Source organism: Chiloscyllium punctatum, chromosome 18 (assembly GCF_047496795.1).
Source record: "Chiloscyllium punctatum isolate Juve2018m chromosome 18, sChiPun1.3, whole genome shotgun sequence".
Classification (NCBI taxonomy): Eukaryota; Metazoa; Chordata; class Chondrichthyes; order Orectolobiformes; family Hemiscylliidae; genus Chiloscyllium; species Chiloscyllium punctatum.
Genome location: NC_092756.1, coordinates 69917165 through 69989253, shown reverse-complemented (window position 1 = coordinate 69989253; position 72089 = coordinate 69917165). Strand labels below are relative to the sequence as shown.

General features: G+C 54.1%; 1 long non-coding RNA gene across 1 annotated transcript; it reads right to left on the bottom strand.

Moving 5' to 3' along the window:
* Nucleotides 1-40886: 40886 nt before the first annotated feature.
* Nucleotides 40887-48616, bottom strand: LOC140488937 (uncharacterized). The gene is made up of 3 exons (XR_011963071.1): nt 48500-48616; nt 43725-43814; nt 40887-41712 (listed from the first exon to the last, which is right to left on the bottom strand). It is a non-coding gene; the product is annotated as an uncharacterized lncRNA (long non-coding RNA).
* Between the last annotated feature and the right edge of the window lie 23473 nt (nt 48617-72089).

Sequence of the window (72089 nt, the reverse complement as noted above, 5' to 3'; positions counted from 1 at the left end):
ACAGTGTGGTGGAGGGGGGAGTGGGCAGAGTGTGGGGGAGGGGGGTGTGGGCACAGTGTGGGGGAGGGGGAATGAGTTCAATGTGGGGGAGGGGGAGTTTGCTCAATGTGGGGGAGGGTGGAGTGAGATCAGTGTGGGGGAGGGGGAATGAGTTCAGTGTGGGGGAGGGTGGAGTGAGATCAGTGTGGGGGAGGGGGAATGAGTTCAGTGTGGGGGAGGGGGGAGTGAGCTCAGTGTTGGGGGGGGGGAGTGGGCACAGTTTGGGGGAGGGTGGAATGAGTCCAGTGAGGGGGAGGGGAGAGTGAGCTCAGTGTGGGGGAGGTGGGAGTGAGGCCAGTGTGGGGGAGGGGGAATGAGCTCAGCGTGGGGGAGGGGTGAGTGAGGTCAGTGTGGGGGAGGGGGTAGTGAGGTCAGTTTGGGGGAGGGGAGAGTGAGCCCAAAGTGTCGGAGTGAGGGGGGAGTGAGGCCAGTGTGGGGGAGGGGGGAGTGAGCTCAGTGTGGGGGAGGGGAGAGTGTGCACAGTGTGGGGGAGGGAGGGGTGAGTGAGCTCTGTATGGGGGAGGGGGGAGTGAATTCAGTGTGGGGGAGGGGTAATGAGTTCAGTGTGGGGGAGGGGAGAGTGAGCTCAGTGTGTGGGAGGGGGGAGTGAGCTCAGTGTGTGGGAGGGGGAGTGAGCTCAGTGTGTGGGAGGGGGAGTGAGCTCAGTGTGTGGGAGGGGGGAGTGAGCTCAGTGTGGGGGAGGGGGGAGTGAGCTCAGTGTGGGGGAGGGGGGAGTGAGCTCAGTGTGGGGAGGGAAGGGGGAGTGAGTTCAGAGTAGGGGAGGGGGGAGTGAGCTCAGTGTGGGGGAGGGGGGAGTGTGCACAGTGTGGGGGAGGGGGGAGTGAGCTCAGTGTGGGGAGGGAAGGGGGAGTGAGTTCAGAGTAGGGGAGGGGGGAGTGTGCACAGTGTGGGGGAGGGGGGAGTGTGCACAGTGTGGGGGAGGGGGGAGTGAGCTGAATGTGGGGAGGGGGTGTGAGGTCAGTGTGGGGAGGAGGGGAATGAGCTCTTTGTGGGGGTGGTGGGGAGGGAGTTCAGTGTGGGGGAGGGGGGAGTGTGCTCAGTGTGGGGGAGTGGGTGGGAGCTCAGTGTGGGGGAGGGGGAGTGTGCACAGAGTGGGGGGGGGTAGCCTGCTCATTGTGGGAGAGGGGGGAGTGAGCTCAGTGTGGGGGAGGGGGGAGTGAGCTCAGTGTGGGGGAGGGGGGATTGAGCTCAGTGTGGGGGAGGGGGAGTGAGTTCAGAGTAGGGGAGGGGGGAGTGTGCACAGTGTGGGGGAGGGGGGAGTGAGCTCAGTGTGGGGGAGGGGGGAGTGAGCTGAATGTGGGGAGGGGGTGTGAGGTCAGTGTGGGGAGGAGGGGAATGAGCTCTTTGTGGGGGCGGTGGGGAGGGAGTTCAGTGTGGGGGAGGGGGGAGTGTGCTCAGTGTGGGGGAGGGGGGAGTGAGCTCAGTGTGGGGGAGGGGGGAGTGTGCTCAGTGTGGGGGAGTGGGTGGGAGCTCAGTGTGGGGGAGGGGGAGTGTGCACAGAGTGGGGGGGGGGTAGCCTGCTCATTGTGGGAGAGGGGGGAGTGAGCTCTGTGTGTGGGAGGGGGGAGTGAGCTCAGTGTGGGGGAGGGGGGAGTGAGCTCTGTGTGGGGGAGGGGGGAGTGAGCTCTGTGTGTGGGAGGGAGGGGGGAGTGAGCTCAGTGTTGGGAGGGAGGGGTGTGAGGTCAGTGTGGGGGAGTGAGGGGGGAGTGAGCTCAGTGTGGGGGAGGGGGGATTGAGCTCAGTGTGTGGGAGGGGGGAGTGAGCTCAGTGTGGGGGAGGGGGGAGTGAGCTCAGTGTGGGGGAGGGGGGAGTGTGCACAGTGTGGGGGAGGGGGGAGTGTGCACAGTGTGGGGGAGGGGGAGTGAGCTGAATGTGGGTGGGGAGTGAGCTCAGTGTGGGGGAGTGAGGGAGTGAGCTCAGTGTGGGGGAGTGAGGGGGGAGTGAGCTCAGTGTGGGGGAGGGGGGATTGAGCTCAGTGTGTGGGAGGGGGGTGTGAGGTCAGTGTGGGGAGGGGGGAGTGAGCTCTGTGTGGGGGAGGGGGGTGTGCTCATTGTGGGGGAGGGAGGAGTGAGCTGAGTGTGGGGAGGGGTGTGTGTGCACAGTGTTGGGAGGGTGGGGGGAGTGAGCTCAGTGTGGGGGAGGGGGGAGTGAGCTCAGTGTGGGGGAGGGGGGAGTGAGCTCAGTGTGGGGGAGGGGGGAGTGAGCTCAGTGTGGGGGAGGGGGTGTGAGGTCAGTGTGGGGAGGGGGGGAATGAGCTCTTTGTGGGGGCGGTGGGGAGGGAGTTCAGTGTGGGGGAGGGGGGAGTGAGCTCTTTGTGGGGGAGGGGGGAGTGTGCTCAGTGTGGGGGAGGGGGACGTGAGCTCTTTGTGGGGGAGGGGGAGTGTGCACAGAGTGGGGGAGGGGGTAGCTTGCTCATTGTGGGGGAGGGGGGTGTGAGCTCATTGTGGAGGAGGGAGGGAGTGAGGTCAGTGTGGGGGTGGGAGGGAGTGAGGTCAGTGTGGGGGAGGGGGAGTGAGCTCAGTGTGGGGGTGGGAGGGAGTGAGGTCAGTGTGGTGAGGGGGAGGTGAGGTCAGTGTGGGGAGGGGGGAGTGGGCTCTGTATGGGGGAGGGGGGAGTGAGGTCAGTGTGGGGAGGGGGGAGTGAGGTCAGTGTGGGGGAGGGGGGAGTGAGGTCAGTGTGGGGAGGGGGGAGTGAGCTCTGTGTGGGGGAGGGGGGAGTGAGGTCAGTGTGGGGAGGGGGGAGTGAGGTCAGTGTGGGGGAGGGGGGAGTGAGGTCAGTGTGGGGGAGGGGGGAGTGAGGTCAGTGTGGGGAGGGGGGAGTGAGGTCAGTGTGGGGGTGGGGGTGAGCTCAGTGTGGGGAGGGGGGAGTGAGCCCAGTGTTGTGGGGGTGGGGTGAGCTCAGTGTGGGGGAGGGGGGAGTGAGGTCAGTGTGGGGAGGGGGGAGTGAGGTCAGTGTGGGGGTGGGGGTGAGCTCAGTGTGGGGAGGGGGGAGTGAGCCCAGTGTTGTGGGGGTGGGGTGAGGTCAGTGTGGGGAGGGGGGAGTGGGCTCTGTATGGGGGAGGGGGGAGTGAGGTCAGTGTGGGGAGGGGGGAGTGGGCTCTGTATGGGGGAGGGGGGAGTGAGGTCAGTGTGGGGAGGGGGGAGTGGGCTCTGTATGGGGGAGGGGGGAGTGAGGTCAGTGTGGGGAGGGGGGAGTGGGCTCTGTATGGGGGAGGGGGGAGTGAGGTCAGTGTGGGGAGGGGGGAGTGAGCCCAGTGTTGTGGGGGTGGGGGTGAGCTCAGTGTGGGGAGGGGGGAGTGAGCCCAGTGTTGTGGGGGTGGGGGTGAGCTCAGTGTGGGGGAGGGGGGGAGTGAGCCCAGTGTTGTGGGGGGTGGGGGTGAGCTCAGTGTGGGGGAGGGGGGAGTGAGCCCAGTGTTGTGGGGGTGGGGGTGAGCTCAGTGTGGGGAGGGGGGAGTGAACCCAGTGTCGTGGGGGTGGGGGTGAGCTCAGTGTGGGGGAGGGGGGAGTGAGCCCAGTGTTGTGTGGGGTGGGGGTGAGCTCAGTGTGGGGGAGGGGGGAGTGAGGTCAGTGTGGGGGAAGGGGGAGTGAGCCCAGTGTCGTGGGGGTGGGGGTGAGCTCAGTGTGGGGGAGGGGAGAGTGAGCCCAGTGTGGGGAGGGGGGAGTGAGTCCAGTGTCGTGGGGGTGGGGGTGGGGGTGAGCTCAGTGTGCAGGGCGGTGGTGACAGATCACGCTCTCGTGTGGTAGGCCCAGTGTGGAATATCTTCTGGCCCGTGGCCAAAGAGGGGCTGTAATGTTGGTCATTTCACTTATTTATTTTTTTATCGACTTTTTAACCTACAATTTTGTGCTTGGTCTTTTCTCCTTAAGATGGCACCGTGGATGGCGACATTGTAAACTTTTCAGTGTAACCTTGTAACCCTGAACCTGAGAATTCATGACAATAAAACCTGTTTCTAATTCCATACTCCCTTTGAAATAAAGACCAACATTCCATTTGCCTTCACTCTGACCCACTGAATTAATGTTACATGGACAAGGTCTCCCTACTCCTGGGCTCTGTAGCTTTCTGGAGTCTATTGCCATTTTAAATAATATTCAGCTCCTCTATTCCTTCTGTCATGCAATATATTCTCATATTTTCCCCACATTATGTTCCATTTGCCAAATTTTTGCCCACTTGTTCTTTGTTATGCTTCATTTATGTTGTACATTTGTTAAGGTAAATTTGTTTCCTGTGTACAGGTTTTCTGAGTTTCTCAAAATGACTGTCAAATCCTCCTTCCCGTTATCCCTTGGATAATTCAATCCACAAATCTTAGCAGGACTTATACACTTAATGGTAAGGCCCTGGGGAATGTTGCTGAACAAAGAGCTTGGAGTGCAGGTTCATAGCTCCTTGAGAGTGGAGTCACAGGTTGATAGGATAGTGAAGAAGGCGTTTGGTATGCTTTCCTTTATTGGTCAGAGTATTGAGTACAGGAGTTGGGAGGTCATGTTGCGGCTGTACAGGACGTTGGTTAGACCACTGTTGGAATATTGCGTGCAATTCTGGTCTCCTTCCTATCAGAAAGATGTTGTAAAACTTGAAAGGGATCAGAAAAGATTTACAAGGATGTTGCCAGGGTTGGAGGATTTGAGCTACAGGGAGAGGCTGAACAGGCTGGGGCTGTTTTCCTAGAACATCAAAGGCAGAGAGGTGACCTTATAGAGGTTTATAAAATCATGAGGGGCATGGATACGGTAAATAGACAAGGTCCTTTCCCTGAGGTTGGGGGTAGCCTAGGACAAGAGGGGCATAGGTTTAGAGTGAGAGAGGAAAAATTTAAAAGGGACAACGTTTTCACACAGAGGGTGGTATGTGTATGGAATGAGCTGCCAGAGGAAGTGGTGGAGGCTGGTACAATTGCAACATTTGAGAGGCATTTGGATGGGTATACGAATAGGAAGGGTTTGGAGGGATATGGGCCAAGTGCTAGCAAATGGGACTAGATTGGGTTGGGATATCTGGTTAGCATGGACGAGTTGGACCGAAGGGTCTATTTCCATGCTGTACATCACAATGACTCTATGACACGAAGTGTTCAGATTTTACCCTCCCTCACTAAACCAATCCTGCCTGTCCTTGATTTCTTCTCGGAGAAAGTGAGGACTGCAGATGCTGGAGATCAGAGCTGAAAATGTGTTGCTGGAAAAGCACAGCAGGTCAGGCAGCATCCAAGGAGCAGGAGAATCGACGTTTCGGGCATGAGCCCTTCTTCAGGAACCACAAGGGATGAACTCAGACTTCTCCAGTTTTCTCATTTCCCCTCCCCCCGCCCCACCTGGTCTCAGTCCCAACCCTCGAACTCATCACCACCTTCCTAACCTGCAATCATCTTCCTGACCTCTCCGCCCCCACCCCCACTCCGGCCTATCACCCTCACCTTAACCTCCTTCCGCCTATCTCATTCCCAACGCCCCTCCCCCAAGTCCCTCCTCCCTACCTTTTCTCTTCGCCTGCTGGGCACGCTCTCCTCATTCCTGAAGAAGGGCTCATGCCCGAATCGTCGATTCTGCTGCTCCTTGGATGCTGCCTGACCTGCTGCGCTTTTCCAGCAACACATTTTCAGCTCTGTCCTTGATTTCTTGCTAATTTATGCTGTTTCCCAGAAGTAATTCCAATAATTTGTCCACTATTGCACTGTCACTGAGTCATACAGCACGGAAACAGATCCTTCAGTCCAACCATTCCACGCTGACCACTATCCCAGACTAAACTAGAGCCACCTGTCTGCTCCTGGCCCACATCCTTCCAGACCTCTCCAGCTCACGTGCTAACCCGGATGTCTTTTCAACGTTATAAGTTCACTTGCATCCATCACCTCCTCTGGGAGTCCATTCCACACACGAGCCACCCTCTGCGTAGAAAGATTTCCACCCCATATCCTTTTTAAAATCCCCCTCCTCTCGTCTTAAAAATGTGCCCCCGAGTCTTGTAATCGTCCGCCCCCCTGAAATGACTGTGGCTATTTAGCTTATCCACGCCCCTCATGATTTCGTAAACCTCGATAAGGTCACCCCTCAAGACCTCCTGCACTCCGTCGACAAAAATCCCAGCCTCTCCTTAAAACTCCAACCTTCCATTCCCAACAGCATCCTGGTAAATCTTTCCATAACCGTCTCCAGTTTAATAATATCCATCCTGTGACAGGGCAACCAGAACTGGCCGCAATATTCCAGAAGGGGCCTCATATTCAACTCATATTTTGCCCCGTCTTGTAGTTTCTCCGAGTTGGCATGTTTTAGTGATACCCTGACGTTGACCGTGTCTTGCTGAATTCTTCATTGAGGAGAAAGTGAGGGCTGCAGATGCTGGAGAGTCAGAGTCGAGAGGCGCGGCGCTGGAAAAGCACAGCAGGTCAGGCAGCGTCCGAGGAGCAGCAGAATCGACGTTTCGGGCAGAAGCCCTTCATCAGGAATGTGGGGGGTGGAAGGCGGCTGAGAGATAAGTGTGAGCAGGCTGGGACTGGTGGGGAAGGTGGCTGGGAAAGTGATAGGTGGGTGCAGTTGGGGGTTGATGGTAATAGGGAAGGGTGAAGTGGTTAGCTGGGAAGGAAGATGGACAGGGCAGTCCTGAGTTGGAGGGTTGGATGTGGGATAAGGTGGGAGATGGGGAGATGAGGAAACTGGTGAAGTCGACGTTGATACTGTGTCTTTGGAGGGTCCCAAGGCAGAAGAGGAGGTGTTATTCCTCCGGTTGGCCAGTGACTTTGTTTGGTGATGGAGGAGGCCCAGGACTTGTATGTCCTTGGGGGAGTGGGTGGGGGAGTTGAAGTGTTCGGCCATGGGGCCTTGGGATTGATTGGTGAGGGTGTCCCAGAGATACGCTCTGAAACGTTCAAAGGTTGGCATCCTGTCTCGCCAATGTAGAGGAGGCCACATCGAGAATCATTGACACCGTAGATGAGGTGTTTGGATGTGCAGGAAAATCTCTGCTGGATGTGGAAGAATCATTTGGGGCCTTGGATGGAGGGGAGGCGAAGGTGTGCGGAACTGGTGGAAGAGGATGCATAATATCCAGAGATTGGTGGGGGGAGAGGTGAGGACTGGGAGTTCTCCCCTTGTTGTGGATGGAGGGGTGGAGTTCAAGGGCGGAGGAGCAGGAAGTGGAGGAAATGCACTGGAGCGTATGGGTGACCGCATGGGAGGGGAAATTACAGTCCTTGAAATAGGTACAGATACAGGCACAAATAGCGAGGTACAGAACTCAGATACAAGTCCCAGGGACTGATCTCAGATACAACTCCCAGGGACAGATCTCAAATACAAGTCCCAGGGAGAGATCTCAGATACAAGTCCCAGGGAGAGATCGCAGATACAAGTCCCAGGGACAGATCTCAGATACAAGTCCCAGGGACAGAAATCAGATACAACTCCCAGGGACAGATCTCAAATACAAGTCCCAGGGAGAGATCGCAGATACAAGTCCCAGGGACAGATCTCAGATACAAGTCCCAGGGACAGATCTCAGATACAAGTCCCAGGGACAGATCTCAGATACAAGTCCCAGGGACAGATCTCAAATACAAGTCCCAGGGAGAGATCTCAGATACAAGTCCCAGGGACAGAAATCAGATACAACTCCCAGGGACAGATCTCAGATACAAGTCCCAGGGAGAGATCTCAGATACAAGTCCCAGGGACAGATCTCAGATACAAGTCCCAGGGAGAGATCGCAGATACAAGTCCCAGGGACAGATCTCAGATACAAGTCCCAGGGACAGATCTCAGATACAAGTCCCAGGTACAGCTCACAAATACAAGTCCCAGGTATACATCGCAGATACAAGTCCAAGGGACAGATCTCAGATACAAGTCCCAGGGACATTTCTAAGAGACAAGTCTCAGGTACAGATCACAGATACAAGTCCCGGGGACATTTCTAAGAGACAAGTCTCAGGTACAGTTCACAAATAGACAATAGACAATAGGTGCAGGAGTAGGCCATTCAGCCCTTCGAGCCTGCACCACCATTCAATATGATCATGGCTGATCATCCTTAATCAGTATCCTGTTCCTGCCTTACCTCCATAGCCCTTGATTCCACTATCCTTGAGAGCTCTATCCAACTCTTTCTTAAATGAATCCAGAGACTGGGCCTCCACTGCCCTCTGAGGAAGAGCATTCCACACAGCCCCCACTCTCTGGGTGAAGAAGTTTCTCCTCATCTCTGTCCTAAATGGTCGACCCTGTATTTTTAAGCTGTGTCCTCTGGTTTGGCACTCACCCATCAGCGGAAACATGTTTCCTGCCTCCAGAGTGTCCAATCCTTTAATAATCTTATATGTCTCAATCAGATGGCCTCTCAGTCTCCTAAACTCAAGGGTATATGAGCCCAGTCGCTTCAGTCTTTCAGTGTAAGGTAATCCCGCCATTCCAGGAATTGACCTCGTGAACCTATGCTGCACTCACTCAATAGCCAGAATGTCTTTCCTCAAATTTGGGGACCAGAACTGCACACAGTACTCCAGGTGTGGTCTCACCAGGGCCCTGTACAGCTGCAGAAGCACCTCTTTGCTTCTATACTCAATTTCTCTTGTTATGAAGGCCAGCATGCTATTAGCCTTCTTCACTACCTGCTGTACCTGCATGCTTGCCTTCATTGACTGGTGGACAAGAACACCCAGATCTCTCTGAACAGCCCCTTTACCTAATTTGATACCATTGAGGTAGTATTCTGCCTTCCTGTTCTTGCCACCAAAGTGGATAACCATACCTTTTTCCACATTAAACTGCATCTGCCATGCATCTGTCCACTCACTTAACGTGTCCAGGTCACCCTGTAATCCCCTAACATCCTCATCACATTTCACCCTGCCACCCAGCTTTGTATCATCAGCAAATTTGCTAATGTTATTGCTGATACCATCTTCTATATCATTAACATATATTGTAAAAAGCTGCGGTCCCAGCACGGATCCCTGCGGTACCCCACTGGTCACCACCTGCCATTCCGAAATGGAGCTGTTTATCACTACTCTTTGTTTCCCATCAGCCAACCAACTTTCAATCCACGTTAGTAATTTGCCCCCAATACCATGCACCCTAATTTTACTCACTAACCTCCTATGTGGGACTTTATCAAAAGCTTTCTGAAAGTCCAGGTACACTACATCTACTGGATCTCCCTCGTCCATCTTCAGAGTTACATCCTCAAAAAATTCCAGAAGATTAGTTAAGCATGATTTCCCCTTCATAAATCCATGCTGACTCTGCCCTATCCTGTTACTACTATCCAGATGTGCCGTAATTTCATCCTTTATAATAGACTCCAGCATCTTTCCCACCACTGAGGTCAGACTAACTGGTCTATAATTTCCTGCTTTCTCTCTCCCACCTTTCTTAAAAAGTGGTACAACATTAGCCACCCTCCAATCCGCAGGAACTGATCCCGAATCTATCAAACTCTGGAAAATAATCACCAACGCATCCACGATTTCCCGAGCCACCTCCTTCTGTACCCTGGGATGTAGACCATCAGGCCCCAGGGACTTATCAACCTTCAGACCTAACAGTCTCTCCAACACCAAATCCTGGCAAATATAAATTCCCTTAAGTTCAGGTCCTTCAGCCACTGTTACCTTAGGGAGATTGCTTGTATCTTCCCCAGTGAACACAGATCTGAAGTACCCATTTAGTTCTTCTGCCATTTCTTTGTTCCCCGTAATATATTCCCCTGTTTCTGTCTTCAAGGGCCCAATTTTAGTCCTAACCATTTTTTTGCCTTGGACATACCTAAAAAAGCTTTAACTATCCTCCTTTATATTATTGGCCAGTTTACCTTCATACCTCATTTTTTCTCTGTGTATTTCTTTCTTAGTAATCCTTAATAATTCTTAGTAATACAAGTCCCAGGGACAGATCTCAGATACAAGTCCTTGGCACAGATCTCACAGACATATCCCAGAGACAGATCGTAGATACATGTCGCAGGAACAGATCTCAGATACAAGTCCCAGGGACTGATCTCAGATACAAGTCCCAGGGACTGATCTCAGATACAAGTCCCAGGGACTGACCTCAGATACAAGTCCCAGGGACGATCTCAGATACAAGTCTCAGGTACAGCTCGCAAATACAAGTCGCAGGAACAGATCTCAAATATAATTCCCAGGGGCAGATCTCAGATACAAGTCCCAGGGTCAGATCTCAGAAACAATTCCCAGGGACAGTTCTAAGAGACAAGTCTCAGGTACAGCTCACAAATACAAGTCCAAGGGACAAATCACAGATCCAAGTCCCAGGGAGAGATCTCAAATACAGGTCGCAGGGACAGATCTCAGATACAAGTCCCAGGGACAGATCTCAGATACAAGTCCCAGGGACAGATCACAGATACAAGTCCCAGAGTCAGATCTCCGAAACAAGTCCAAGGGACAGTTCTAAGAGACAAGTCTCAGGTACAGCTCACAAATACAAGTCCAAGGGACAAATCACAGATACAATTCCCAGGGAATGATCTCAAATACAGGTCGCAGGGAAAGACCTCAGATACAAATCCCAGGAACAATCTCAGATACAAGTCCAAGGAACAATCTCAGATACAGGTCCCAGGTACAGATCTCCGATACAAGTCTCAGGTAATCTTGCAAATACAAGTCCCAGGTACACATCACAGATACACATCCCAGGGACAGACCTCAGAGACAAGTCCCATGGGCAGATCTCATGTACAAATCCCAGGGACCGATCTCAGATGCAAGTCTCAGGTACAGTTCGCAAATACAAGGCCCAAGTTCACATTGCAGATACAAGTCCCAGGAACAGATCTCAGATACAAGTCCCAGGAACAGATCGCAGATACAAGTCCCAGGAACAGATCTCAGATACAAGTCCCAGGAACAGATCTCAGATACAATTCCCAGGAACAGATCTCAAATACAAGTCCCAGGGACAGATCTCAGATACAATTCCCAGGAACAGATCTCAGATACAATTCCCAGGAACAGATCTCAGATACAAGTCCCAGGAACATACTTCAGATACAAGTCCCAGGAACAGATCTCCAATGTAAGTCCAAGGGACAGTTCTAAGAGACAAGTCTCAGGTACAGCTCACAAATTCAAGTCCAAGGGACAAATCACAGATACAAGTCCCAGGGAGAGATCTCAGATACAGGTCGCAGGGACAGATCTCAGATAGACCTCCCAGGGACAGATCTCAAATACAAGTCCCAGGAACAGATCTCAGATACAAGTCCCCAGGAACAGATTCCAGATACATGTCCCAGGGAGAGATCTCAGACACACATCCCAGGTACACATCTCAGATACAAGTCCCAGGGACAGATCTCAAATACAAGTCCCAGGAACAGATCTCAGATACACATCCCTGGGACAGATCTCAGATACACATCCCTGGGACAGATCTCAGATACACATCCCAGGTACACATCTCAGATACAAGTCCCAGGAACAGATCTCAGATACACATCCCTGGGACAGATCTCAGATACACATCCCAGGTACACATCTCAGATACAAGTCCCAGGGACAGATCTCAAATGCAAGTCCCAGGAACAGACCTCAGATACATGTCCCAGGGACAGATCCCAGATATTAGTACCAGGGACAGGCCTCAGATACAAGTTCCAGGTACAGAGGTCAGATACAAATCTCAGGCACAGATTTCAGATACCAGTCCAAGGTACAGGTCTCAGATACAATTTCCGGAACAGATTTCCTGTAGAATTCCCAGAAACAGATCTCAGATACAAGCCCCTGGCACAGATCTCACATACAAATCCCAGGGACAGATCACAGATACAAGTCCCAGGGACAGATCACAGATACAAGTCCCAGGGAGAGATCTCAGATACAAGTCCTGGGGACATTTCTAAGATACAAGTCTCAGGTACAGATCACAGATACAAGTCCTGGGGACATTTCTAAGAGACAAGTCTCAGGTACAGATCACAGATACAAGTTCCGGGGACAGATGTTAGATACAAGTACCAGTGACAGATCTCAGATACACTTCTCAGCGACAGACCTCAGATACAAGTCCAAAGGACAGACGTCAGATAGAGGTCCCAGGTACAGATCACAGATATACCTCCCAGGTACAGATCTCAGATACAAATCTCAGGCACAGATCTCAGACACCAGTCCCAGGTACAGATCTCAGATACAAGTTCCAGGAACAGATCTCAGATACAATTCCCAGGAACAGATATCAGATACAAGTCCCTGGCACGGATCTCACATACAAATCCCAGGGACAGATCTCAGATACAACTCCTGGGGACATTTCTAAGAGACAAGTCCCAGGTACAGATCACAGATACAGGACCCGGGGACAGATCTCAGATACAAGTCCCAGGAACACATCTCAGATACAAGTCTCAGGTAATCTCGCAAATACACGTCCCAGGTACACATCACAGATACAAATCCCAGGAACAGATCACAGATACAAATCCCAGGAACAGATCACAGATACACATCCCAGGGACAGATCACAGAAAGAAGTCCCAGGAACAGTTCTAAGAGACAAGTCTCAGGTACAGCTCACAAATACAAGTCCAAGGGACAAATCACAGATACAAGTCCCAGGGAGAGATCTCAAATACAGGTCGCAGGGACAGATCTCAGATACAAGTCCCAGGGTCAGATCTCAGATACAAGTCCCAGGGTCAGATCTCAGATACAAGTCCCAGGGACAGATCTCAGATACAACTCTCAGGGACAGCACGCAAATACAAGGCCCAAGTTCACATCGCAGATACAAGTCCCAGGAACAGATCTCAGATACAAGTCTCAGGTACAGTTCACAAATACAAGTCCCAGGGACAGATCTCAGATACAAGTCCCAGGGACAGATCTCAGATACAAGTCCCAGGGACAGATCTCAGATACAAGTCCCAGGGACAGATCTCAGATACAAGTCTCAGGGACAGATCTCAATACAAGTCCCAGGAACAGACCTCAGATACAAGTCCCAGGAACAGATCTCAGATACACATCCCAGGGACAGACCTCAGATACAAGTCCCAGGTACAGATCTCCGATACAAGTCGAAAGGACAGTTGTAAGAGACAAGTCTCAGGTACAGCTCACAAATACAAGTCCAATGGACAAATCACAGGTACAATTCCCAGGGAAAGATCTCAAATACAGGTCGCAGGGACAGATCTCAGATACAATTCCCAGTGACAGATCCCAGATACATGTCCCAGGGTCAGATCTCAGATACAAATTCCAGGGACTGATCTCAGATACAAGTCCCAGGGACTGATCTCAGATACAAGTCTCAGGCAATCTCGCAAATACAAGTCCCAGGTACACATCTCAGATACACATCCCAGGGACAGACCTCAGATACAAGTCCCAGGGACAGATCTCAGATACACGTCCTAGGAACAGATCTCAGATACAAGTCCCAGGGACAGCTCACAAATACAATTCCCAGGGACAGATCTCAGATACAATTTCCAGGAACAGATCACAGATAAAAGTCCCACCTACAGATCTCAGATACAACTCCCAGGGGGAGATCTCAGACACATGTCCCAGGTACAGATCGCAGATACATGTCCAAGGTCAGATGTCAGATACAAGCCCGAGGTACAGATCTCAGATACAACTCCTAGGGACAGATCACAGATACCACTCCCAGACACAGATCTCAATTACACATCCAAGGGACAGATCACGGACACAAGCCCCAGGGACAGATCTCAGATACGAGTCCCGGGGACATTTCTAAGAGATATGTCTCAGGTACAGATCACAGATACAAGTCCCGGGGACATTTCTAAGAGACAAGTCTCAGGTACAGATCACCGATACAAGTCCCGGGGACATTTCTAAGAGACAAGTCTCAGGTACAGATCACAGATACAAGTCCCGGGGACATTTCTAAGAGACAGGTCTCAGGTACAGATCACAGATACAAGTCCCGGGGACATTTCTAAGAGACAGGTCTCAGGTACAGATCTCAGATACAAGTCCCAGGAACAGATTCCAGATACATGTCCCATGGACAGATCTCAGATACACATCCCAGGTACAGATCTCAAATGCAAGTCCCAGGAACAGATCTCAGATACAAGTCTCAGGTACATCTTGCAAATACAAGTACCAGGTACACATCACAGATACAGGTCCCAGGGATGGATCTCAGATACACATCCTACGGACAGAACTCAGATACAAGTCCCAGGTACAGATCTCAGATCCAAGTCCCAGGGACAGATCTCAAACCCAAGTCCCAGGGGCAGATCACAGATAAAAGTCCCACCTACAGATCTCAGATACAACTCCCAGGGGGAGATCTCAGACACATGTCCCAGGTACAGATCGCAGATACATGTCCAAGGTCAGATGTCAGATACAAGTCCGAGGTACAGATCTCAGATACAACTCCTAGGGACAGATCACAGATACCACTCCCAGACACAGATCTCAATTACACATCCAAGGGACAGATCACGGACACAAGCCCCAGGCACAGATCTCAGATACGAGTCCCGGGGACATTTCTAAGAGACATGTCTCAGGTACAGATCACAGATACAAGTCCCAGGGACATTTCTAAGAGACATGTCTCAGGTACAGATCACAGATACAAGTCTCGGGGACATTTCTAAGATACAAGTCTCAGGTACAGATCACAGATACAAGTCCCGGGGACATTTCTAAGAGACAAGTCTCAGGTACAGATCACAGATACAAGTCCCGGGGACATTTCTAAGAGACAGGTCTCAGGTACAGATCACAGATACAAGTTCCGGGGACAGATGTCAGATATAAGTACCACTGACATATCTCAGATACACTTCTCAGCAACAGACCTCAGATACAAGTCCAAGGGACAGACCTCAGATAGAAGTCCCAGGTACAGATCACAGATATACCTCCCAGGTACAGATCTCAGATACAAGTTCCAGGAACAGACCTCAGATACAATTCCCAGGAAAAGATATCAGATACAAGTCCCTGGCACGGATCTCACATACAAATCCCAGGGACAGATCTCAGATACAACTCCTGGGGACATTTCTAAGAGACAAGTCCCAGGTACAGATCACAGATACAGGACCCAGGAACAGATCTCAGATACAAGTCCCAGGAACAGATCTCAGATACAAGTCTCAGGTAATCTCGCAAATACACGTCCCAGGTACACATCACAGATACACATCCCAGGGACAGACCTCAGAGACAAGTCCCATGGGCAGATCTCATGTACAAATCCCAGGGACCGATCTCAGATACAACTCTCAGGTACAGCTCGCAAATACAAGGCCCAAGTTCACATTGCAGATACAAGTCCCAGGAACAGATCTCAGATACAAGTCCCAAGGACAGATCTCAGATACAAGTCCCAGGGACAGATCTCAGATACAAGTCCCAGGAACAGATCTCAGATACACGTCCCAGGGACAGATCTCAGATACAAGTCCCAGGAACAGATTCCAGATACAAGTCCCAGGAACAGATCTCAGAAACAAGTCCCAGGAACAGATTCCAGATACATGTCCCAGGGACAGATCTCAGATACAAGTCCCAGGGACAGATCTCAGATACACATCCCTGGGACAGATCTCAGATACAAGTTCTAGGTACAGAGGTCAGATACAAATCTCAGGCACAGATTTCAGACACCCGTCCAAGGTAGAGGTCTCAGATACAATTCCCAGGAACAGATCTCAGATACAAGTCCCAGGAACAGATTCCAGATACATGTCCCAGGGACAGATCTCACATACACATCCCAGGTACAGATCTCAGATACACGTCCTAGGGACAGATCTCTGATATACATCTCAGGGACAGATCACTACTACAAGTCCCAGGGACAGGTCTCAGGTACAGACCTCAGATACAGGTCCCGCGGACAGACCTCAGACACAAGTCACACGGGCAGATCTCACATACAAATCCCAGGGACAGATCACTGATACAGGTCCCGGGGACAGACCTCAGATACAAGTCCCAGGTACAGTTCACACATACAAGTCCCAGGAACAGATTGCAGATACAAGTCCCAGGGACAGATCCCAGATATTAGTACCAGGGACAGACCTCAGATACAAGTTCTAGGTACAGAGGTCAGATACAAATCTCAGGCACAGATTTCAGACACCAGTCCAAGGTACAGGTCTCAGATACAATTTCCGGAACAGATTTCCTGTAGAATTCCCAGAAACAGATCTCAGATACAAGTCCCTGGCACAGATCTCACATACAAATCCCAGGGACAGATCACAGATACGCGTCCCAGGGACAGATCTCAGATACACATCCCAGGTACAGATCTCAGATACAAGTCCCAGGGACAGATCTCAAATACAAGTCCCAGGAACAGACCTCAGATCCACATCCCAGGGACAGACCTCAGATACAAGTCCCAGGTACAGATCTCCGATACAAGTCCAACGGACAGTTGTAAGAGACAAGTCTCAGGTACAGCTCACAAATACAAGTCCAAGGGACAAATCACAGGTACAATTCCCAGGGAAAGATCTCAAATACAGGTCGCATGGACAGATCTCGGATACAATTCCCAGTGACAGAGCCCAGATTCATGTCCCAGGGTCAGATCTCAGATACAAGTTCCAGGGACCGATCTCAGATACAAGTCTCAGGCAATCTCGCAAATACAAGTCCCAGGTACACATCTCAGATACACATCCCAGGGACAGATCTCAGATACAAGTCCTAGGGACAGATCTCAGATACAAGTCTCAGGTACAGCTCACAAATACAATTCCCAGGAACAGATCTCAGATACAATTTCCAGGAACAGATCTCAGATAGAATTCCCAGAAACAGATCTCAGATACAAGTCCCTGGCACAGATCTCACATACAAATCCCAGGGACAGATCTCAGATACACATCCCAGGTACAGATCTCAAATACACCTCCCAGGGACAGATCTCAAATACAAGTCCCAGGAACTGACCTCAGCTACAAGTCCCAGGAACAGATCTCAGATACAAGTCCCAGGGACCGATCTCAGATACAAGTCCCAGGGACAGATCTCAGATACAAGTCCCAGGGACAGATCTCAGATACAATTTCCAGGAACAGATCTCAGATAGAATTCCCAGAAACAGATCTCAGATACAAGTCCCTGGCACAGATCTCACATACAAATCCCAGAGACAGATCACAGATACAAGTCCCAGGGACAGATCTCAGATACAAGTCCCAGGAAAGAATCCAGATACAAGTCCCAGGGACAGATCTCAGATACACATCCCTGGGACAGATCTCAGATACACATCCCAGGTACACATCTCAGATACAAGTCCCAGGGACAGATCTCAAATGCAAGTCCCAGGAACAGACCTCAGATACATGTCCCAGGGACAGATCCCAGATATTAGTACCAGGGACAGGCCTCAGATACAAGTTCCAGGTACAGAGGTCAGATACAAATCTCAGGCACAGATTTCAGACACCAGTCCAAGGTACAGGTCTCAGATACAATTTCCGGAACAGATTTCCTGTAGAATTCCCAGAAACAGATCTCAGATACAAGTCCCTGGCACAGATCTCACATACAAATCCCAGGGACAGATCACAGATACAAGTCCCAGGGACAGATCTCAGATACAAGTCCCAGGAACAGATTCCAGATACATGTCCCAATGACAGACCTCAGATACAAGTCCCAGGGACAGATCTCAGATACACGTCCTAGGGACAGATCTCTGATACACATCTCAGGGACAGATCACTGATACAAGTCCCAGGGACAGGTCTCAGGTACAGACCTCAGATACAGGTCCCGGGGACAGACCTCAGACACAAGTCCCATGGGCAGATCTCACATACAAATCCCAGGGACAGATCTCAGATGCAAGTCTCAGGTACAGTTCGCAAATACAAGGCCCAAGTTCACATTGCAGATACAAGTCCCAGGAACAGATCTCAGATACAAGTCCCAGGAACAGATCTCAGATACAAGTCTCAGGTACAGTTCACAAATACAAGTCCCAGGAACAGATTGCAGATACAAGTCCCTGGGACAGATTCCAGATATTAGTACCAGGGACAGACCTTAGATACAAGTTCTAGGTACAGAGGTCAGATACAAATCTCAGGCACAGATTTCAGATACAATTCCCAGGAACAGATCTCAGATACAAGTCCCAGGAACACATTCCAGATACATGTCCCAGGGACAGATCTCACATACACATCCCAGGTACAGATCTCAGATACAAGTCCCAGGGACAGACCTCAGATACAAGTCCCAGGAACAGATCTCCAATGTAAGTCCAAGGGACAGTTCTAAGAGACAAGTCTCAGGTACAGCTCACAAATTCAAGTCCAAGGGACAAATCACAGATACAATTCCCAGGGAATGATCTCAAATACAGGTCACAGGGACAGATCTCAGATACACGTCCCAGGAACAGATCTCAGATACAAGTCCCAGGAACAGATTCCAGATACATGTCCCAGGGACAGATCTCAGATACACGTCCCAGGGACAGATCTCAGATACAAGTCCCAGGGACAGATCTCAGATACAAGTTCTAGGTACAGAGGTCAGATACAAATCTCAGGCACAGATTTCAGACACCCGTCCAAGGTAGAGGTCTCAGATACAATTCCCAGGAACGGATCTCAGATACAAGTCCCAGGAACACATTCCAGATACATGTCCCAGGGACAGATCTCACATACACATCCCAGGTACAGATCTCAAATACAAGTCCCAGGAACAGATCTTAGATACAAGTCCCAGGGACAGACCTCAGATACAAGTCCCAGGAACAGATCTCCAATGTAAGTCCAAGGGACAGTTCTAAGAGACAAGTCTCAGGTACAGCTCACAAATTCAAGTCCAAGGGACAAATCACAGATACAATTCCCAGGGAATGATCTCAAATACAGGTCACAGGGACAGATCTCAGATGCAAGTCCCAGGAACAGATTTCCAATGTACGTCCAAGGGACAGTTCTAAGAGACAAGTCTCAGGTACAGCTCACAAATTCAAGTCCAAGGGACAAATCACAGATACAAGTCCCAGGGAGAGATCTCAGATACAAGTCCCAGGGTCTGATCTCCGATACAAGTCCCAGGGACTGATCTCAGATACACATCCCAGGGACAGACCTCAGATACAAGACCCAGGAACAGATCTCAGATACAAGTCCGAGTGTCAGATCTCCGATACAAGTCCGAGGGACTGATCTCAGATACACATCCCAGGGACAGACCTCAGATACAAGACCCAGGAACAGATCTCAGATACAAGTCCCGGGAACAGGTATCAGATACAAGTCCCTGGCACAGATCTCACATACAAATCCCAGTGACAGATCACAGATACAAGTCCCAGGGACAGATCTCAGATACAAGTCCCAGGAACAGATTCCAGATACATGTCCCAGGGACAGATCTCACATACAAGTCCCAGGGACAGATCTCAGATACACGTCCTAGGGACAGATCTCTGATATACATCTCAGCGACAGATCACTGATACAAGTCCCAGGGACAGGTCTCAGGTACAGACCTCAGATACAGGTCCCGGGGACAGACCTCAGACACAAGTCCCACGGGCAGATCTCACATACAAATCCCAGGGACAGATCACTGATACAAGTCCCAGGGACAGATCTCAGATACAAGTCCCAGGAACAGATTCCAGATACATGTCCCATGTACAGATCTCAGATACAAGTCCCAGGAACAGATCTCAGATACACGTCCTAGGGACAGACCTCAGATACAAGTCCCAGGGACAGATCTCAGATACACGTCCTAGAGACAGATCTCTGATACACATCTCAGGGACAGATCACTGATACACGTCCCAGGAACAGATCTCAGATACAAGTCCCAGGAACAGATTCCAGATACATGTCCCAGGGACAGATCTCAGATACAAGTCCCAGGGACAGATCTCAGATACAAGTCCCAGGGACAGATCTCAGATACAAGTTCTAGGTACAGAGGTCAGATACAAATCTCAGGCACAGATTTCAGACACCCGTCCAAGGTAGAGGTCTCAGATACAATTCCCAGGAACGGATCTCAGATACAAGTCCCAGGAACACATTCCAGATACATGTCCCAGGGACAGATCTCACATACACATCCCAGGTACAGATCTCAAATACAAGTCCCAGGAACAGATCACAGATACACGTCCTAGGGACAGATCTCTGATATACATCTCAGGGACAGATCACTGATACAAGTCCCAGGGACAGGTCTCAGGTACAGACCTCAGATACAGGTCCCGGGGACAGACCTCAGAGACAAGTCCCACTGGCAGATCTCATGTACAAATCCCAGGGACCGATCTCAGATGCAAGTCTCAGGTACAGTTCGCAAATACAAGGCCCAAGTTCACATTGCAGATACAAGTCCCAGGAACAGATCTCAGATACAAGTCCCAGGAACAGATCTCAGATACAAGTCTCAGGTACAGTTCACAAATACAAGTCCTAGGAACAGGTTTCAGATACATGTCCCAGGGACAGATCCCAGATATTAGTACCAGGGACAGCCCTCAGATACAAGTTCTAGGTACAGAGGTCAGATACAAATCTCAGGCAAAGATTTCAGACACCAGTACAAGGTAGAGGTCTCAGATACAATTCCCAGGAACAGATCTCAGATACAATTCCCAGGAACAGATCTCAGATACAATTCCCAGGAACAGATCTCAGATACAATTCCCAGGAACAGATCTCACATACAAATCCCAGGGACAGATCACAGATACAAGTCCCAGGGACAGATCTCAGACACAAGTCCCAGGAACAGATTCCAGATACATGTCCCAGGGACAGATCTCAGATGCACATCCCAGGTACAGATCTCAAATACAAGTCCCAGGAACAGATCCCAGATACAAGTCCCAGGAACAGATTTCCAATGCAAGTCCAAGGTACAGTTCTAAGAGACAAGTCTCAGGTACAGCTCACAAATTCAAGTCCAAGGGACAAATCACAGATATAAGTCCCAGGGAGAGATCTCAAATACAGGTCCCGGGGACAGACCTCAGATACAAGTCTCAGGTACAGTTCACAAATACAAGTCCCAGGAACAGATTGCAGATACAAGTCCCTGGGACAGATCCCAGATATTAGTACCAGGGACAGACCTTAGATACAAGTTCTAGGTACAGAGGTCAGATACAAATCTCAGGCACAGATTTCAGATACAATTCCCAGGAACAGGTATCAGACACAAGTCCCTGGCACAGATCTCACGTACAAATCCCAGAGACAGATCACAGATACAAGTCCCAGGGACAGATCTCAGATACAAGTCCCAGGAACAGATTCCAGATACATGTCCCAATGACAGACCTCAGATACACGTCCTAGGGACAGATCTCTGATACACATCTCAGGGACAGATCACTGATACAAGTCCCAGGGACAGGTCTCAGGTACAGACCTCAGATACAGGTCCCGGGGAAAGACCTCAGACACAAGTCCCTCGGGCAGATCTCACATACAAATCCCAGGGACAGATCACTGATACAGGTCCCGGGGACAGACCTCAGAGACAAGTCCCATGGGCAGATCTCATGTACAAATCCCAGGGACCGATCTCAGATGCAAGTCTCAGGTACAGTTCGCAAATACAAGGCCCAAGTTCACATTGCAGATACAAGTCCCAGGAACAGATCTCAGATACAAGTCCCAGGAACAGATCTCAGATACAAGTCCCAGGAACAGATCTCAGATACAAGTCCCAGGAACAGATCTTCAATGCAAGTCCCAGGGACAGTTCTAAGAGACAAGTCTCAGGTACAGCTCACAAATTCAAGTCCAAGGGACAAATCACAGATACAAGTCCCAGGGAGAGATCTCAAATACAGGTCGCAGGGACAGATCTCAGATACAATTCCCAGTAACAGATCCCAGATACATGTCCCAGGGTCAGATCTCAGATACAAGTCCTAGGGACAGATGTCAGATACAAGTCCCAGGAACAGATCTCAGATACAAGTCCCAGGAACAGATCTCCAATGCAAGTCCCAGGGACAGTTCTAAGAGACAAGTCTCAGGTACAGCTCACAAATTCAAGTCCAAGGGACAAATCACAGATACAAGTCCCAGGGGGAGATCTCAAATACAGGTCGCAGGGACAGATTTCCGATACAAGTCCCAGGGACAGATCTCAGATACAAGTCCTAGGGACAGATCTCAGATACAATTCCCAGGAACAGGTATCAGATACCAGTCCCTGGCACAGATCTCACATACAAATCCCAGGGACAGATCTCAGATACAAGTCCCAGGGACAGATCTCACATACAAATCCCAGGGACAGATCTCAGATACAAGTCCCAGGGACAGATCTCAGACACAAGTCCCAGGAACGAATTCCAGATACATGTCCCAGGGAAAGATCTCAGATGCACATCCCAGGTACAGATCTCAAATACAAGTCCCAGGAACAGATCTCAGATACAAGTCCCAGGAACAGATCTCAGATACAAGTCCCAGGAACAGATTTCCAATGCAAGTCCAAGGGACAGTTCTAAGAGACAAGTCTCAGGTACAGCTCACAAATTCAAGTCCAAGGGACAAATCACAGATACAATTCCCAGGGAGAGATCTCAAAAACAGGTCGCAGGGACAGATCTCCGATACAAGTCCCAGGGACAGATCTCAGATACACATCCCAGGGACAGACCTCAGATACAAGACCCAGGAACAGATCTCAGATACAGGTCCCAGGAACAGGTATCAGATACAAGTCCCTGGCACAGATCTCATATACAAATCCCAGTGACAGATCACAGATACAAGTCCCAGGGACAGATCTCAGATACAAGTCCCAGGAACAGATTCCAGATACATGTCCCAGGGACAGATCTCACATACACATCCCAGGTACAGATCTCAAATACAAGTCCCAGGGACAGATCTCACATACAAATCCCAGGGACAGATCACTGATACAGGTCCCAGAGACAGACCTCAGAGACAAGTCCCATGGGCAGATCTCATGTACAAATCCCAGGGACCGATCTCAGATGCAAGTCTCAGGTACAGTTCGCAAATACAAGGCCCAAGTTCACATTGCAGATACAAGTCCCAGGAACAGATCTCAGATACAAGTCCCAGGAACAGATCTCAGATACAAGTCCCAGGAACAGATCTCAGATACAAGTCTCAGGTACAGTTCACAAATACCAGTCCCAGGAACAGATTGCAGATACAAGTCCCTGGGACAGATCCCAGATTTCATATACAATTCCCAGGAACAGGTATCAGATACAAATGCCTGGCACAGATCTCAGATACAAGTCCCAGGGACAGATCTCAGATACACATCCCAGGTACAGATCTCAAATACAAGTCCCAGGGATAGATCTCAGATACAAGTCCCAGGGACAGATCTCAGATACAAGTCCCAGGAACAGATTCCAGATACATGTCCCAGGGACAGATCTCAAATACACATCCCAGGTCCAGATCTCAAATACACATCCCAGGAACAGATCTCAGATACAAGTCTCAGGGACAGATCTCAGATACAAGTCCCAGGAACAGATCTCAGATATAAGTCCCAGGAACAGATCTCCAATGTAAGTCCAAGGGACAGTTCTAAGAGACAAGTCTCAGGTACAGCTCACAAATTCAAGTCCAAGGGACAAATCACAGATACAAGTCCCAGGGAGAGATCTCAGATACAAGTCCCAGGGTCAGATCTCCGATACAAGTCCCAGGGACCGATCTCAGATACACATCCCAGGGACAGACCTCAGATACAAGACCCAGGAACAGATCTTAGATACAAGTCCCAGGAACAGGTATCAGATACAAGTCCCTGGCACAGATCTCACATACAAATCCCAGGGACAGATCACAGATACAAGTCCCAGGGACAGATCACAGATACAAGTCCCAGGAACAGATTCCAGATACATGTCCCAGGGACAGACCTCAGATCCAAGAACCAGGAACAGATTATGTGCGGCACGGTGGCACAGTGGTTAGCACTGCTGCCTCACAGCATCAGAGACCCCGGTTCAATTCTCACCTCAGGCGACTGACTGTGTGGAGTTTGCATGTTCTCCCCGTGTCTGCGTGGGTTTCCTCCGGGTGCTCCGGTTTCTTCCCACAGTCCAAAGATGTGCAGGTCAGGTGAATTGGCCATGCTAAATTGCCCGTAGTGTTAGGTAAGGGGTAGATGTAGATGTAGGGGTATGGGTGGGTTATGCTTCGGCGGGGTGGTATGGACTTGTTGGGCCGAAGGGCCTGTTTCCACACTGTAAGTGATCTAATCTCCGATACAAGTCCCTGGAACAGATCTCCGATACAAGTCCCTGGGACAGTTCTATGAGACAAGGTGGAGATCTCAGATACACGTCCTAGGGACAGACCTCAGATACACGTCCCAGTGACAGATCTCAGATACACGTCCTAGGGACAGACCTCAGATACAAGTCCCAGGTTCAAATCTCTGATACAAGTCCAAGGGACAGATCTCAGATACAAGTCCCAGGAACAGATTTCAGGTACAAGTCCTAGGAACAGATCTCAGATACAAGTCCCAGGGACAGAACTCAGATTCAAGTCTTGGGGACATTTCTAAGAGAGAAATCTCAGGTACTGGTCACAAATACAAGTCCCAGGGTCAGATCCCAGATACAAGTACCAGGGACAGATCACAGATACGACTCCCAGGGACAGAACTCAGATACGACTCCCAGGTTCAGATCTCAGATACAAATCCCAGGGACAGTTCTAAGAGACAAATCTCAGGTACAGCTCACAAATACAAGTCCCAGGGACAGAACATAGATATACCTCCCAGGTACAGATCTCAGATACAAGTCCCAGGTACAGATATCAGATATAAATCCCTGGCACAGATCTCAGATACAAGTTCCAGATACAGATCGCAGATACAACTCCCATGTACAGATCTCAGATACAAGTCCCAGGTACAGATCTCAGATAGACATCCCAGGGACAGATCTCAGATACATATCCCAGGGACAGATCTCAAATACAAGTCCCAGGGATAGATCTCAGATACAAGTCCAAGGGACAGATCTGAGATACAAGTCACAGGAACAGACCTTAGAGGCATGTACCAAGGACAGATCTCAGATACATGTTCCACGGACAGATTACAGATACAACTCCCAGGTACAGATCTCAGATACAAGTCCCAGGAACAGATCTCAGATACACATCCCAGAGACAGATCGCAAATACTAGTCCTAAGGACAGATCTCAGATACAACTCCCAGGGATAAATCTCAAATACAAGCCCCAGGTACAGACCTCAGATACAAGTCCCAGGAACAGATCTCAGATACACATCCCAGGGACAGATCTCTGATACACGTCTAAGATACAGATCGCTGACATAAGTCCCAGTTACAGATCTCAGATACAAGTCCCAGGGAAAGATCATAGACACACGACCCATGGATAGGTCTCTGATACAAGTGTCAGGTACAGATCACAGATACACATCCCAGGGACAGATCTCAGATACACGTCCCAGGGACAGATCTCAGATACATGTCCCAGGGACAGATCACAGATACACGTCCCAGGGACAGATCTCAGATACAGGTCCCAGGTACGGATCTAAGATACAACTCCCAGACACAGATCTCCCGTACACGTCCGAGGGACGGATCTCACATACAAATCCCAGGCACAGATCTCAGATATATGTCCAAGGGACAGAACTCGGACGCAAGTCCCAGGGACAGATCTCAGATACAAGTCCCAGGGACAGATCACAGATACAAGTCCCAGGAACAGATTCCAGATACATGTCCCAGGGACAGATCTCAGATACAAGTCCCAGGGACAGATCTCAGATACAAGTCCCAGGGACAGATCACAGATACACGTCCCAGGGACAGATCACAGATAACCATCCCATGGACAGATCTCTGATACATGTCTCTGGTACAGATCGCAGATACAAGTCCCAGGGACAGATCTTTGATACACGTCCCAGGCACAGATATCAGATACAAGTCCAAGGACAGAACTCAGATACAACTCCTAGGGACAGATCACAGATACCACTCCCAGACACAGATCTCAATTACATGTCCAAGGGTCAGATCTCAGATACAAGTCCCTGGCACAGATCTCAGATACAACTCCTAGGGACAGATCACAGATACCACTCCCAGACACAGATCTCAATTACATGTCCCAGGGACAGATCTCAGACACAAGCCCCAGGGACAGATCTTTGATACAACTCCCAGACACAGATCTCAGATACACATCCAAGGGACGGATCTCAGATACAAGTCCCAGATACAGATCTCATGTACGAGTCCCAAGTACACATCTCAGATACAAGTTCCAGGGACTGATCACAGATACCCATCCCAGGTACAGATCTCAGATACAAGACCCAGTACACATCTCTGATACAACACCCAGGTACAGATCTTAGATACAAGTCCCAGGGACAGATCTCAGATACATGTTCCACAGACAGATTACAGATACAACTCCCAGGTACACATCTCAGATACAATTCCCAGGAATTTAGTGGGTGGCACGGTGGCACAGTGGTTAGCACTGTTGCCTCACAGCACCAGAGACCCGGGTTCAATTCCTGCCTCAGGCAACTGTCTGTGTGGAGTTTGCACGTTCTCCCTGTGTCTGCGTGGGTTTCCTCTGGGTGCTCTGGTTTCCTCCCACAGTCCAAAAATGTGCAGGCCAGGGTGAATTGGCCGTGCTAAATTGCCTGTAGTGTTAGGTGCAGGGATAAATGTAGGGGAATGGGTCTGGGTGGGTTGCGCTTCGGCGGGTCGGTGTGGACTTGTTGGGCCGAAGGGCCTGTTTCCACACTGTAAGTAATCTAATCTAATCTAAACTGATCACAGATACACATCCCAGAGACAGATCTCAGATACAAGTCCCAGGGACAGATCTCAGATACAAGTCCCAGGGGCAGATCGCAGATACAAGTCCCAGGGACAGATCTTTGATACACGTCCCAGGCACAGATCTCAGATACAAGTCCCTGGCACAGATCTCAGATACAACTCCTAGGGACAGATCACAGATACCACTCCCAGACACAGATCTCAATTACATGTCCAAGGGACAGATCTCGGATACAAGTCCCAGGTACAGATCTCAGATACAACTCCTAGGGACAGATCACAGATACCACTCCCAGACACAGATCTCAATTACATGTCCAAGGGACAGATCTCACATACAAATCCCAGGGACAGATCTCAGATACACATCACAGGGACAGATCTCAGATACAAGTCCCAGGGACAGATCTCAGATATTAGTACCAGGGACAGATATCAGATACAATTCCCAGGTACAGATCTCAAATACAAGTCCCAGGGACAGATCTCAAATACAAGTCCCAGGAACACATCTCAAATACAAGTCCCAGGGACAGATCTCAAATACAAGTCCCAGGAACAGATCTCAGATTCACATCCCTGGGACCAGTCTGAGACCAGACAGATCTCACTTACAAGTCCCAGGAACAGATTTCCAATGCAAGTCCAAGGGACAGTTCTAAGAGACAAAGTCTCAGGTACAGCTCACAAATTCAACTCCAAGGGACAAATCACGGATACAAGTCCCAGGGAGAGATCTCAAATACAGGTCGCAGGGACAGATCTCCGATAGAAGTCCCAGGGACAGATGTCAGATACAATTCCCAGGAACAGATCTCAGATACAATTCCCAGGAACAGGTATCAGATACCAGTCCCTGGCACAGATCTCACATACAAATCCCAGGGACAGATCTCAGATACACGTCCCAGGAACAGATTCCAGATACATGTCCCAGGGACAGATCTCAGATGCACATCCCAGGTACAGATCTCAAATACAAGTCCGAGGAACAGATCTCAGATACAAGTCCCAGGAACAGATCTTCAATGCAAGTCCCAGGGACAGTTCTAAGAGACAAGTCTCAGGTACAGCTCACAAATTCAAGTCACAGGGACAGATCACAGATGCAAGTCCCAGGGACAGATCTCAGATACAAGTCCCAGGAACAGGTATCAGATACCAGTCCCTGGCACGGATCTCACATACAAATCCCAGGGACAGATCTCAGATACAAGTCCCAGGGACAGATCTCAGACACAAGTCCCAGGAACAGATTCCAGATACATGTCCCAGGGAAAGATCTCAGATGCACATCCCAGGTACAGATCTCAAATACAAGTCCCAGGAACAGATCTCAGATACAAGTCCCAGGAACAGATCTCAGATACAAGTCCCAGGAACAGATTTCCAATGCAAGTCCAAGGGACAGTTCTAAGAGACAAGTCTCAGGTACAGCTCACAAATTCAAGTCCAAGGGACAAATCACAGATATAAGTCCCAGGGAGAGATCTCAAATACAGGTCGCAGGGACAGATCTCCGATACAAGTCCCAGGGACAGATCTCAGATACACATCCCAGGGACAGACCTCAGATACAAGACCCAGGAACAGGTATCAGATACAAGTCCCTGGCACAGATCTCATATACAAATCCCAGTGACAGATCACAGATACAAGTCCCAGGGACAGATCTCAGATACAAGTCCCAGGAACAGATTCCAGATACATGTCCCAGGGACAGATCTCACATACACATCCCAGGTACAGATCTCAAATACAAGTCCCAGGGACAGATCTCAGGTACAGACCTCAGATACAGGTCCTGGGGACAGATCTCAGATACAAGTCCCAGGAACAGATCTCAGATACAAGTCTCAGGTACAGTTCACAAATACAAGGCCCAAGTTCACATTGCAGATACAAGTCCCAGGAACAGATCTCAGATACAAGTCCCAGGAACAGATCTCAGATACAAGTCTCAGGTACAGTTCACAAATACCAGTCCCAGGAACAGATTGCAGATACAAATCCCTGGGACAGATCCCAGATTTCATATACAATTCCCAGGAACAGGTATCAGATACAAATGCCTGGCACAGATCTCAGATACAAGTCCCAGGGACAGATCTCAGATACAAGTCCCAGGAACAGATTCCAGATACATGTCCCAGGGACAGATCTCAGATACACATCCCAGGTACAGATCTCAAATACAAGTCCCAGGAACAGATCTCAGATACAAGTCCCAGGAACAGATTCCAGATACAAGTCCCAGGGACAGATCTCAGATACAAGTCCCAGGGACAGATCTCAGATACAAGTCCCAGGAACAGATTCCAGATACATGTCCCAGGAACAGATCTCAGATACAAATCCCAGGAACAGATCTCAGATACAAGTTCCAGGAACAGATCTCAGATATAAGTCCCAGGAACAGATCTCCAATGTAAGTCCAAGGGACAGTTCTAAGAGACAAGTCTCAGGTACAGCTCACAAATTCAAGTCCAAGGGACAAATCACAGATACAAGTCCCAGGGAGAGATCTCAGATACAAGTCCCAGGGTCAGATCTCCGATACAAGTCCCAGGGACCGATCTCAGATACACATCCCAGGGACAGACCTCAGATACAAGACCCAGGAACAGATCTTAGATACAAGTCCCAGGAACAGGTATCAGATACAAGTCCCTGGCACAGATCTCACATACAAATCCCAGGGACAGATCACAGATACAAGTCCCAGGAACAGATTCCAGATACATGTCCCAGGGACAGACCTCAGATCCAAGAACCAGGAACAGATTATGTGCGGCACGGTGGCACAGTGGTTAGCACTGCTGCCTCACAGCATCAGAGACCCCGGTTCAATTCTCACCTCAGGCGACTGACTGTGTGGAGTTTGCACGTTCTCCCCGTGTCTGCGTGGGTTTCCTCCGGGTGCTCCGGTTTCTTCCCACAGTCCAAAGATGTGCAGGTCAGGTGAATTGGCCATGCTAAATTGCCCGTAGTGTTAGGTAAGGGGTAGATGTAGATGTAGATGTAGGGGTATGGGTGGGTTATGCTTCGGCGGGGCGGTATGGACTTGTTGGGCCGAAGGGCCTGTTTCCACACTGTAAGTAATCTAATGTCCGATACAAGTCCCTGGAACAGATCTCCGATACAAGTCCCTGGGACAGTTCTATGAGACAAGGTGGAGATCTCAGATACACGTCCTAGGGACAGACCTCAGATACAAGTCCCAGGGACAGATCTCAGATACACGTCCTAGGGACAGACCTCAGATACAAGTCCCAGGTTCAAATCTCTGATACAAGTCCAAGGGACAGATCTCAGATACAAGTCCCAGGAACAGATTTCAGGTACAAGTCCTAGGAACAGATCTCAGATACAAGTCCCAGGGACAGATCTCAGATACAAGTCCCAGGGACAGATCTCAGATTCAAGTCTTGGGGACATTTCTAAGAGACAAATCTCAGGTACAGCTCACAAATACAAGTCCCAGGGACAGATCATAGATATACCTCCTAGGTACAGATCTCAGATACAAGTCCCAGGTACAGATATCAGATATAAATCCCTGGCACAGATCTCACATACAAATCCCAGGGACAGATCTCAGATACAAGTCCCAGGAACAGATCTCAGATAGACATCCCAGGGACAGATGTCAGATACAAGTCCCAGGTACAGACCTCAGATACAAATCCCAGGAACAAATCTCAGATACAAGTGTCCCTGGGACAGTTCTATTAGACAAGTCTCAGGTACAGCTCACAAATACAATTCCAAGGGACAAATCACAGATACAATTCCCAGGGAGTAATCTCAAATACAAGTCGCAGGGACAGATCTCAGATACAAGTCCCAGGGTCAGGTCTCAGATACAAGTCCAAGGGACAGATCTCAGACACAAGTTTCAGATACATCTCGCAAATACAACTCCCAGGTACAAATTGCAGATATAGGTCCCAGGGACAGATCTCAGATACACGTCCCAGGGACAAATCTCAGATACAAGTCACAGGTAGAGATCTCAGATCCAAGTCCCAGGATCAGATCTCAAACCCCAGACCCAGGGACAGATCACAGATAAAAGTCCCAGCTACAGATCTCAGATACAACTCCCAGGTTCAGATCTCAGATACAACAATCCAGGTACAGATCTCAGATACAAGTCCTAGGAACAGATGTCAGATACAAGTCCCAGGGACAGATCCCAGATACAAGTCCCAGGTCCAAATCTCAGATACAGGTCCCAGGAGTGGATCTCAGATACAGGTCCTTGGGACAGATCTCAGATACAACTCCCAGGGACAGATCTCAGATACAACTCCCAGGGATATTTCTAAGAGACAGGTCTCAGGAACAGATCCCAGATACAAATACCAGGGACAGATCACAGATACACCTCCCAGGTTCAGATCTCAGATACAATTCCCAGGGACAGATCACAGATACACGTCCCAGGGACAAATCTCAGATACAAGTCGCAGGTAGACACCTCAGATTCAACAACTCCCAGGGACAGATCACAGATACATGTCCCAGGGATAGATCTTACATGCACGTCCCAGGGACAGATCACAGATACACATCCCAGGGATAGATCTCAGATACAACCCTCAGGGATAGATCTCAGATACAAGTCCTGGGTACAGATCCAGGTACAAGTCCCAGGGACAGATCTCAAATACAGGCCCCAGGTACAGACCTCAGATACAAGTCCTAGGAACAAATCTCAGATACATATCCCAGGGACAGATCTCAAATACAAGTCCCAGGGATAGATCTCAGATACAAGTCCAAGGGACACTACTGAGATACAAGTCACAGGAACAGACCTTAGAGGCACGTACCAAGGACAGATCTCAGATACATGTTCCACGGACAGATTACAGATACAACTCCCTGGGACAGATCTCAGATACAAGTCCCAGGAACAGATCTCAGATACACATCCCAGAGACAGATCGCAAATACTAGTCCTAAGGACAGATCTCAGATACAACTCCCAGGGATAGATCTCAGATACAAGTCCCAGGTACAGATCCAGGTACAAGTACCAGGGACAGATCGCAAATACAGGTCCCAGGTGCAGTTCTCAAATACAAGCCCCAGGTACAGACCTCAGATACAAGTCCCAGGAACAGATCTCAGATACACATCCCAGGGACAGATCTCTGATACACGTCTAAGATACAGATCGCTGACATAAGTCCCAGTTACAGATCTCAGATACAAGTCCCAGGGAAAGATCATAGATACACGTCCCAGGGACAGATCTCAGATACAGGTCCCAGGAACAGATCTCAGATACAGGTCCCAGATACGGATCTAAGATACAACTCCCAGACACAGATCTCCCGTACACGTCCGAGGGACGGATCTCACATACAAATCCCAGGCACAGATCTCAGATATATGTCCAAGGGACAGAACTCAGACGCAAGTCCCAGGGACAGATCACAGATACACGTCCCAGGGACAGATCACAGATAACCATCCCATGAGCAGATCTCTGATACATGTCTCTGGTACAGATCGCAGATACAAGTCCCAGGGACAGATCTTTGATACACGTCCCAGGCACAGATGTCAGATACAAGTCCAAGGACAGAACTCAGATACAACTCCTAGGGACAGATCACAGATACCACTCCCAGACAGAAATCTCAATTACACATCCAAGGGACAGATCTCGGATACAGGTCCCAGGTACAGATCTCAGATACAACTCCCAGGGGGAGATCTCAGACACATGTCGCAGGTACAGATCGCAGATACATGTCCAAGGTCAGATGTCAGATACAAGCCCGAGGTACAGATCTCAGATACAACTCCTAGGGACAGATCACAGATACCACTCCCAGACACAGATCTCAATTACACATCCAAGGGACAGATCACAGACACAAGCCCCAGGCACAGATCTCAGATACGAGTCCCGGGGACATTTCTAAGAGACATGTCTCAGGTACAGATCTCAGATACAACTCCTAGGGACAGATCACAGATACCACTCCCAGACACAGATCTCAATTACACATCCAAGGGACAGATCTCGGATACAAGTCCCAGGGACAGATCTCAGACACAAGCCCCAGGGACAGATCTTTGATACAACTCCCAGACACAGATCTCAGATACACGTCCAAGGGACGGATCTCAGATACAAGTCCCAGATACAGATCTCATGTACGAGTCCCAAGTACACATCTCAGATACAAGTTCCAGGGACTGATCACAGATACCCATCCCAGGTACAGATCTCAGATACAAGACCCAGTACACATCTCTGATACAACACCCAGGAACAGATATCAGATACAAGTCCCAGGTACAGATCTCAAAAAGAAGTCCCAGGGACAGATCTCACATACAAATCCCAGGGACAGATCTCAGATACAAGTCCCAGGGACAGATCTCAGACACAAGTCCCATGAATAGATTCCAGATACAAGTCCCAGGAACAGATTTCCAATGCAAGTCCAAGGGACAGTTCTAAGAGACAAGTCTCAGATACAGCTCACAAATTCAAGTCCAAGGGACAAATCACAGCTATAAGTCCCAGGGAGAGATCTCAAATACAGGTCGCAGGGACAGATCTCCGATACAAGTCCCAGGGACAGATCTCAGATACACATCCCAGGGACAGACCTCAGATACAAGACCCAGGAACAGATTATGTGCGGCACAGTGGCACAGTGGTTAGCACTGATGCCTCACATCGCCAGAGACCCTGGTTCAATTCTCGCCTCAGGCGACTGACTGTGTGGAGTTTGCACGTTCTCCCCGTGTCTGCGTGGGTTTCCTCTGGGTGCTCCAGTTTCCTCCCACAGTCCAAAGATGTGCAGGTCAGGTGAATTGGCCATGCTAAATTGCCCATAGTGTTAGGTAAGGGGTAGAGGTAGATATAGGGGTACGGGTGGGTTACGCTTCGGCGGGGCGGTGTGTACTTGTTGGGCCGAAGGGCCTGTTTCCACACTGTAAGTAATCTAATCTAATCTAATCTCCGATACAAGTGCCAGGAACAGTTCTATGAGACAAGTCTCAGGTACAGCTCAAAAATACAAGCCCAAGGGACAAATCACAGACACCATTCCCAGGGAATAATCTCAAATACAGGTCGCAGGGACAGGTCTCAGATACAAGTCCCAGGGTCAGATCTCAGATACAAGTCCCAGGAACAGATTCCAGATACATGTCCCATGGACAGATCTCAGATACAAGTCCCAGGAACAGATCTCAGATACACGTCCTAGGGACAGACCTCAGATACAAGTCCCAGGGACAGATCTCAGATACATGTCCTAGGGACAGATCTCTGATACACATCTCAGGGACAGATCACTGATACAAGTCCCAGGGACTGGTCTCAGGTACAGACCTCAGATACAGGTCCCTTGGGCAGATCTCACATACAAATCCCAGGGACAGATCACAGATGCAAGTCTCAGGTACAGTTCGCAAATACAAGGCCCAAGTTCACATTGCAGATACAAGTCCCAGGAACAGATCTCAGATACAAGTCCCAGGAACAGATCTCAGATACAAGTCCCAGGAACAGATCTCAGATTGCCTGTAGTGTTAGGTGCAGGGATAAATGTAGGGGAATGGGTCTGGGTGGGTTGCGCTTCGGCGGGTCGGTGTGGACTTGTTGGGCCGAAGGGCCTGTTTCCACACTGTAAGTAATCTAATCTAATCTAAACTGATCACAGATACACATCCCAGAGACAGATCTCAGATACAAGTCCCAGGGACAGATCTCAGATACAAGTCCCAGGGGCAGATCTCAGATACAAGTCCCAGGGATAGATCTCAGATACAACCCTCAGGGATAGATCTCAGATACAAGTCCTGGGTACAGATCCAGGTACAAGTCCCAGGGACAGATCTCAAATACAGGCCCCAGGTACAGACCTCAGATACAAGTCCTAGGAACAAATCTCAGATACATATCCCAGGGACAGATCTCAAATACAAGTCCCAGGGATAGATCTCAGATACAAGTCCAAGGGACAGATCTGAGATACAAGTCACAGGAACAGACCTTAGAGGCATGTACCAAGGACAGATCTCAGATACATGTTCCACGGACAGATTACAGATACAACTCCCAGGTACAGATCTCAGATACAAGTCCCAGGAACAGATCTCAGATACACATCCCAGAGACAGATCGCAAATACTAGTCCTAAGGACAGATCTCAGATACAACTCCCAGGGATAGATCTCAGATACAAGTCCCAGGTACAGATCTCAGATACAACTCCCAGGGATAGATCTCAAATACAAGCCCCAGGTACAGACCTCAGATACAAGTCCCAGGAACAGATCTCAGATACACATCCCAGGGACAGATCTCTGATACACGTCTAAGATACAGATCGCTGACATAAGTCCCAGTTACAGATCTCAGATACAAGTCCCAGGGAAAGATCATAGATACACGACCCATGGATAGGTCTCTGATACAAGTCCCAGTTACAGATCACAGATACACATCCCAGGGACAGATCTCAGATACACGTCCCAGGGACAGATCTCAGATACATGTCCCAGGGACAGATCACAGATACACGTCCCAGGGACAGATCTCAGATACAGGTCCCAGGAACAGATCTCAGATACAGGTCCCAGATACGGATCTAAGATACAACTCCCAGACACAGATCTCCCGTACACGTCCGAGGGACGGATCTCACATACAAATCCCAGGCACAGATCTCAGATATATGTCCAAGGGACAGAACTCGGACGCAAGTCCCAGGGACAGATCTCAGATACAAGTCCCAGGGACAGATCTCAGATACAAGTCCCAGGAACAGATCTCAGATACAAGTCCCAGGGACAGATCACAGATACACGTCCCAGGGACAGATCACAGATAACCATCCCATGGACAGATCTCTTATACATGTCTCTGGTACAGATCGCAGATACAAGTCCCAGGGACAGATCTTTGATACACGTCCCAGGCACAGATATCAGATACAAGTCCAAGGACAGAACTCAGATACAACTCCTAGGGACAGATCACAGATACCACTCCCAGACACAGATCTCAATTACATGTCCAAGGGTCAGATCTCAGATACAAGTCCCTGGCACAGATCTCAGATACAACTCCTAGGGACAGATCACAGATACCACTCCCAGACACAGATCTCAATTACATGTCCAAGGGACAGATCTCGGATACAAGTCCCAGGTACAGATCTCAGATACAACTCCTAGGGACAGATCACAGATACCACTCCCAGACACAGATCTCAATTACATGTCCAAGGGACAGATCTCGGATACAACTCCCAGACACAGATCTCAGATACACGTCCAAGGGACGGATCTCAGATACAAGTCCCAGATACAGATCTCATGTACGAGTCCCAAGTACACATCTCAGATACAAGTTCCAGGGACTGATCACAGATACCCATCCCAGGTACAGATCTCAGATACAAGACCCAGTACACATCTCTGATACAACACCCAGGTACAGATCTTAGATACAAGTCCCAGGGACAGATCTCAGATACATGTTCCACAGACAGATTACAGATACAACTCCCAGGTACACATCTCAGATACAATTCCCAGGAATTTAGTGGGTGGCACGGTGGCACAGTGGTTAGCACTGTTGCCTCACAGCACCAGAGACCCGGGTTCAATTCCTGCCTCAGGCAACTGTCTGTGTGGAGTTTGCACGTTCTCCCTGTGTCTGCGTGGGTTTCCTCTGGGTGCTCTGGTTTCCTCCCACAGTCCAAAAATGTGCAGGCCAGGGTGAATTGGCCGTGCTAAATTGCCTGTAGTGTTAGGTGCAGGGATAAATGTAGGGGAATGGGTCTGGGTGGGTTGCGCTTCGGCGGGTCGGTGTGGACTTGTTGGGCCGAAGGGCCTGTTTCCACACTGTAAGTAATCTAATCTAATCTAAACTGATCACAGATACACATCCCAGAGACAGATCTCAAATACTAGTCCTAGGGACAGATCTCAGATACAAGTCCCAGGGACAGATCTCAGATACAAGTCCCAGGGGCAGATCTCAGATACAAGTCCCAGGGGCAGATCTCAGATACACGTCCCAGGGACAGATCTCAGATACACGTCCCAGGGACAGATCTCAGATACAAGTCCCAGGGGCAGATCTCAGATACACGTCCCAGGGACAGATCTCAGATACACGTCCCAGGGACAGATCACAGATACAAGTCCCAGGGGCAGATCTCAGATACAAGTCCCAGGGGCAGATCTCAGATACAAGTCCCAGGGGCAGATCTCAGATACACGTCCCAGGGACAGATCTCAGATACAAGTCCCAGGGGCAGATCTCAGATAGAAGACCCCAAGTGGAGTCAATGAGGACTGCAGCTGCTGGAGGTCAGAGGTGAGATTGTGTTGCTGGAAATACACAGCAGGTCAGGCAGTATGTCCAAAATGTTGATTCTCCTTCCCTTCGGATCTGCTGTTCTTATCCAGCAACACACTTGTGACTCAGACACAAGTACTCAGGTACAGATGTCAAAAACAGGTCTGGGACCCTCTCCCCTCCCCAGTCTCCACTCCCCAGTCTCCCCTCATCGGTATGTGCCCGAGTCTCACTCCCCTTGCCTGTCTCCTGATGAAGGGCTTCTGCCTGATACATCAACTCTCCATCTCCCGGGATGCTGCCTGACCTGCTGTGCTTTTCCAGCAATACGCCGTCAATGACTAGTACACAGGTACAGATCTCAGATACTGCTCCCAGGGACAGATCACAGAAACACGACCCATGGATAGATCTCTGATAAAAGTCTCTGATACATATCGCAGATACAAGTCTCAGGTCGAGATCTTAGATACACGTCCCAGGCGCAGATCACAGATACACATCCAATGGACAGATCTCTGATACCAGTCTCTGGCACAGATCGCAGATACAAGTCCCAGGGACAGATCGCAGATACAAGTCCCAGGGACAGATCTCAGATATAAGTCCCAGGGACAGATCTCAGATATAAGTCCTAATGACAGATCTCAGGTAAAATAAAGGAATAAAAACGTAGTTGCATTACTTTACCGTGATTAATACCATAAGTTAGAATTATGACATATTTAAAGGGATAGACATTACAATCAGACAAACATTTTCCACATAAACATTTCACCAGTCTCCCCTCACCAGTCTCCCCTCACCAATCTCCCCTCGTCCGTCTCCCCTTGCCCATCTCCCCTCACCAGTCTCCCCTCACAAGTCTCCCCTCGCCGGTCTCCCATCGCCCGTCTCCCCTCACCAGTCTCCCCTCGCTGGTCTCCCCTCGCCAGTCTCCCCTCGCCGCTCTCCCCTCGCCAGTCTCCCCTCACCCGTCTCCCCTCGCCCGTCTCCACTCACCAGTCTCCCCTCGCCGGTCTCCCCTTGCCAGTCTCCCCTCACTAGTCTCCCCTCACCAGTCTCCCCTCGCCGGTCTCCCCTCACCGGTCTCCCCTCACCGGTCTCCCCTCACCAATCTCCCCTCGCTGGTCTCCCCTCGCCAGTCTCCCCTCGCCGCTCTCCCCTCACCAGTCTCCCCTCACCGGTCTCCCCTCACCAATCTCCCCTTGCCAGTCTCCCCTCGCCGCTCTCCCCTCACCAGTCTCCCCTTACCAGTCTCCGCCCAGGATAGTCCTGCAGCTTAAAGTACTGAAGGTGAAGATCCTGACTTTTTTTCAAAGAGCTTTGACTCCCTGCCTCCATCACCAATTCAAGCAGCGAATCGCCGATAGCCTCCACCCTCTGTATGAAAACATCCTTCCTCATGACCCCACCGATCTCTCTGCCACTGAGCCTGTATCTGTAACCCTTGGTCTTTGAACTCTCTGGTAAGGGAAACAGGTTCCCCCTGTCCACTCTATCTCTACTGCTCGCAATGCTGGATACCTCACTCACATTGCCCCTCAGCCTCTCTGTTCCAGGGAAAACACCGCCAACATCTCCAATCTCTCTTTTTGCAAATTTCAAAAATATACCTTATTCATAAAAAATCTCTTTGTACACATATATACACTGTCACAAAAGCAGTTAGTCCTGAGCAGTTGCATATCAAGTAAACAAACAAGAGTTTGACTCTATCCAAAGATCGCTCTGACACATACAATACTGATATCTACATCTACCTAATGCACTAGGAGGGTCTGAGAACCGATCGGATGCCCATTCTCTCCAACCGCTCCTCGTAACAGCAATTCTCCTGCCCTGTCAAACTCTGGGGAATCATCTCTGAACCCTCGCCAGAGCAGTTAACTCCTTCCTGTAATGTGGTGACCAGAACAGCACATAGTCCTCCAGTGTGGCCTCACCACTGTCTCGTGCAGTTACATCACTACAGCCCAATACTTGTACTCTGCACCGAGATGCCACTGAAGGAGAGTATTCTGTACAAACTTATCTACCTGTACCTCTGCATTTCGGGATCTGTGCACATTTACAGGCAAGGGTCTCTCACTTCCCCTCCAGCTCTCAGTGCATTCCTGCTTATTGTACATTTCCTTTTACCACTTGACATCTCTAAATGCATTACCTCACACTTCTCTGAGTTGAACATTCCGCCAACTCCATCTACATCATTGTAACTCTCTGCTTTTCCAGCAATTTCTCTTTTCGCATCAACCTTCACCTTTTGATTCCACTTACTAAGTCAACATTGGACCCAGTTTGACAGATTACCCTGTATCTCATGGGTTCTTATTGTTTTGACTATGTGGGACCTTGTCAAATGTGTGACTAACATCCATGTAGACAACATTTTTTTTAAATTTCAAAATATACTTTATTCATAGAAATAAATCTTTGGTACCTGTGCAATTTGTCATGTCGTTCATAGATATATACATTACATGTCTTAACATTACAAAGAACAGATTGAATTAATCGAATTCAGTTATCCTATTAACAGTTACCTTTACTAACTATCCAGTCTCTTGGTATTTGGCTGTGGCTTCAGCGGAACCCAACTACTGAGTGGGTGCCCTGTTATATGAAAGCAAATGAACCTTCTTTAACCCCCAGTTTATGGGGTTACCATTGTCCATATGACTGTCCTGTCTCTGGGGTAGCTTGTCTACATCCCCAAGGTAAGCACGAACTGCTGGACCTTCGCTGGGCTGAGGTAGCTATCCAGCTCCTCACTGGGGTAATTTACCCGCTCTGGTGTCATTGAGCCAAGGCAAGGGTCCTCACTGTCCAGTTCTGTGTCTGACAATGGGACTGTCAGAGGATCACAGCTCTCGGTTGCCTGTAGTTGTGGGGCAGTGGGTACCCCCTGGTTCTCCCTGGGTGGAGGGTGGACTTCGGGGGGTCCGTTGTTTCCTGGTTGGGGGGAAATGCCCTCCTCTTTACCGCCGGCGCTCTGTCTCTTCTTCTGGTGGTGATGGCCTTCTTTGCGTCCATCTTCCCCCTCCGAAGAGCTGGCCGTCCCTCCCTCGTGCAGCTGTCTTTTCCCCTGTACTACCTGCAATAAAGGACCCTGAGCTAAACTAGTCCCACCTGCCTGCGCTTGGCCCATATCCCCCCAAGCAGTTCTTATTCAACAATCTTCTCAAAAGGTCTTTTCAAAAGGTACTCACATCCACCACTCCCTCTGGAAGTTAATCCCAGACTTGAACCACTCTCTGAGTAAAAAACGTTGCCCCTTGGGTCTTTTTTTCAATCTTCCTCCTCTCTCAAAAATATGTCCCCTCATCTCGAAATCCACCATCCTTGGGAGAAAACACCTTATCTATACCCCTCATAATTTTATAAACCTCTATAAGGTCACCCTTCAGCTTCCTATAGTCTTGTGAAAAAAGTCCCAGTCTATCCAACCTTTCCTTATCACTCAAACCCTCCTTTCCCAGCATTCTGAACCCTCTCCATCTTTAGGGTGGCACGGTGGCTCAGTGGTGAGCACTGCTGCCTCATAGCGCCAGGGAGCCAGGTTTGATTCCAGCCTCTGGCCACTGTCTGTGTGGTGTTTGCACATTCTCCCCGTGTCTGTGTGGGTTTCCTCCCACAGTCCAAAGATGAGCAGGTCAGGTGAATTGGCCAGGCTAAACTGCCCGTAGTGTTCAGGGATGTGTACGTTAGGTGCATTAGTCAGGGATTAATGTAGGGTGGGGGATGGGTTACTCTTTGGAGGGTCAGTGTGGATTGTGGGGCTGAAGGGCCTGTTTCCACACTATAGGGAGTCCAATTCCAATATTCTCCTTCCTATAACAGGGTGATCAGAACTGGACACAGTGCTCTAGAAGAGACCTCGAAAACATCTTTTTTTGTTTCAAAAATCTACCTTAATCGTAAAAAAAACTCTGTATATATACATTATCACAAAAACAGTTTCGTTCTGCAGTTGCATATCAAATAAATGTATAAATCATTGAATTTTGATTGTATCCCAAATAAAAAAACCTCTCTTACACATACAATACTATTCTTTACATGTATTTGAGGCACTGGGAGGGTCCAATAACTGATCAGACCCCATTTCCCTTCAGCAGGAAGCCCTCAGACAGGGGTCTTTTCCCACTGCCCCTTGGCAGCAGCTGCCCCAAGCTTCAGTGGGCCCCTCAGCACGTAGTCCTGGACCTTGGAAGGTGTCCGTCTGTAACACTCGGTCAGGGTCAGCTCCTTGCTCTGGAAGACCAACACGTTTCGGGCAGATCAAAGAGCGTCTCTCACTGAGTTGATGGTCCTCCAGGCTCAGCTGATCTTTGTCTTGGAGTGCGTCCCAGGGAACAGACCATAGAGCATGGTGTCACAGAGCTGCTCGGGATGAATATTGACAAAAACCACTGCGTCTCTCTCCAGACTTCCTGGCACCTTCCAGAAGGAGATGTGTGTTAGTCACAAACACCCCACGGCCATTATAGCCTTCCCATAACAGGGCGACCGGAACTGGATGCAATACCCTGGAAGAGGCCTCACCAAGATCATATACAACCTCAACATGATGTCCCAACACCTCTACTCAATGGTCTGAGCAATGAAAGCGAGCTGCCAAACGCCTTCTCAACCACCCCGTAACTTCAAAGAATTATGTACCTAAACCCCTAAGTCTCTGCGTTCTACAACACTACCCAAGGCCATACCATTATGTGGAAATGCACAGCAGGTCAGGCAGCATCCGAGGAGCAGGAGAATCGAAGTTTCGAGCAAAAGCCCAATTAGTTGTATAAGTCCTGGACTTATTTGTTTTACCGAAATGTAATATCTCACATTTATCCAAATTAAACTCCAGCTGCCACTCCTCAGACCATTGACAAAATCATATAGATCGGAGATAATTGTGGCTCTGGCTCTGATTGCTCTCATAGTTCAAGGTGGCCAACCTGAAAATGACCCAATTACCCTGGCCCTGTTTCATGTTAGCTAGCTGCTCAGAAATCTCCCTGGCACCATCGGCTCTTATGTTGTGTAGTAATCCCTTATGTGGCTTATTTTGAAATGCTTTTCTTGGAAATCTGAAAGCTTTCATCATTGATTGATTCTCCTACATCTATTTGATTAAATTTGATAACCTTAGTTTCCCCTTCACTAACTCACATTGACTGTGGCTGATTGCATTATAAGCTGTTTTTAATTGCAAAAGTATACTTTGCTCATAAATGATCTATCATCACACACCGTGGTGGCATAGTGACTCAGTGGTTAGCACTGCTGCCTCACAGCACCAGGGATCTGGGTTCAATTCCTGTCTCAGGCGACTGACTGTGTGGAGTTTGCACATTCTCCCCGTGTCTGCGTGGGTTTCTTCCAGGTGCTCCAGTTTCCTCCCACAGTCCAAAGATGTGCAGATCAGGTGAATTGGCCATGCTAAACTGCCCCTAGTGTTGGGTGCATTAGTCAGGGGTAAATGTAGGGGAATGGATCTGGGTGGGTTGCTCTTTGGAGGGTCAGTGTGGACTTGTTGGGCCGAAGGGCCTGTTTCCACACTGTAGGGAATCTAATCTAATCTAATCAAAAAGGTTCAGAGTCTGTTCTGTAAAGACTTTGCAGAAAATAAGTGAATTGATTACGGGGGATTTTGACGTTCCTCAGAGCTTCTACCCAGTTGCAACAGGCATTTTCTAAAAGGGAGCTATTTACAGTTACAATAAGGCAACAAGGGGATCTCGAGATTCAACAGACCCTTGTTATATTTTATATTGCATTATGAGCTCTTTCAGAATTGATTCCGGCATTTCCCCAGTGCAATGCACTAAGCTGACCTTTGTTTCTGGCTTTCTGTCTCACTCCTTCCTTGAATAGAGACACTGTGTTTGCAGTTTTAAATATGCTGGCACCTCTCCAGAACAGTGGGATATCTGGAAGATTATCAACAATGCAGCTCTATTACTGCAGTCTAGGATGGAGACCATCAGTACTGGTTCGTCATAAGTTCCGTTATTTTCTCCATTTCCCTTTCTCTCCAGCGATAGCAATTGCTTCGAGTTTTCTTTTCCCATTGCCTCTTGCATTTCAATTATCCTTGCGATGCTTTTTGTGTCTTCCAACAGTTTAGAGTCATAGAGATATACAGCATGGAAACAGATCGTTCGGTCCAACCCGTCCATGCCAACCAGATATCCTAACCCAATTCTGCCGTTTGCTTGTGTCCATTGACTAATTCCCCCACTCTAACACACTGGTGCGGACTTTGGCTCCTCTTTCACTTTTTACATATGTGTAGAATCTTTATATATTTTTATATTTCTTATTAGCTTTCTCTCAGACTCTGATTTTACCATGCTGTCCTTTTCTGGCTTTCAAATCTTTCCCAAATTCCCCAATATTTGCAGCTTTGTATGCCAATTTGATATCATTCTTAACTAATTCTTAATTTTCTTTCTTACCTCAACGTCACCCGCTGAATCATCCAGGATTCGAGCTCAGATTTCTAACTTATTGGATTGGATTTAGGCAGCAACACAAGATGGTGACATCTGTTGGAAGAAGGTGGTATTGCAGCCGATCAGATTTAGATTTAGAGTTTATTGTCATGGGTCCCCAAGTACATAGGTACAGGAGTGCAGTGTAAAGTGCACAATTCTGCTACACACAGTGCCATCTTAGGTACAGGTGCTAAATCTTAAGAACAGGGTAGAAAGCTCAGGTGAATTGGCCGTGCTAAATTGCCCCATAGTGTTAGGTTCATTAGTCAGAGATAAATGAGTCTGGGTGGGTTACTCTTTGGAGGATCGGTGTGGACTGGTTGGGTTGAAGGGCCTGTTTCCACACTGTAGGGAATCTAATCTAAAGAACAAGGTTTAAAGTTAAACATTATACTCATTCAATCTCCTTCTCTTTGCCGTGCGTTCCCCACACTGGGCCTACCATACCGCTCCTGTCAATCCTCCAGGAATATCGATCCGGGCCTACCTCAACGCTGCAGTGACCGATGCCGACCACAGAGCCTGCCCCCATCCCCGTTGCTGCCACAGCCTGGAGTCCTGCTGTGGGCCCACCAACATCGAGGTTGTTGGGCTCCAGAGCCACCTCTCAGCGCTGGACCCAAAATGGCTGCCGTCACAAACTCCCAAAAGCCTCGCTCCCCCTCCTCAAGCAGCCAACTCCTGCCGCACATGCTCAGAAGGTCGGGCCTGCTCTCGATCATGGAACAGGCCTCAAGTGAGAAGAAACTAGAAAGAAAGAGAGCAAAAAGCAAAAAGGAAACCAAAGTAAGCAGATGGAAGCAGACAGGTCCCAGGCCAGGAGCTCAGGCACAGCTGATACCCCCTCAACTCTCCATCACTGGGGGGTTTACCTCAACCCATCCATGGATCCATTCGGAACAAACTAACGGAGTTTGATTGCTGTGTTTGGTCAACAGTTCCATTCCCATTGTGAGTAACAGGAGGTGAACTGGATGGACATTAAATCCTCGCTCTGTCCTGTCATTCCAATTCCTATCGTCAGAAATTTCAAAGGTCATGATGATTGAATTCAGAAAAACAGAAATATTTCACCCCTTTGTCCCTCCAAGTGAAGCAAACTTTGAAATGATAAATTAAAAGCACAATGAACAGTGATGTGAAATAAAAATAAGTAGATTTAATTTGTACCTATAGCAATAGGGAATGGCCTCTTGTTAACTTTAACTGGTGTGAATTTAGCCATTAAAAATAATGACTGGCTCAATGAAGTGTCAGCATCCCAAGTGTAGATTTGTACCAATAGCCTATCCTGTCCCCTGGTGGCCGGCTGTACACATGGCGGTACATGGTGGGTAATCTGACCAGTAGCCCATCCTGGCCCTGCTGACTGGCTGTACACATGGCAGAAGCTCTGACCAATAGCCTATCCTGCCGCCTGGTGGCTGGGTGTACACATGGTGGGAAACCTGACCAATAGCCTCTCCTGCCCCTTGGGGGCTGGCTGTACACACATGGCAGGAGCTCAGGAAGAGTGTTGTCCATCTCCATTGCAAGTGGGCGGCCGACCTTTCACCCTCTGTTTTGTGGGGTGAGGTGGCTCGTGAACAACAGGAACAGAGCTGAGCTCCTGGGACAAGGGCTGACAGAGGAGATGGTTCTGCCCATCATGAGACCGACTGTAACAGAACATGGCATTGCCGAGGACGCTGATGCTCATAGGAATTGCTTTACGTCCCTTTCCTCCTTCAGAAAAAAATATATTTACTCTCAAGGGCAGTTCAGGGGCTGATGCTGAGGATGGCAGGAGTGTCGATTGAGGAGATTGTTTTGTCTGGGCCTGTGTTCACTCAAGTCCCAAAGAATGCGAGAGGATCTGATTGGAACACAGAAGATTGGGAAAGGGCCAGGCAGGATTGAGGCAGGGAGAGTATATCCCCTGTGGGGGTGGTGGGGAGTCTGGAACCAGGAGAGACAGTCTCAGGAGACAGAGGAGGCCATTTTGGACCAAGCTGAGGAAACATCCCCTCACTCAGACATTGGTCAACCTGAGGAACTCTCTACCACAGGAGGGTCACTGAACAGATACCAGAATAGGATTGAGAAATGTTTAGGTTTTAAAAGGCGTATGGGGAGAAAGCAGGACCATGACGGGGTGAGATCGGGGATCAGCCATGATCAAATTGAATGGTGGTGCAGTGATAGAAACAAAGGTCAGGTGGATTGCGTTGGGTATGAGATCCCTGATTGGGGCTGTTAACCTGGGCCAATTGGGGAGCCCTGGCTGACAGGTATCAACAGGGATTCTCCAGACCCTAAGGACTGGCTAGTCAGAGCCCATGTACTGGGCACATGTAAATAAAGGGTGACTTGGTGATGGGATACCAGCCTCTGTGGAATTATTTCAGTAGCGACCATGGAAGAGCACCCTCTTGAAGAAAATTCACTTGCAACAGTCCTCATTGAGTTGGGGTAAGCATTTATTTGGGAAGTTTGATTCATCGAAGCCTGGGTCCAGTATGTGGAAAGAATTTGTTATTTTTTCAGGGCAAATGAAAAGCAACAAGTAATTCTCCTGACAGCTTGTGGAGCCACAGCTTTTATGGTTATTAGGAGTCTAACTTACCCTGAGGCACCTTCCAAAAGTTGGCAGATTTAGTTAAGGAATATTACAACTTCTGCCTCCTCTGAGACACTCTCAGTTTGATTCAGCAGTTTGAGAACTAGGGGGATCCTTATCAGGATTTTTGACGAGGTTGAGATGACTGGCAGAGTCATGCGATTTTGGGTTCACCCTGAATGAGAGACTGTTTGGTATGTGGATCAATGACATAACTATGCAGAAGCACTTATTAGCTGAAGTCCAACTGGACTTCAAGCAGGCACTACAACTGGCCTGGTCATTGGAAAATGCGGGAAGTGGAGCCGTACGAGTTACAGGGTATCCCAATGGAAGGGGCCACCCTTGCTAGACCGACTGAGCTTGGGGAACATCACGTTGAAGGCAATTACAGAACCTCAGGCAGGGCATATTCTGAGCAGAGGGGCCCTCGGTCAGCCCACAGCAAAACACCAAACACAACTAAGCCTCGGTCAAACGGCCAAAATGCTTTTCAGGATCTGGGCCGGCAGGTTCCGTAAGTTGCTGCCGGTATGTGGGCCCGTGATGGCGAAGGCCTGAGTTGAGTCAGAAAACTCACAGGCCAATATCCAGGAGAGTGCACCCCCTGGAAAGTCCACCTAGAGCTGGCTGGGAACAGTTAAATTGCTTAGCAACGTCCAGATCAGAGCCAATCAAAATAAAGGTCTGGTTCAAAGGTCACTCAGTTTTAATGGAAGTCGATCTTAGCGCAGATTTATCAGTGATTGCAGATGAACAAGATTGGGACTCCAACCCTCAAGTTTGTGGGTGAGATCTCAGCCAGACTGGGGACCCTTTACAAATTAAACACACAACTTTGATTCTGGTCTCTTATGAGAAGCAGCTGATTGTAGTAAAAGGCTCGGGGCCTGTGCTCGATGGGGTAGAATTGGTTGAGAGAGATTCACCTTAATTGGCTCAACATTTCTCAATTAGAAAATGGCTGCCTGCGTGAAATCCTGATTAAATACTCGGACGTTTTTCAGGAAGGTCTCGGGCCTACTAAAGGGGTCAAGGTTGTATGTTGACCACGACTCTGCAAGGCCCATCCAATGCTATTTGCCTCACGGGCAAAACTAGAGGCTGGGAAGTGAAGGAATCTTCAAACCAGTGCAGTTTGTGGAATGGGCAGCACTGGTCGGACTGACTGTGAAGCCCAATGGGTTGGTTCGCTTTTCTGGGGATTCGAACCAAACATGAAGCTGCTTCTCTCAGCTGGATAAATACCTAGTGCCTCACAGAGAGGATTTATACACAAAACTGGCAGGGAGGTGCTGTCCTTCACAAAGCTGCACATGGGCCAGGCGTATCTGCAATTGCAAATAGGAGAGGAATCCCAGAATTATGCCGTAATTACGAGCCACGAGGGATTGTACCTGTCTGTGAGATTACAGTCGGTGGGTATTCGGAGTTGCCACTCGGAGTTTAAGAACCAGGAGGTTATGTTGCAGCTGTAGAAGGTGCTGGTGAAGCCAAATCTGGAGCAACGCGCACAGTTCTGGGCTCCTTACTTAAGAAAGGATGTAGAGAGGAACCTCGATTATCCAAATATCAATTATCCAAATATCAGATTATCCAAAGGAGATCTCAAGGTCCCAACAGAAACATTACATCAAAGACGTGTTTCCAACACCGATTACATCTTTTGTTCACAGTGATTAAAAACAATCTGGGCTTCCTCAAATATTGCCGAGAACAGTCCTGGACATCGAGGGGAGGCCAGGCACCGTTTCCAAATGACGGACCTCCTGCCCTCTCGCTGTCCCCTCACACACTTTCCCTGGAGTTCTACGCAGGGGTGTATCAGATGGTTGTGGAGAATAAGATTGTAAGACACAGAATTTATTGCAAACGTTTACAGTGTGATGTAACTGAAATTATATATTGAAAAAGACCTGGATTATTTGTTAAATCTCATATTTTAGAATGACCACGTTGGTTTCAATTCTTTCATATGTAAATCGCAAGACTTTCTTTTAAAGTTACATTCGGAGCAGGGATTCAAAAGCTAGTGCTTCCAAATAATGCTGTTGGACTATAATCTGGTGTTGTGTGATTTTTAACTTTGTACAGCCCAGTCCAACCCTGCCATTTATCTCAGTGATGTGGTACTAACCTGGAAGATCAATAAGGAGCATGTAGAGAACTTGGATGTGGTGGTGAAACGTCTCTCCCAGGTGGGTGTACGCCCGAGAATGGAAAACTCTGTGTTCCAGGCCCCCCGAGCGACCTTCTTGGGTTACAGAGTCAACAAGATCAGGTTATACCTGTTGGAAGATAGAGTGAGGGTGATAAAGGTGCCCCAACTCCCACGTCTGTACCAGAGCTGAGATCTGTCCTTGGGCGGGTGAATTATTGCACAAAATTCACATGTAACTTGTATCTTGGCTCCTTTACAACTACTACTGAAAAAGGGTCAGCCTTAGAAACGGTCACGTAGCCAAGACACAGCCTTTAGGGAAGTGAAGGAACAGCTTTCATTGCCTGAGGTGTTGGTACGGTACGGGTGGCACAGATGGCTCAGTGCTGCTGCCTCACAGAGTCAGGGACCTGGGGGTTCGATTCCAGCCTCAGGCGACTCGCTGTGTGGAGTTTGTACATTCTCCCCGTGTCTGTGTGGGTTTCCTCCGGGTGCTCCAGTGTCCTCCCACAGTCCAAAGATGTGCGAGTTAGGATGAATTGGCCATGGGAAATTGCCCCTTGTGTTCAGGGATGTGTAGGTTAGGTGCACTAGTCAGGGATAAATGTAGGGGAATGGGGTAGGGGAATGGGTCTGGGTGGGTTACTCTTCGGAGGGTCGATGTGGACTTGCTGGGCCGAAGGGGATTCTATGATACCAAGCGAGATGTGGCGCTGACATGCGATGTCTCCCTGTTACGGTGTTGGGGTAGTGTTGGCTGACTGGTGGCCTAACAGAGAGAAGACCTATCGCTTCCTGGACATTGGCTGATGCCAAACGCAAATATGGCCCTAGATTTGGTGGTCAACTTTGGTGTGAGAAAGTTCCACCAATATCTTTGTGGAAGCAAATTTGTTTCAGTAATGGATCACAAACCCTAGCTTGGGCTCCTCACAGATAACAAGGCCCATCGTTTCAGGTTGGACTCAGCAGTGGGCCCGTATTCTCAGTGTGGAGAATGACACGTTGGAACCCTGACCAGGAATCCCTTCGATTTTAAACTGTCACGACAACTCTTCTATTCCCCGCTGAGTATATACGACTGTGAACACAAAAAGGTCCGGTCCAGGCAAAGCTGAGTGATGATGGGGAAGCCAAAGGACCATCACAACCAGAACCGAAACTCAGAGAGAACAGATCACAGGAGAGGATGGTATTTCATTATGGGGAGCAAGAGTGATTGTCCAGAGCAAAGGTCACTACCAGATAATGGCCAAATTCCTCCGATTCACCCGAACCAGCAAATCTTTGGACTGTGGGAGGAAACCGGAGCACCCGGAGGAAACCCACGCAGACACGGGGAGAACGTGCAAACTCCACACAGTCAGTCGCCTGAGGTAATCAAACGTCAGTGGGCCCAGCAGCATGGACTGGAGTGGGCCCAGCAGCACGTACTGGAGTGGGCCCAGCAGCACGTACTGGAGTGGGCCCAGCAGCACAGACTGGAGTGGGCCCAGCAGCACGGACTGGAGTGGGTCCAGCAGCATGGACTGGAGTGGGCCCAGCAGCACGTACTGGAGTGGGCCCAGCAGCACAGACTGGAGTGGGCCCAGCAGCACGGACTGGAGTGGGTCCAGCAGCACAGACAGGAGTGGGCCCAGCAGCACGTACTGGAGTGAGTCCAGCAGCATGGACTGGAGTGGGCCCAGCAGCACGGACTGGAGTGGGCCCAGCAGCACGGACTGGAGTGGGCCCAGCAGCACAGACTGGAGTGGGCCCAGCAGCACAGACTGGAGTGGGCCCAGCAGCACAGACTGGAGTGGGCCCAGCAGCACGGACTGGAGTGGGCCCAGCAGCATGGACTGGAGTGGGCCCAGCAGCGCAGACTGGAGTGGGCCCAGCAGCACGGACTGGAGTGGGCCCCGCAGCACGGACTGGAGTGGGCCCAGCAGCATGGACTGGAGTGGGTCCAACAGCACAGACTGGAGTAGGACCAGCAGCACGGACTGGAGTGAGCCCAGCAGCACAGACTGGAGTAGGCCCAGCAGCACAGACTGGAGTAGGCCCAGCAGCACAGACTAGACTGGGCCCAGCAGCACGGACTGGAGTGGGTCCAACAGCACGGACTGGAGTAGGACCAGCAGCATGGACTGGAGTGGGCCCAGCAGCACAGACTGGAGTGGGCCCAGCAGCACGGACTGGAGTGGGCCCAGCAGCACAGACTGGAGTGGGCCCAGCAGCACAGACTGGAGTGGGCCCAGCAGCACAGACTGGAGTGGGCCCAGCAGCACGGACTGGAGTGGGCCCAGCAGCATGGACTGGAGTGGGCCCAGCAGCGCAGACTGGAGTGGGCCCAGCAGCACGGACTGGAGTGGGCCCCGCAGCACGGACTGGAGTGGGCCCAGCAGCATGGACTGGAGTGGGTCCAACAGCACAGACTGGAGTAGGACCAGCAGCACGGACTGGAGTGAGCCCAGCAGCACAGACTGGAGTAGGCCCAGCAGCACAGACTGGAGTAGGCCCAGCAGCACAGACTAGACTGGGCCCAGCAGCACGGACTGGAGTGGGTCCAACAGCACGGACTGGAGTAGGACCAGCAGCATGGACTGGAGTGGGCCCAGCAGCACAGACTGGAGTAGGCCCTGCAGCACAGACTGGAGTAGGCCCTGCAGCACAGACTGGAGTGGGCCCAGCAGCACAGACTGGAGTGGGCCCAGCAGCAAGGACTGGAGTGAGCCCAGCAGCACGGACTGGAGTGGGCCCAGCAGCACAGACTGGAGTGGGCCCTGAAGCACGGACTGGAGTGGGCCCAGCAGCAAGGACTGGAGTGAGCCCAGCAGCAAGGACTGGAGTGGGCCCCGCAGCAAGGACTCGAGTGAGCCCAACAGCACGGACTGGAGTGGGCCCAGCAGCACAGACTGGAGTGGGCCCTGAAGCACGGACTGGAGTGGGCCCAGCAGCAAGGTCTGAAGTGAGCCCAGCAGCAAGGACTGGAGTGGGCCCCGCAGCAAGGACTGGAGTGGGCCCAGCAGCAAGGACTGGAGTGAGCCCAGCAGCACGGACTGGAGTGGGCCCAGCAGCACAGACTGGAGTGGGCCCTGAAGCACGGACTGGAGTGGGCCCAGCAGCAAGGACTGGAGTGCGCCCAGCAGCACAGACTGGAGTGGGCCCAGCAGCACAGACTGGAGTGGGTCCAGGAGCACGGACTGGAGTGGGCCCAGCACCACAGACTGGAGTGGGCCCAGCAGCACAGACTGGAGTGGGTCCAGCAGCACGGACTAGAGAAGGTCCAGCAGCACGGACTGGAGTGGGCCCAGCAGCACGGACTGGGGTAGGCCCAGCAGCACAGACTGGAGTGGGCACAGCAGCGTGGACTGGAGTGGGCCCAGCATTGACTAGAGTGAGTCCAGCAGCACAGACTGGAGTGGGCCCAGCAGCACGGACTGGAGTAGGCCCAGCAGCACAGACTGGAGTGGGCACAGCAGCACGAAATGGAGTAGGCCCAGCAGCATGGACTGAAGTAGGCCCAGCAGCACGGACTGGAGTGGGTCCAGCAGCACGGACTGGAGTGGGTCCAGCAGCACGGACTGGAGTGGCCCCAGGAGCACAGACTGGAGTGGGCCCAGCAGCACGGACTGGATTGGGCCCTGCAGCACAGACTGGAATGGGCCCAGCAGCACAGACTGGAGTGGGCCCAGCAGCACAGACTGGAGTGGGCCCAGCAGCACAGACTGGAGTGGGCCCAGCAGCACAGACTGGAGTGGGCCGAGCAGCACAGACTGGAGTGGGCCCAGCAGCACGGACTGGAGTGGGCCCAGCAGCACGGACTGGAGTGGGCCCAGCAGCACGGACTGGAGTGGGCCCAGCAGCACAGACTGGAGTGCGCCCAGCAGCACGGACTGGATTGGGCCCAGCAGCACAGACTGGAGTGGGCCCAGCAGCACAGACTGGAGTGGGCCCAGCAGCACAGACTGGAGTAGGCCCAGCAGCAGAGACTGGAGAGGGCCCAGCAGCACAGACTGGAGTGGGCGCAGCAGCACAGACTGGAGTGAGCCCAGAAGCACGGACTGGAGTGGGCCCAGCAGCGTGGACTGGAGTGGGCCCAGCATTGACTAGAGTGAGTCCAGCAGCACAGACTGGAGTGGGCCCAGCAGCACAGACTGGAGTACGCCCAGCAGCACGAACTGGAGTGGGCCGAGCAGCACAAACTGGAGTGGGCCGAGCAGCACAAACTGGAGTGGGCCCAGCAGCACGGACTGGATTGGGCCCAGCAGCACAGACTGGAGTGGGCCCAGCAGCACAGACTGGAGTGAGTCCAGCAGGACGGACTGGAGTGGGCCCAGCACCACAGACTGGAGTAGGCCCAGCACCACAGGCTGGTGTGGGCACAGCAGCACAGACTGGAGTGGGCCCAGCAACACAGACTGGAGTGAGCCCAGCAGCACAGACTGGAGTGGGCCCAGCAGCACGGACTGGAGTGGGCCCAGCAGCACGGACTGGAGAGGGCCCTGCATCATGGACTGGAGTGAGCCCAGCAGCATGGACTGGAGTGGGCCCAGCAGCACTGACTGGAGTGGGCCCAGCAGCACGGACTGGAGTGGGTCCAACAGCATGGACTGAAGTGGGTCCAGCAGCATGGACTGGAGTGGGTCCAGCAGCACAGACTGGAGTAGGCCCAGCAGCACGGACTGGAGTAGGCCGAGCAGCACTGACTGGAGTGAGTCCAGTAGCATGGACTGGAGTGAGCCCAGTAGAACAGACTGGAGTGGGCCCAGCAGCACGGACTGGAGTGGGTCCAACAGCATGGACTGGAGTGGGTCCAGCAGCATGGACTGGAGTGGGTCCAGCAGCACAGACTGGAATAGGCCCAGCAGCACGGAATGGAGTAGGCCGAGCAGCACTGACTGGAGTGGGCCCAGCAGCATGGACTGGAGTGGGCCCAGCAGCACGGACTGGAGTGGGCCCAGCAGCATGGACTGGAGTGGGCCCAGCAGCACGTACTGGAGTAGGCCCAGCACCACAGACTGGAGTGGGCCCAGCAGCACGGACTGGAGTGAGCCCAGCAGCACAGACTGGAGTGAGCACAGCAGCACAGACTGGAGTAGGCCCAGCAGCACAGACTGGAGTGAGCCCAGCAGCACAGGCTGGAGTGGGCACAGCAGCACAGACTGGAGTAGGCCCAGCAGCACAGACTGGAGTAGGCCCAGCAGCACAGACTGGAGTGAGTCCAGCAGCACAGACTGGAGTGAGTCCAGCAGCACAGACTGGAGTGGGCCCAGCAGCACGGACTGGAGTGAGCCCAGCAGCACGGACTGGAGTGAGCCCAGCAGCACGGACTGGAGTGGGTCCAACAGCATGGACTGGAGTGGGCCCAGCAGCACGGACTGGAGTGGGTCCAGCAGCACAGACTGGAGTGGGCCCAGCAGCAAAGACTGGACTGGCCCCAGCAGCACGGACTGGAGTGGGCCCAGCAACACGGACTGGAGTGGGTCCAGCAGAATGTACTGGAGTAGGCCCATCAACACGGACGAGAGTAGGCCCAGCAGCACAGACTGGAGTGGGCCCAGCAGCACGGACTGCAGTGAGCCCAGCAGCACGGACTGGAGTGGGCCCAACAGCACGGACTGGAGTGATCCCAGCAGCACAGACTGGAGTGGGCCCTGCAGCATGGACTGGAGTGATCCCAGCAGCACGGACTGGAGTGGGCCCAACAGCACGTACTGGAGCAGGCCCAGTACCACACACTGGAGTAGGCCCAGCAGCACAGACTGGGGTGGGCCCAGCAGCACGGACTGGTGTGGGCCCTGCATCACGACTGGAGTGAGCCCAGTAGCACAGACTGGAGTGGTCCCGGCAGCACAGACTAAAGTGTGCCCAGCAGCACGGACTGGAGTGGGCCCAGCAGCACGTACTGGAGCAGGCCCAGTACCACACACTGGAGTGGGCCCAGCAGCACGGACTGGAGTGGGCCCAGCAGCACGGACTGGAGTAGGCCCAGCAGCATGGACTGGAGTGGACCCAGCAGCACGGACTGGAGTACGCCCAGCAGCACGTACTGGAGTAGGCCCAGCACCACAGACTGGAGTGGGACCAGCAGCACGGACTGAGCCCAGCAGCACGGACTGGAGTGAGTCCAGCAGCACCGACTGGAGTGGGCCCAGCAGCACAGACTGAAGTAGGCCCAGCAGCACGGACTGGAGTCGGCCCAGCAGCACAGAATGGAGTGGGCCCAGCAGCACGTACTGGAGTAGGCCCAGCACCACAGACTGGAGTGGGCCCAGCACCACAGACTGGAGTGGGCCCAGCAGCACGGACTGGAGTGGGCCCAGCAGCACGGACTGGAGTGAGCCCAGCAGCACGGACTGGAGTGAGCCCAGCAGCACAGACTGGAGTGGGCCCAGCAGCACGGACTGGAGTGGGCCCAGCAGCACGGACTGGAGTGGGCCCAGCAGCACGGACTGGAGTGAGCCCAGCAGCACAGATTGGAGTGGGGCCAGCAGCACGGACTGGAGTGAGCCCAGCATCACAGACTGGAGTGTGCCCAGCAGCACAGACTGGAGTGGGCCCAGCAGCATGGACTGGAGTGAGTCCAGCAGCACAGACTGGATTGGGCCCAGCAGCACGGACTGGAGTGGGCCCAGCAGCATGGACTGGAGTGAGTCCAGCAGCACAGACTGGATTGGGCCCAGCAGCACGGACTGGAGTCAGCCCAGCAGCACGGACTGGAGTGAGTCCAGCAGCACAGACTGGATTGGGCCCAGCAGCACGGACTGGAGTGGGCCCAGCAGCATGGACTGGAGTGGGCCCAGCAGCACGTACTGGAGTAGGCCCAGCAGCACGTACTGGAGTGGGCCCAGCAGCATGGACTGGTGTGGGCCCAGCAGCACGGACTGGAGTGAGCCCAGCAGCACGGACTGGAGTGAGCCCAGCAGCACGGACTGGAGTGGGCACAGCAGCACACATTGGAGTGGGCCCAGCAGCACCAAATGGAGTGGGCCCATTCAGCACGGACTCGAGTGGGTCCAGCAGCACAGACTGGAGTGGGCTCAGCAACACGGACTGGACTGGCCCCAGCAGCACGGACTGGAGTAGGTCCAGCAGCACAGACTGGAGTGGGCTCAGCAACACGGACTGGAGTGGGTCCAGCAGAATGTACTGGAGTAGGCCCAGCAACACGGACGAGAGTAGGCCCAGCAGCACAGACTGGAGCGGGCCCAGCAGCACGGACTAGAGTGAGCCCAGCAGCACGGACTGCAGTGGGCCGAGCAGCACGGACTGGAGTGAGCCCAGCAGCATGGTCTGGAGTGGGCCCAACAGCACGGACTGGAGTGATCCCAGCAGCACGGACTGGAGTGGGCCCTGCAGCATGGTCTGGAGTGGGCCCAACAGCACGGACTGGAGTGATCCCAGCAGCACGGACTGGAGTGGGCCCTGCAGCATGGACTGGAGTGATCCCAGCAGCACGGACTGGAGTGGGCCCAACAGCACGTACTGGAGCAGGCCCAGTACCACACACTGGAGTGGGCCCAGCAGCACGGACTGGAGTGGGCCCAGCAGCACAGACTGGAGTGGGCCCAGCAGCACAGACTGGAGTGGGCCCAGCAGCACAGACTGGAGTGGGCCCAGCAGCACAGACTGGAGTGGTCCCAGCAGCACGGACTGGAGTGGACCCAGCAGCACGGACTGGAGTGGGCCCAGCAGCACGGACTGGAGTGGGCCCAGCAGCACGGACTGGAGTGGGCCCAGCAGCACAGACTGGAGTAGGCCCAGCAGCACAGACTGGAGTAGGCCCAGCAGCACGGACTGGAGTGGACCCAGCAGCACGGACTGGAGTGAGCCCAGCAGCACAGACTGGAGTGGGGCCAGCAGCACGGACTGGAGTGAGCCCAGCATCACAGACTGGAGTGTGCCCAGCAGCACAAACTGGAGTGGGCCCAGCAGCACGGACTGGAGTCAGCCCAGCAGCACGGACTGGAGTGAGTCCAGCAGCACAGACTGGATTGGGCCCAGCAGCACGGACTGGAGTGGGCCCAGCAGCATGGACTGGAGTGGGCCCAGCAGCACGTACTGGAGTAGGCCCAGCAGCACGTACTGGAGTGGGCCCAGCAGCATGGACTGGTGTGGGCCCAGCAGCACGGACTGGAGTGAGCCCAGCAGCACGGACTGGAGTGGGCACAGCAGCACACATTGGAGTGGGCCCAGCAGCACCAAATGGAGTGGGCCCATCAGCACGGACTGGAGTGGGTCCAGCAGCACAGACTGGAGTGTGCTCAGCAACACGGACTGGACTGGCCCCAGCAGCACGGACTGGACTGGCCCCAGCAGCACGGACTGGAGTAGGTCCAGCAGCACAGACTGGAGTGGGCTCAGCAACACGGACTGGAGTGGGTCCAGCAGAATGTACTGGAGTAGGCCCAGCAACACGGACGAGAGTAGGCCCAGCAGCACAGACTGGAGCGGGCCCAGCAGCACGGACTAGAGTGAGCCCAGCAGCACGGACTGCAGTGGGCCGAGCAGCACGGACTGGAGTGAGCCCAGCAGCATGGTCTGGAGTGGGCCCAACAGCACGGACTGGAGTGATCCCAGCAGCACGGACTGGAGTGGGCCCTGCAGCATGGTCTGGAGTGGGCCCAACAGCACGGACTGGAGTGATCCCAGCAGCACGGACTGGAGTGGGCCCTGCAGCATGGACTGGAGTGATCCCAGCAGCACGGACTGGAGTGGGCCCAACAGCACGTACGAGAGCAGGCCCAGTACCACACACTGGAGTGGGCCCAGCAGCACGGACTGGAGTGGGCCCAGCAGCACAGACTGGAGTGGGCCCAGCAGCACAGACTGGAGTGGGCCTTGCAGCACAGACTGGAGTGGGCCCAGCAGCACGGACTGGAGTGGACCCAGCAGCACGGACTGGAGTGGGCCCAGCAGCACGGACTGGAGTGGGCCCAGCAGCACGTACTGGAGTGGGCCCAGCAGCACGGACTGGAGTAGGCCCAGCAGCACGGACTGGAGTAGGCCCAGCAGCACGGACTGGAGTGGACCCAGCAGCACGGACTGGAGTGGGCCCAGCAGCACGGACTGGAGTGGGCCCAGCAGCACGGACTGGAGTGGGCCCAGCAGCACGGACTGGAGTGGGCCCAGCAGCACAGACTGGAGTGGGCCCAGCAGCACAGACTGGAGTAGGCCCAGCAGCATGGACTGGAGTGGACCCAGCAGCACGGACTGGAGTGGGCCCAGCAGCACGGACTGGAGTGGGCCCAGCAGCACGGACTGGAGTGGGCCCAGCAGCACGGACTGGAGTGGGCCCAGCAGCACGGACTGGAGTGGACCCAGCAGCACGGACTGGAGTGGACCCAGCAGCACAGACAAAAGTGTGCCCAGCAGCACGGACTGGAGTGGGCCCAGCAGCACGGACTGGAGTGAGCCCAGCAGCACGGACTGGAGTGGACCCAGCAGCACGGACTGGAGTGGACCCAGCAGCATGGACTGGAGTGGACCCAGCAGCATGGACTGGAGTGGACCCAGCAGCACGTACTGGTGTAAGCCCAACAGCACAGACTGGAGTGGGCCCAACAGCACAGACTGGAGTGGTCCCGGCAGCACAGACAAAAGTGTGCCCAGCAGCACGGACTGGAGTGGGCCCAGCAGCACGCACTGGAGTGGGCCCAGCAGCACGTACTGGAGTGGGCCCAACAGCACGTACTGGAGCACGCCCAGCAACACGGACGAGAGTAGGCCCAGCAGCACAGACTGGAGTGGGCCCAGCAACACGGACTGGAGTGGGTCCAGCAGAATGTACTGGAGTAGGCCCAGCAACACGGACGAGAGTAGGCCCAGCAGCACAGACTGGAGTGGGCCCAGCAGCAAGGACTGGAGTGAGCCCAGCAGCAAGGACTGGAGTGAGCCCAGCAGCACGGACTGGAGTGAGCCCAGCAGCACGGACTGGAGTGAGCCCAGCAGCACGGACTGGAGTGGGCCCAGCAGCACGGACTGGAGTGAGCCCAGCAGCACGGACTGCAGTGGACCCAGCAGCACGGACTGCAGTGGGCCCAGCAGCACGGACTGGAGTGGGCCCTGCAGCATGGACTGGAATGATCCCAGCAGCACCGACTGGAGTGGGCCCAGCAGCACGGACTGGAGCAGGCCCAGCAGCACGGACTGGAGCAGGCCCAGCAGCACGGACTGCAGTGGACCCAGCAGCACAGACTGGAGTGGGCCCAGCAGCACGGACTGGAGTGGGCCCAGCAGCACGGACTGGAGTGGGCCCAGCAGCACGGACTGGAGTGGGCCCAGCAGCACGGACTGGAGTGGGCCCAGCAGCGCGGACTGGAGTGGGTCCTGCAGCACAGACTAGAGTGAGCCCAGCATCACAGACTGGAGTGTGCCCAGCATCACAGACTGGAGTGTGCCCAGCAGCACAGACTGGAGTGGGCCCAGCAGCACGGACTGGAGTGAGCCCAGCAGCACGGACTGGAGTGAGTCCAGCAGCACAGACTGGAGTGGGCCCAGCAGCACGGACTAGAGTGGGCCCAGCAGCACAGACTGGAGTGGGCCCAGCAGCACGGACTGGAGTGAGCCCAGCAGCACAGACTGGAGTGGGCCCAGCAGCACAGACTGGAGTGAGCCCAGCAGCACGGACTGGAGTGAGCCCAGCAGCACGGTCTGGAGTGGGCCCAGCAGCACGGACTGGAGTAGGACCAGCAGCACGGACTGCAGTGGACCCAGCAGCACAGACTGGAGTGGGCACAGCAGCACAGACTGGAGTGGGCCCAGCAGCACGGACTGGAGTGGGCCCTGCAGCATGGACTGGAATGATCCCAGCAGCACCGACTGGAGTGGGCCCAGCAGCACGGACTGGAGTGGGCCCAACAGCACAGAATGGTGTAGGCCCAGCAGCACGGACTGGAGTGAGCCCAGCAGCACAGACTGGAGTTGGCCCAGCAGCACAGACTGGAGTCAGTCCAGCAGCACGGACTGGAGTAGGGCCAGCAGCACGGACTGGTGTGGGCCCTGCAGCACAGACTAGAGTGGGCCCAGCAGCACGGACTGGAGTGGGCCCAACAGCACAGAATGGTGTGGGCCCAGCAGCACGGACTGGAGTGAGTCCTGCAGCACAGACTAGAGTGAGCCCAGCATCACAGACTGGAGTGGGCCCAGCAGCACAGACTGGAGTGGGCCCAGCAGCATGGACTGGAGTGGGTCCAGCAGAATGTACTGGAGTAGGCCCAGCAACACGGACGAGAGTAGGCCCAGCAGCACAGACTGGAGCGGGCCCAGCAGCACGGACTAGAGTGAGCCCAGCAGCACGGACTGCAGTGGGCCGAGCAGCACGGACTGGAGTGAGCCCAGCAGCATGGTCTGGAGTGGGCCCAACAGCACGGACTGGAGTGATCCCAGCAGCACGGACTGGAGTGGGCCCTGCAGCATGGTCTGGAGTGGGCCCAACAGCACGGACTGGAGTGATCCCAGCAGCACGGACTGGAGTGGGCCCTGCAGCATGGACTGGAGTGATCCCAGCAGCACGGACTGGAGTGGGCCCAACAGCACGTACGAGAGCAGGCCCAGTACCACACACTGGAGTGGGCCCAGCAGCACGGACTGGAGTGGGCCCAGCAGCACAGACTGGAGTGGGCCCAGCAGCACAGACTGGAGTGGGCCTTGCAGCACAGACTGGAGTGGGCCCAGCAGCACGGACTGGAGTGGACCCAGCAGCACGGACTGGAGTGGGCCCAGCAGCACGGACTGGAGTGGGCCCAGCAGCACGGACTGGAGTGGGCCCAGCAGCACGGACTGGAGTAGGCCCAGCAGCACGGACTGGAGTAGGCCCAGCAGCACGGACTGGAGTGGACCCAGCAGCACGGACTGGAGTGGACCCAGCAGCACGGACTGGAGTGGGCCCAGCAGCACGGACTGGAGTGGGCCCAGCAGCAGAGACTGGAGTGGGCCCAGCAGCACAGACTGGAGTAGGCCCAGCAGCATGGACTGGAGTGGACCCAGCAGCACGGACTGGAGTGGGCCCAGCAGCACGGACTGGAGTGGGCCCAGCAGCACAGACTGGAGTAGGCCTAGCAGCACGGACTGGAGTGGACCCAGCAGCACGGACTGGAGTGGACCCAGCAGCACGGACTGGAGTGGACCCAGCAGCATGGACTGGAGTGGACCCAGCAGCATGGACTGGAGTGGACCCAGCAGCACGTACTGGTGTAAGCCCAACAGCACAGACTGGAGTGGGCCCAACAGCACAGACTGGAGTGGTCCCGGCAGCACAGACAAAAGTGTGCCCAGCAGCACGGACTGGAGTGGGCCCAGCAGCACGGACTGGAGTGAGCCCAGCAGCACGTACTGGAGTGGGCCCAACAGCACGTACTGGAGCACGCCCAGCAACACGGACTGGAGTGAGTCCAGCAGCACAGACTGGAGTGGGCCCAGCAGCACGGACTAGAGTGGGCCCAGCAGCACAGACTGGAGTGGGCCCAGCAGCACGGACTGGAGTGAGCCCAGCAGCACAGACTGGAGTGGGCCCAGCAGCACAGACTGGAGTGAGCCCAGCAGCACGGACTGGAGTGAGCCCAGCAGCACGGACTGGAGTGAGCCCAGCAGCACGGTCTGGAGTGGGCCCAGCAGCACGGACTGGAGTAGGACCAGCAGCACGGACTGCAGTGGACCCAGCAGCACAGACTGGAGTGGGCACAGCAGCACAGACTGGAGTGGGCCCAGCAGCACGGACTGGAGTGGGCCCTGCAGCATGGACTGGAATGATCCCAGCAGCACCGACTGGAGTGGGCCCAGCAGCACGGACTGGAGTGGGCCCAACAGCACAGAATGGTGTAGGCCCAGCAGCACGGACTGGAGTGAGCCCAGCAGCACAGACTGGAGTTGGCCCAGCAGCACAGACTGGAGTCAGTCCAGCAGCACGGACTGGAGTAGGGCCAGCAGCACGGACTGGTGTGGGCCCTGCAGCACAGACTAGAGTGGGCCCAGCAGCACGGACTGGAGTGGGCCCAACAGCACAGAATGGTGTGGGCCCAGCAGCACGGACTGGAGTGAGTCCTGCAGCACAGACTAGAGTGAGCCCAGCATCACAGACTGGAGTGGGCCCAGCAGCACAGACTGGAGTGGGCCCAGCAGCATGGACTGGAGTGGGTCCAGCAGAATGTACTGGAGTAGGCCCAGCAACACGGACGAGAGTAGGCCCAGCAGCACAGACTGGAGCGGGCCCAGCAGCACGGACTAGAGTGAGCCCAGCAGCACGGACTGCAGTGGGCCGAGCAGCACGGACTGGAGTGGGCCCTGCAGCATGGTCTGGAGTGGGCCCAACAGCACGGACTGGAGTGATCCCAGCAGCACGGACTGGAGTGGGCCCTGCAGCATGGACTGGAGTGATCCCAGCAGCACGGACTGGAGTGGGCCCAACAGCACGTACGAGAGCAGGCCCAGTACCACACACTGGAGTGGGCCCAGCAGCACGGACTGGAGTGGGCCCAGCAGCACAGACTGGAGTGGGCCCAGCAGCACAGACTGGAGTGGGCCTTGCAGCACAGACTGGAGTGGGCCCAGCAGCACGGACTGGAGTGGACCCAGCAGCACGGACTGGAGTGGGCCCAGCAGCACGGACTGGAGTGGGCCCAGCAGCACGGACTGGAGTGGGCCCAGCAGCACGGACTGGAGTAGGCCCAGCAGCACGGACTGGAGTAGGCCCAGCAGCACGGACTGGAGTGGACCCAGCAGCACGGACTGGAGTGGACCCAGCAGCACGGACTGGAGTGGACCCAGCAGCACGGACTGGAGTGGGCCCAGCAGCACGGACTGGAGTGGGCCCAGCAGCACGGACTGGAGTGGGCCCAGCAGCAGAGACTGGAGTGGGCCCAGCAGCACAGACTGGAGTAGGCCCAGCAGCATGGACTGGAGTGGACCCAGCAGCACGGACTGGAGTGGGCCCAGCAGCACGGACTGGAGTGGGCCCAGCAGCACAGACTGGAGTAGGCCTAGCAGCACGGACTGGAGTGGACCCAGCAGCACGGACTGGAGTGGACCCAGCAGCACGGACTGGAGTGGACCCAGCAGCATGGACTGGAGTGGACCCAGCAGCATGGACTGGAGTGGACCCAGCAGCACGTACTGGAGTGGGCCCAACAGCACGTACTGGAGCACGCCCAGCAACACGGACGAGAGTAGGCCCAGCAGCACAGAATGGTGTGGGCCCAGCAGCACGGACTGGAGTGAGTCCTGCAGCACAGACTAGAGTGAGCCCAGCATCACAGACTGGAGTGGGCCCAGCAGCACAGACTGGAGTGGGCCCAGCAGCATGGACTGGAGTGAGTCCAGCAGCACAGACTGGAGTGGGCCCAGCAGCACAGACTGGAGTGAGCCCAGCAGCATGGACTGGAGTGGGCCCAGCAGCACGTACTGGAGTAGGCCCAGCAGCATGGACTGGAGTGGGCCCAGCAGCACGGACTGGAGTGAGCCCAGCAGCACGGACTGGAGTGGGCAAAGCAGCACACATTGGAGTGGGCCCAGCAGCACCAAATGGAGTGGGCCCATCAGCACGGACTGGAGTGGGTCCAGCAGCACAGACTGGAGTGGGCCCAGCAGCAAAGACAGGACTGGCCGCATCAGCACGGACTGGAGTGGGCCCAGCAGCACAGACTGGAGTGGGCCCAGCAGCACGGACTGCAGTGAGCCCAGCAGCACGGACTGGAGTGGGCCCAACAGCACGGACTGGAGTGATCCCAGCAGCACAGACTGGAGTGGGCCCTGCAGCATGGACTGGAGTGATCCCAGCAGCACGGACTGGAGTGGGCCCAACAGCACGTACTGGAGCAGGCCCAGTACCACACACTGGAGTAGGCCCAGCAGCACAGACTGGGGTGGGCCCAGCAGCACGGACTGGTGTGGGCCCTGCATCACGACTGGAGTGAGCCCAGTAGCACAGACTGGAGTGGTCCCGGCAGCACAGACTAAAGTGTGCCCAGCAGCACGGACTGGAGTGGGCCCAGCAGCACGTACTGGAGCAGGCCCAGCACCACACACTGGAGTGGGCCCAGCAGCACGGACTGGAGTGGGCCCAGCAGCACGGACTGGAGTAGGCCCAGCAGCATGGACTGGAGTGGACCCAGCAGCACGGACTGGAGTACGCCCAGCAGCACGTACTGGAGTAGGCCCAGCACCACAGACTGGAGTGGGACCAGCAGCACGGACTGAGCCCAGCAGCACGGACTGGAGTGAGTCCAGCAGCACCGACTGGAGTGGGCCCAGCAGCACAGACTGAAGTAGGCCCAGCAGCACGGACTGGAGTCGGCCCAGCAGCACAGAATGGAGTGGGCCCAGCAGCACGTACTGGAGTAGGCCCAGCACCACAGACTGGAGTGGGCCCAGCACCACAGACTGGAGTGGGCCCAGCAGCACGGACTGGAGTGGGCCCAGCAGCACGGACTGGAGTGAGCCCAGCAGCACGGACTGGAGTGAGCCCAGCAGCACAGACTGGAGTGGGCCCAGCAGCACGGACTGGAGTGGGCCCAGCAGCACGGACTGGAGTGGGCCCAGCAGCACGGACTGGAGTGAGCCCAGCAGCACAGACTGGAGTGGGGCCAGCAGCACGGACTGGAGTGAGCCCAGCATCACAGACTGGAGTGTGCCCAGCAGCACAGACTGGAGTGGGCCCAGCAGCACGGACTGGAGTCAGCCCAGCAGCACGGACTGGAGTGAGTCCAGCAGCACAGACTGGATTGGGCCCAGCAGCACGGACTGGAGTGGGCCCAGCAGCATGGACTGGAGTGGGCCCAGCAGCATGGACTGGAGTGGGCCCAGCAGCACGTACTGGAGTAGGCCCAGCAGCACGTACTGGAGTGGGCCCAGCAGCATGGACTGGTGTGGGCCCAGCAGCACGGACTGGAGTGAGCCCAGCAGCACGGACTGGAGTGAGCCCAGCAGCACGGACTGGAGTGGGCACAGCAGCACACATTGGAGTGGGCCCAGCAGCACCAAATGGAGTGGGCCCATTCAGCACGGACTCGAGTGGGTCCAGCAGCACAGACTGGAGTGGGCTCAGCAACACGGACTGGACTGGCCCCAGCAGCACGGACTGGAGTAGGTCCAGCAGCACAGACTGGAGTGGGCTCAGCAACACGGACTGGAGTGGGTCCAGCAGAATGTACTGGAGTAGGCCCAGCAACACGGACGAGAGTAGGCCCAGCAGCACAGACTGGAGCGGGCCCAGCAGCACGGACTAGAGTGAGCCCAGCAGCACGGACTGCAGTGGGCCGAGCAGCACGGACTGGAGTGAGCCCAGCAGCATGGTCTGGAGTGGGCCCAACAACACGGACTGGAGTGATCCCAGCAGCACGGACTGGAGTGGGCCCTGCAGCATGGTCTGGAGTGGGCCCAACAGCACGGACTGGAGTGATCCCAGCAGCACGGACTGGAGTGGGCCCTGCAGCATGGACTGGAGTGATCCCAGCAGCACGGACTGTAGTGGGCCCAACAGCACGTACTGGAGCAGGCCCAGTACCACACACTGGAGTGGGCCCAGCAGCACGGACTGGAGTGGGCCCAGCAGCATAGACTGGAGTGGGCCCAGCAGCACAGACTGGAGTGGGCCCAGCAGCACAGACTGGAGTGGGCCCAGCAGCACGGACTGGAGTGGACCCAGCAGCACGGACTGGAGTGGGCCCAGCAGCACGGACTGGAGTGGGCCCAGCAGCACGGACTGGAGTGGGCCCAGCAGCACGGACTGGAGTGGGCCCAGCAGCACGGACTGGAGTGGGCCCAGCAGCACAGACTGGAGTGGACCCAGCAGCACGGACTGGAGTGGACCCAGCAGCACGGACTGGAGTGGGCCCAGCAGCACGGACTGGAGTGGGCCCAGCAGCACGGACTGGAGTAGGCCCAGCAGCACAGACTGGAGTAGGCCCAGCAGCACGGACTGGAGTGGACCCAGCAGCACGGACTGGAGTGAGCCCAGCAGCACAGACTGGAGTAGGCCCAGCAACACGGACGAGAGTAGGCCCAGCAGCACAGACTGGAGCGGGCCCAGCAGCACGGACTAGAGTGAGCCCAGCAGCACGGACTGCAGTGGGCCGAGCAGCACGGACTGGAGTGAGCCCAGCAGCATGGTCTGGAGTGGGCCCAACAGCACGGACTGGAGTGATCCCAGCAGCACGGACTGGAGTGGGCCCTGCAGCATGGTCTGGAGTGGGCCCAACAGCACGGACTGGAGTGATCCCAGCAGCACGGACTGGAGTGGGCCCTGCAGCATGGACTGGAGTGATCCCAGCAGCACGGACTGGAGTGGGCCCAACAGCACGTACGAGAGCAGGCCCAGTACCACACACTGGAGTGGGCCCAGCAGCACGGACTAGAGTGGGCCCAGCAGCACAGACTGGAGTGGGCCCAGCAGCACAGACTGGAGTGGGCCTTGCAGCACAGACTGGAGTGGGCCCAGCAGCACGGACTGGAGTGGGCCCAGCAGCACGGACTGGAGTGGGCCCAGCAGCACGGACTGGAGTGAGCCCAGCAGCACAGACTGGAGTGGGGCCAGCAGCACGGACTGGAGTGAGCCCAGCATCACAGACTGGAGTGTGCCCAGCAGCACAAACTGGAGTGGGCCCAGCAGCACGGACTGGAGTCAGCCCAGCAGCACGGACTGGAGTGAGTCCAGCAGCACAGACTGGATTGGGCCCAGCAGCACGGACTGGAGTGGGCCCAGCAGCATGGACTGGAGTGGGCCCAGCAGCACGTACTGGAGTAGGCCCAGCAGCACGTACTGGAGTGGGCCCAGCAGCATGGACTGGTGTGGGCACAGCAGCACGGACTGGAGTGGGCCCAGCAGCATGGACTGGAGTGGGCCCAGCAGCACGTACTGGAGTAGGCCCAGCAGCACGGACTGGAGTGGGCCCAGCAGCACGGACTGGAGTGGGCCCAGCAGCACGGACTGGAGTGGGCCCAGCAGCACGGACTGGAGTGGGCCCAGCAGCACGGACTGGAGTGGACCCAGCAGCACGGACTGGAGTGGACCCAGCAGCACAGACAAAAGTGTGCCCAGCAGCACGGACTGGAGTGGGCCCAGCAGCACGGACTGGAGTGAGCCCAGCAGCACGGACTGGAGTGGACCCAGCAGCACGGACTGGAGTGGACCCAGCAGCATGGACTGGAGTGGACCCAGCAGCATGGACTGGAGTGGACCCAGCAGCACGTACTGGTGTAAGCCCAACAGCACAGACTGGAGTGGGCCCAACAGCACAGACTGGAGTGGTCCCGGCAGCACAGACAAAAGTGTGCCCAGCAGCACGGACTGGAGTGGGCCCAGCAGCACGCACTGGAGTGGGCCCAGCAGCACGTACTGGAGTGGGCCCAACAGCACGTACTGGAGCACGCCCAGCAACACGGACGAGAGTAGGCCCAGCAGCACAGACTGGAGTGGGCCCAGCAACACGGACTGGAGTGGGTCCAGCAGAATGTACTGGAGTAGGCCCAGCAACACGGACGAGAGTAGGCCCAGCAGCACAGACTGGAGTGGGCCCAGCAGCAAGGACTGGAGTGAGCCCAGCAGCAAGGACTGGAGTGAGCCCAGCAGCACGGACTGGAGTGAGCCCAGCAGCACGGACTGGAGTGAGCCCAGCAGCACGGACTGGAGTGGGCCCAGCAGCACGGACTGGAGTGAGCCCAGCAGCACGGACTGCAGTGGACCCAGCAGCACGGACTGCAGTGGGCCCAGCAGCACGGACTGGAGTGGGCCCTGCAGCATGGACTGGAATGATCCCAGCAGCACCGACTGGAGTGGGCCCAGCAGCACGGACTGGAGCAGGCCCAGCAGCACGGACTGGAGCAGGCCCAGCAGCACGGACTGCAGTGGACCCAGCAGCACAGACTGGAGTGGGCCCAGCAGCACGGACTGGAGTGGGCCCAGCAGCACGGACTGGAGTGGGCCCAGCAGCACGGACTGGAGTGGGCCCAGCAGCACGGACTGGAGTGGGCCCAGCAGCGCGGACTGGAGTGGGTCCTGCAGCACAGACTAGAGTGAGCCCAGCATCACAGACTGGAGTGTGCCCAGCATCACAGACTGGAGTGTGCCCAGCAGCACAGACTGGAGTGGGCCCAGCAGCACGGACTGGAGTGAGCCCAGCAGCACGGACTGGAGTGAGTCCAGCAGCACAGACTGGAGTGGGCCCAGCAGCACGGACTAGAGTGGGCCCAGCAGCACAGACTGGAGTGGGCCCAGCAGCACGGACTGGAGTGAGCCCAGCAGCACAGACTGGAGTGGGCCCAGCAGCACAGACTGGAGTGAGCCCAGCAGCACGGACTGGAGTGAGCCCAGCAGCACGGTCTGGAGTGGGCCCAGCAGCACGGACTGGAGTAGGACCAGCAGCACGGACTGCAGTGGACCCAGCAGCACAGACTGGAGTGGGCACAGCAGCACAGACTGGAGTGGGCCCAGCAGCACGGACTGGAGTGGGCCCTGCAGCATGGACTGGAATGATCCCAGCAGCACCGACTGGAGTGGGCCCAGCAGCACGGACTGGAGTGGGCCCAACAGCACAGAATGGTGTAGGCCCAGCAGCACGGACTGGAGTGAGCCCAGCAGCACAGACTGGAGTTGGCCCAGCAGCACAGACTGGAGTCAGTCCAGCAGCACGGACTGGAGTAGGGCCAGCAGCACGGACTGGTGTGGGCCCTGCAGCACAGACTAGAGTGGGCCCAGCAGCACGGACTGGAGTGGGCCCAACAGCACAGAATGGTGTGGGCCCAGCAGCACGGACTGGAGTGAGTCCTGCAGCACAGACTAGAGTGAGCCCAGCATCACAGACTGGAGTGGGCCCAGCAGCACAGACTGGAGTGGGCCCAGCAGCATGGACTGGAGTGGGTCCAGCAGAATGTACTGGAGTAGGCCCAGCAACACGGACGAGAGTAGGCCCAGCAGCACAGACTGGAGCGGGCCCAGCAGCACGGACTAGAGTGAGCCCAGCAGCACGGACTGCAGTGGGCCGAGCAGCACGGACTGGAGTGAGCCCAGCAGCATGGTCTGGAGTGGGCCCAACAGCACGGACTGGAGTGATCCCAGCAGCACGGACTGGAGTGGGCCCTGCAGCATGGTCTGGAGTGGGCCCAACAGCACGGACTGGAGTGATCCCAGCAGCACGGACTGGAGTGGGCCCTGCAGCATGGACTGGAGTGATCCCAGCAGCACGGACTGGAGTGGGCCCAACAGCACGTACGAGAGCAGGCCCAGTACCACACACTGGAGTGGGCCCAGCAGCACGGACTGGAGTGGGCCCAGCAGCACAGACTGGAGTGGGCCCAGCAGCACAGACTGGAGTGGGCCTTGCAGCACAGACTGGAGTGGGCCCAGCAGCACGGACTGGAGTGGACCCAGCAGCACGGACTGGAGTGGGCCCAGCAGCACGGACTGGAGTGGGCCCAGCAGCACGGACTGGAGTGGGCCCAGCAGCACGGACTGGAGTAGGCCCAGCAGCACGGACTGGAGTAGGCCCAGCAGCACGGACTGGAGTGGACCCAGCAGCACGGACTGGAGTGGACCCAGCAGCACGGACTGGAGTGGGCCCAGCAGCACGGACTGGAGTGGGCCCAGCAGCAGAGACTGGAGTGGGCCCAGCAGCACAGACTGGAGTAGGCCCAGCAGCACAGACTGGAGTGGACCCAGCAGCACGGACTGGAGTGGGCCCAGCAGCACGGACTGGAGTGGGCCCAGCAGCACAGACTGGAGTAGGCCTAGCAGCACGGACTGGAGTGGACCCAGCAGCACGGACTGGAGTGGACCCAGCAGCACGGACTGGAGTGGACCCAGCAGCATGGACTGGAGTGGACCCAGCAGCATGGACTGGAGTGGACCCAGCAGCACGTACTGGTGTAAGCCCAACAGCACAGACTGGAGTGGGCCCAACAGCACAGACTGGAGTGGTCCCGGCAGCACAGACAAAAGTGTGCCCAGCAGCACGGACTGGAGTGGGCCCAGCAGCACGGACTGGAGTGAGCCCAGCAGCACGTACTGGAGTGGGCCCAACAGCACGTACTGGAGCACGCCCAGCAACACGGACTGGAGTGAGTCCAGCAGCACAGACTGGAGTGGGCCCAGCAGCACGGACTAGAGTGGGCCCAGCAGCACAGACTGGAGTGGGCCCAGCAGCACGGACTGGAGTGAGCCCAGCAGCACAGACTGGAGTGGGCCCAGCAGCACAGACTGGAGTGAGCCCAGCAGCACGGACTGGAGTGAGCCCAGCAGCACGGTCTGGAGTGGGCCCAGCAGCACGGACTGGAGTAGGACCAGCAGCACGGACTGCAGTGGACCCAGCAGCACAGACTGGAGTGGGCACAGCAGCACAGACTGGAGTGGGCCCAGCAGCACGGACTGGAGTGGGCCCTGCAGCATGGACTGGAATGATCCCAGCAGCACCGACTGGAGTGGGCCCAGCAGCACGGACTGGAGTGGGCCCAACAGCACAGAATGGTGTAGGCCCAGCAGCACGGACTGGAGTGAGCCCAGCAGCACAGACTGGAGTTGGCCCAGCAGCACAGACTGGAGTCAGTCCAGCAGCACGGACTGGAGTAGGGCCAGCAGCACGGACTGGTGTGGGCCCTGCAGCACAGACTAGAGTGGGCCCAGCAGCACGGACTGGAGTGGGCCCAACAGCACAGAATGGTGTGGGCCCAGCAGCACGGACTGGAGTGAGTCCTGCAGCACAGACTAGAGTGAGCCCAGCATCACAGACTGGAGTGGGCCCAGCAGCACAGACTGGAGTGGGCCCAGCAGCATGGACTGGAGTGGGTCCAGCAGAATGTACTGGAGTAGGCCCAGCAACACGGACGAGAGTAGGCCCAGCAGCACAGACTGGAGCGGGCCCAGCAGCACGGACTAGAGTGAGCCCAGCAGCACGGACTGCAGTGGGCCGAGCAGCACGGACTGGAGTGGGCCCTGCAGCATGGTCTGGAGTGGGCCCAACAGCACGGACTGGAGTGATCCCAGCAGCACGGACTGGAGTGGGCCCTGCAGCATGGACTGGAGTGATCCCAGCAGCACGGACTGGAGTGGGCCCAACAGCACGTACGAGAGCAGGCCCAGTACCACACACTGGAGTGGGCCCAGCAGCACGGACTGGAGTGGGCCCAGCAGCACAGACTGGAGTGGGCCCAGCAGCACAGACTGGAGTGGGCCTTGCAGCACAGACTGGAGTGGGCCCAGCAGCACGGACTGGAGTGGACCCAGCAGCACGGACTGGAGTGGGCCCAGCAGCACGGACTGGAGTGGGCCCAGCAGCACGGACTGGAGTGGGCCCAGCAGCACGGACTGGAGTAGGCCCAGCAGCACGGACTGGAGTAGGCCCAGCAGCACGGACTGGAGTGGACCCAGCAGCACGGACTGGAGTGGACCCAGCAGCACGGACTGGAGTGGACCCAGCAGCACGGACTGGAGTGGGCCCAGCAGCACGGACTGGAGTGGGCCCAGCAGCACGGACTGGAGTGGGCCCAGCAGCAGAGACTGGAGTGGGCCCAGCAGCACAGACTGGAGTAGGCCCAGCAGCATGGACTGGAGTGGACCCAGCAGCACGGACTGGAGTGGGCCCAGCAGCACGGACTGGAGTGGGCCCAGCAGCACAGACTGGAGTAGGCCTAGCAGCACGGACTGGAGTGGACCCAGCAGCACGGACTGGAGTGGACCCAGCAGCACGGACTGGAGTGGACCCAGCAGCATGGACTGGAGTGGACCCAGCAGCATGGACTGGAGTGGACCCAGCAGCACGTACTGGAGTGGGCCCAACAGCACGTACTGGAGCACGCCCAGCAACACGGACGAGAGTAGGCCCAGCAGCACAGAATGGTGTGGGCCCAGCAGCACGGACTGGAGTGAGTCCTGCAGCACAGACTAGAGTGAGCCCAGCATCACAGACTGGAGTGGGCCCAGCAGCACAGACTGGAGTGGGCCCAGCAGCATGGACTGGAGTGAGTCCAGCAGCACAGACTGGAGTGGGCCCAGCAGCACAGACTGGAGTGAGCCCAGCAGCATGGACTGGAGTGGGCCCAGCAGCACGTACTGGAGTAGGCCCAGCAGCATGGACTGGAGTGGGCCCAGCAGCACGGACTGGAGTGAGCCCAGCAGCACGGACTGGAGTGGGCAAAGCAGCACACATTGGAGTGGGCCCAGCAGCACCAAATGGAGTGGGCCCATCAGCACGGACTGGAGTGGGTCCAGCAGCACAGACTGGAGTGGGCCCAGCAGCAAAGACAGGACTGGCCGCATCAGCACGGACTGGAGTGGGCCCAGCAGCACAGACTGGAGTGGGCCCAGCAGCACGGACTGCAGTGAGCCCAGCAGCACGGACTGGAGTGGGCCCAACAGCACGGACTGGAGTGATCCCAGCAGCACAGACTGGAGTGGGCCCTGCAGCATGGACTGGAGTGATCCCAGCAGCACGGACTGGAGTGGGCCCAACAGCACGTACTGGAGCAGGCCCAGTACCACACACTGGAGTAGGCCCAGCAGCACAGACTGGGGTGGGCCCAGCAGCACGGACTGGTGTGGGCCCTGCATCACGACTGGAGTGAGCCCAGTAGCACAGACTGGAGTGGTCCCGGCAGCACA